The sequence below is a fragment of the Polyodon spathula genome, chromosome 10, assembly GCF_017654505.1.
Source record: "Polyodon spathula isolate WHYD16114869_AA chromosome 10, ASM1765450v1, whole genome shotgun sequence".
Taxonomy (NCBI): Eukaryota; Metazoa; Chordata; class Actinopteri; order Acipenseriformes; family Polyodontidae; genus Polyodon; species Polyodon spathula.
Genome location: NC_054543.1, coordinates 12,473,939 through 12,546,027, shown reverse-complemented (window position 1 = coordinate 12,546,027; position 72,089 = coordinate 12,473,939). Strand labels below are relative to the sequence as shown.

Genomic DNA, 72,089 nt, shown 5'->3' with positions numbered 1-72,089 from the left:
CTAGACTTCTGGGAATGCTCTTGATTATGGGAGACTAGTAAAAAAGAAATGAAAAAAAAAAAGTTTTAGCCATTGATTGAAAATGTATTGTACAATGTCAAGGAGTCTTTGCTGTGACATTCTGTAGAATATATTCTCAGTGAGATATTTCTGACCATGGTAATTATAATAATCAATGATTAATTATGTTACAATTGTTTTCCACTGAAGTAAATTGGCACTTTGACTTTTTTTTAATTAAAACCTTGCGTTAGTGCATTAAGTAAAAATATAGAAAAGTATCAGATTTACATAGACATGAGCTACAAATTATAGAAATAACAGGAGTATAATAAAATAAAAGGAGTCTTGAGGTAAACATTGGCCTCTGTGAAGCAAACACAGTGTTTCTGTGTCACTTCTCAGTCCTTCCTCATTCATTTTCAAATTAACCTCCTAATAGACCTCATCTGTCCACAGAGAGCGTATTAACTAAAGATCTGTTTTCATCTAGCAGAGAGAAAAGGAGGGAGAGAGACCCTGCCGAAGAGACATGCACACCCACAAAATGAACAGCATCACAAAACAAAAACATGAATAAAAAAGGCAACAGAGGATTTTCATTATATATAGTTAATTATCTCCAGTGCCTTTGCTGTCCCCTTTCCAAGGCAAAGCATTAGAAACCCTTAATTGCTTTATCACCCAGTCCTTTGATTCCCAACAATCAGGCCGATTCCATTTAATTTAACTGCCACAAGATGAGAATAAAATTGATGTTCCCACCTGCCTTGGAGCACAGACGAAGTGAAAGAGGGGAGAAAAGAGACTCCAAAATGTAGTGTCTGTAAATTAAGAAAATCAACAGCATTTGTTCACAATTGGAAATTATGTTGCCCTGAGGTATTTGGAAGAAGCAGTGCTGGGAAGCTGAATGGCTGTGTGAAGCTCATTTCAATGGCAGCATTAAAAAAAAAAGAAAGCTGACCCAGAAAGATAAATGGAAGAGCCAAGGGATTTGGGCCTACATTGATTTCGGATCAATTAACGTTTTTTATACAAGTTTAAGAAACCTGCAGTGTCTTTTGCATGTCAGCACATATGATTAAAAGGGATTTATTAATTACAGGCGTGTTAATTCATTAGGATAATAGAATTAACACTCTGTGCCTATAGATATGTTTTACATTTTCTATTTGGAAATAATTATCTTCTGATAATTTAATAGCCTTTTCTTTTAACTATTTTTTTCATTTGAGCTGGCATGTGTAATAATCATATATTCATTATCCCTTAACAGAGCCAAGATTGAACATATCCATAAATTCAGGGAATTACAATATGTTTCAATATTATAACACAGATAAAATGTTACATTATTACATTTGGAAAATTTCAACATATTTTAAGCAAAAAAGGAATATATATATATATATATATATATATATATATATATATATATATATATATATATATATATATATATTTATATATGATTGCATATTGTATTATATATAACTTTTGTATTCATTGTGGGTGAGACAATACTGAGCTCTAATAGCTTTCACATATGTATTCTATAGAATAATGTGAAATAACCAGACTAATGGGGATGTATGTAGTCAGATTAACTGACCCACACCCTGGAAGTAACAAGGAGGCATCACAACACTAAAAACTATTGCAAATTCCCAAGTTTTACCTGCTCTAATTGATTACTTCTTACCTGTTTCAATACCTCACAATATTTGTGACAGAATCAAAAGTGTTTCTGTAAAAATAAAATGGTTTATTAACATTATATTTGTTTTCTTTTTTAACAAACAGCAAAACAAGCATTTATATTCAAGCTGCATAATACGGTCCAAACATTACTCATCAGAAAGTGATCAGAGAGTGAAATATGTGCCTCAAACTGACGGCCCTTTAACATTCGCAGTAAACTGATTTTTATGAAAATGTGGTACAATAGACTTTCACTGCTCCAGATGCCGCTATTTATTATTATAATTAAAAAAAAAAAAAATTAGTATGTCCAATTATAATTTTTCACCCAATTTCCTCCCAATTTGGAAAGCACAATAGCTTTCCTCCTCAACACAGAAATTCCCCACATGCCTCCAGTCCCACGAATTCAAGAGTGGATGCTAGCGAGCTAAAGATCTCTGGAGGACAAAGGCCAGCCCTGCAGGTGTCTTCCCTGAGCAGACTGGGCACCAGGTGAGCAGGGTTCGATGTAAGGCGATGTAGAGCCGCTCCCTTTAGAGTTCCCAGTGAAGACTGGCCTACTTCACACAGCCAGGACATGAACCTGCATTGTGTGACTCACACCATGTGGCTGCACTTCTAGCAGATGAGCCACTTGGGGACCCCCAGATGCTACTAGTCTTAATGACCTTTAATCTGTACCAGTTCTTTAATAATGAAACTTAAACCTACAGTTACAGCCTATTGAATTAACTAATTTTGCTTCATAAAATCGAATGAAACCTGCTGAATAATGTGTCACATTAATATATTAAATTACATACAGTTTTTTTCTTTGATTACATGATGTTAAATAAAAGATCAAAATTATGTTGATATGTTTTTTTCTTAAAATTATGTTTCAATCCTAAATGATGCAAAACTTTTGCCATAGCCGTATTAACATTATCATTAATTTGTTTAAAGTTTGTAAAGCTGATAGTTTAAAACTGTTTACAAGCCCTACCGCAAAATAACTCCCAAGGCCAACTAAGGGTTTCTGTTATTTGCACACTGATGCAATGAGATGAAGTTTATTTCAAAGATAAACTTATCTGCACAATTGCAGTCTTTAGATTTTCCAAACTTCACTCTCACACTCCTGTGGGTTAATAAGGTGTAATTTAAATCTGAAATTCCTGACAGTACATTTTCTGATTGTATGGCTTGTAGGTTCTGCATGGCTGTATGGATCAAAGACTGGTTATCTCCAATATTGAGCTGTTCTAACCTCTGTCCACTCTGATTAAGTGAAGAGTGCTGTGAATTTCCTAGTTAATCAGGACCAGCTCTCTGGGTCAGTTAAGAACTGAGACACTTTAACAAGCAAAAATGCAAAGAGAAGTAGAAAAATAAGTAGATCAAGCACAGTAGTGTCAGAACAGTGGCACTGTCTGCTTGAATTTCTTTTATTTGAAACAGGAGGCCATTGATTTTTAAGATGAATACAAATTACGTTCATTGCTGATATCACCCCTTTTACCATCCTACATCTACCTAATGGTATTAGTTTAAAACAGAATGATATGCATTATGTTGTCTACTTTTGATTATAATGATTATAATGACCTTATTTTTGAGTTAAAAGTATCGATGCAATTTTAATAGCATTACAAAAATGTTTAACGATTTTCATAATTTTCGTCTGTTTCACTTTTACAAATGATTTGTATCTGAATGTCTCTTTTCAAAAATTGTCACAAATTCAATCTGCTTATACTAATTAACAAGACACTCAGCCTTAACTAGTACCAGAAGAGGGTCTGTTTTAACACAGGGAGTAATGATAACCAGAAGCAATATTAGTTCTATATTTGTAATCTTTTCTTTTGCTTAGCATCGTAAGTTTGTTATTTTAGCAGCTTGGAGCAGGGAAAATCAAAATGAGACAGACTAAAGCCAACTATATGTCACTGATCCATTTAAATTTCTTCTGAACTTGTTTGATACAATGTATGTATTTATTTATTGCCTGTATTTGCTAGTTCTTGATTAAAATGTTGACTTTTTACTCTGAATTAACCGGATTAATGTAATTGAATGTAAAAGCCCATAGCTCAGCACTTCACATGATCAGAGGAGATGGATTGAGAGAGAAGGCTTTCAAATTGAATACTGTTCTCTCTCTTCAGGCTGTTAATTGCACCGTTTACCACTACCTGAGTCACTGACCACTGCTATTTAGTCTAGCTAATGATGATGCACAGTCTGAGCCTTCCAGAGATAATTAAAAAACATTCACCCCCTCTGTTTTTGCATTAACTGTTGGTGAATTGACAGACATGCACACGCCAAAAATATTGAACTTTCTAGCAGGCATTGTCTATGCAGCAGACTCAAAGCTCTTAAATCAGACTCATAACATATTTGCTGGAACTTTGTATCTGTGGTCTTCCTCTCAAAAATGTACTCCTGAGCCCAGGAACTGCACAAGTATATATATATATATATATATATATATATATATATATATATATATATATATATATATATATATATATATATAATTAAAATGTTTTAATTAATTTGAAGGGGCTTTACTGTAATGCTGTAAATTACTGTTCATTGCTTTAATTTATAATAAGGCAACTTTTCCACCATATACCTTCATTATCTTGATGGAAATAATACATTCGGTGATAAGGGCTTTCTGGTTAAAATATATGACTGACATTTCATCATTATAAATGTACAGTATTGCCAAGCATACAAAATGCAAAGAATACATTTTTCGGAATATAAAGTGAGCTCTATCAGATATATTCAGAGAATTTCTCTGTGTTATACAGTATATAGGTTGCACATAAAATACAAGATGCATACTAATCTGGATACAATATTTTATACTGTATAGAATACTATGGTAATACATATGCAAACCAAGGCAGCTCAGTTATAAGCATTATACACATTTTTGGGGATATTTATGTGATTGCTGAATTGATCTCTTTTTTAATGTAGATGTATGTATTTGATGTTAGGCCAAGTGTTTATGTCAGGCTAGTTTTTATCTCACTTTATATTTCAGTAAAAACACACCTATGGGGATTCACACTGCAAAAGCATGTGTCTGATTCTAAAGGAAGATTTATTACATGTCTGTTATAAACAACTTTGTGTTTGCGTATTCTTTTCGCGTATTCACAACTGTGAAAAGGGAAGCTAGTTAAATTGGTCCTTTTTTATGAGGCATAATAAAACCAGAACCTAATTTGATTCTGTCGGTGTGAACTTTCTTCTCGTTGGTTATGACATCATTTCAAACACCTTTGATTGTATTGTGGGCTTGCAATACACCCCAAGGCAACCACTATAAGTGTCATGATCATTTAGTGGCAGGATAAAACTACTGAGCTTTTTCTGTACCTTGTTCAAAAAGCATTTTGAAATAAATAAATGAACAAATACAGCGAATGTTGAATTTTCAACAAACCTGCTTCCACTGACATAAATAGGTCCTAACATAAATTATAATGCTAGTACCATGTCTGGTATTCTTGCAATAGACTTTCAGGAGTCTATTGCAAACAGCAGCACTGTACAGTTTGTGAGGCTGACACTGTTTTACTATTCCATACACATGGCTGCAGGCTAAGTGACATCAAGGCTCATTATTTCCATCACATGCCACATTTGTAACCTGTTAGCGAGTAAATTGTGATAAAATAGGCTGATGCCCCTTCTGGGTTGCACTTGCATGAGCTGGACTTTCTCCCCACATATCAGTACAGTACTGATTTAGAGAGGGTTAATTGGCTTGCTTTTTGCTGTGATTTCATTGTAGCTTCTGCCACGGATACAGTATCCTGTTTTGCAGCCTGACACGGTGTAGATATTGTATATAGAAAAAATGGTTCAGTGCACCGTGATAGAGCCAAATGTGAGACATGACATTTTTATTTTTAGAAAATGGTCCATCAGACGTATTTAACCTTATCACAAGTAAACATTGCTAAAATAAACAGATGTGGGGAATTTAATTAACTTACATTTTTACCAGAAGTGACTTGTTGACCTGTTGGTTCTCTTCATAGCATTAGTCACAGAGAGAGATGCGCATGACATAGATAAGATGGCCCTTGTCACACCCCTAGTGAATTAAAGTGAATATTACAATAAACTAATGAATAATACATGCCATTGAAGCATTCTGCGTTTATTGAAGGGGGGAAAACAGACCTGTTTACTGAGAGACCTATCCTACTAGTTACACCTAATGTGGAACTGTTGAGACTAACTTATTTAGTCCCCTTGTTCTTCTTTGATGCTTGAGAAGGTGTCGTCATCCCCCAGCAACCCCCATCCCAAGCAAGGGATGTACTGTACCATTATACATTGCATATTTAAACCGTTGTAAATATGTTAACTAATCATTTAAAAGGTTTACATTAAATAACACTTTTTTAACACACATCAAAACAGTGTTTACCCTTTCTACCAGCATGGGGCAAAACAAGTAAGTTTTTATATAGAACCTTTTGAATTTTTTGTGTTCTTGTTTTTGAGGACCACACAAAATACCCTAATATATCTCTCACCTTAAGTGGCGTATTTATTTTGAGCTGATTCACATATTTGTCGTTGAAACATTATTTAAATCTATTAATGGTGCTGCAGGTCACAATTGCTCAGCTGCTTCAAAATAACTTTCATTGTATTTCTAGTTTCTGAACAGAGCGTAGCTGGGTGGTGGTAAAGGAATGCTGGATGTCAATCGTATACAACACAAGCCTTTCTTGAAGTGGCACACAAACCAGAAATGTGCATTGTGTACCTATAAAGCGGGTCTAAAATGTAAGAAAATTAAAACAGTACTATTTGTAATACTGAAGATACGGACATTTTTTCGATTTCACATGAATCATGCGCTTACGCGAATAATTATGTAGAAAGAATACAATTATATTTAATAGCTGAAGATTCAAGTTTCAATTCAACGTTTTGCTTTTCTTTTGCACCTGGATAGTCTCATTAAAGTAAAGAATTACACACCAACACAAACCAATGAAAAACAGGGCCCTAACTATAAACTACCAGTCATTTTAATATTGTTATTAATCATATTACACTAATACCAATTACATAAAAAAATACAATCTATAAAGCCAGCTCAAACTTTTCGTTGGGTCAGAATTGCATTGTAAACACAGAATGACATTTTATCAGTAGTGTGATTAATTCAAGCAGGAGATATATACCAAAGGGGAGTTATAAGGGGCACAGAGCACGTTGAAGTGGTATGTTTTGTGTGTTGAGCAAGAAGTGACCCAGCGCTCTACTCTTGTTTCAAAGACCGGAGTTGATTGATCTCACTAGTTCATGTTAGAAAAACAGGAAGCTCAATAAAAGGGGTAGACCAGGTTTCCAGTACAACCTGTTTTTCTCTATAAGAAGGGCTTCATGCACCCCTACATCAACCCCTACTGGAACTGGCTATAGCTAAAACCGGGGGTTCAAATGACAATTTACAGTGCTCTTCTGGTGTACAGTAATGAGAATGATACATTCAGTTATGTCATTTTTGCTATTTTGTTATTTGATATTTCATGCTTTAACAGGCGAGGTTGCACTGTACTGTTTATACAAAAACCTAAAATTTCCTCACCAAACATACAGCACACTGTCCTTGTTTTGTAGTAGATGCTTTATATTATGTCAGGAAAATTTTAAATGTATTCAAAACACATTAGAAAGTTTCAGTGTTAGGTGTCATGTACTTTAAATGTTTTTCCTTTTAAACATGTTTAACTTGTATGTATATTATGTTTTATAATTATGAATAATAAGGAATAATTCTGGATTATTATTTGCCTAATAGAACAGCACTCAAATGATAAAAACATATTTAAGATGCTGTGCTGCTTTATATATTACACTGTTCAGTTTCAGAACATCTGAAAAGAAAATCAACACAAGATTCTTTTTCTGAGATTTCCTGCATCTGTAAATTAAATTGTTCATTATTATTCTTCAAATATCTTAAAACATGTTATACACATGTTTTCCAAGAACTGAATAACTTTTAAAACAATTTCAAAATCCCTTCTATTATTTAAACTGGAGTTAAATAGTTAACTATACGAACTGACATTGTCATATGAGATATAAAAACACTTTTTTTGTTTTTTTTTTACACAGGATTTTATATTTAAATCAAAAACTAAGAGATATGAAGAGACACAGTTTTTAAAAAAAAAAGCAATGGAGAAAAAAAATAAACATTTCTCAATTTATGCTGCAGCCAGTCCTGAGCATATGCTGAAATAATTAAGGAGAAAGAAATCTCTCGCTTGTGCAAACTTGCAATTGCCAAAAAAATAATCGGTCTCTAACAAAGGAAAGACCCCCATGGCTCCTGGGTCTACAGTTTCTGTCATATATATTCCTTGGAGGTTTCAGATGACAAAACGCAAAAAGTTGTTTTGTCCCTCTTCCTGTCACGTTACACCCCTTAAACGGAGTTTTTTTCATGTTGTCTCGCTGTCTCTGCTGTCAGCCCATAGCCTGGCACCTGCTCTCATGTTCCTAATTAGTCTCATTTAATTAATTATATTCTGCAGCACATCTCCTTATCTTGCTCTCTCGCGTCTTTTTTTCCATTAACTTTAAACTGGAAAGTGTCTGCTTTCTTTGGCTTAAAACCTAAATTCAAGGGGCTGTATTACTTTACAGGCGCTACAATAGCCCACAGGATACAAACAACTGAAGTGTTAACAGTTCAAGTGTGAATTTCCTTCTAACTTTTAAATCTTATTTAATCTTTTAATTACATCAGCCGCATGCAGTCGAGGCATTGGATATATATGTTTTATATCCCTTATTGATTTTGGGTCCAGTACTGAAGAACAAGATTGCTGCCTGAAACACAGTCACATGCAGCATGATGTGCCTTACATGGCAATATCTACCTTATGTACATTATTAATGTTTCATTTGCAGAGATTGAACAACAAAAATTATCAACCCATGCAAATCTTAAAATCCAGAGCTCCCAGTTAAAACTTTAAATATTAGTGACATATTTTACCATTATATCCACTGATTTATAAGGACACAAAGCTTGCAAAATTTGTGAGCTGCTTAGTCACATTTCGAAGATCAGTTCATAACACTCAACAAATCGATACGTGTCTTAAAGTAAATCAGAATCAGGCTAAAAAAAAAAACTAACATAAAGCAGGATGCTGTCTTTTGAGGACTCTGTTAGTTAAGATTTATAATCTCATTTCATACCCAAAAGAGAGGGATTAACACGTCACTATTCCAGCATACATTTAATTTGTTTTGACACTGCTTAAAGTTTTGTGAATTTGCAAAAGCTTATTTAAACGGCTTGACATATACAACTTTGTAGAGAAATACTTTTTTTTTCATTTTATGTTACAACAAAGACATTCATATTAAAAGTGTATTAGTCAAGTGCATTTTTCATGGTAGCAATTACTCACTATTTAAGGCAGAATTTACAGAAAAGACATTTACGAAAAAGAAAACCTTAAAAATATGAAAGCATGTCTGTATGTTATACTGCCAATAATAATAATAATAATAATAATAATAATAATAATAATAATAATAATAATAATATAATAATAATAATATATAAAAAACACTGTGGTCTATTTCGATTAAGCTAATGGATACTGACTTTCAGTCCAATTCAAACCTTGTTCCAGTAGGGTCATATATTTTATATATATATATATATATATATATATATATATATATATATATATATAATATATATAACACATACGCGTTTAAAGACTGTGGTTAAATTAAACAGTTACAGACAAACTTGTGTCGAGAACACAGCTCTGGACTGTTCAAGTCTGCAATTAAGAAAATGGATGGAATAAAGAGAGCCACAAGTGAATGCCACAGGCTTAGATCATAACAATCGTTATACTGCACAGTATGTTGCACTTCAATGAGCTTTCTACCTGGTACGTAATAATAATAATAATAATAATAATAAATAAATAATAATAATAATAATAATAATTTTTGTAACCATTATTATATCTTGTGTAAAAACTGCAGATATGTGTTGCAAATGTTTGGCATTGTGCAATTTTTATGCTTGCTTTTGTATGATACACCTTTAATAGGTAATAACCTATTGCCATATTACTGTACTATATCTGATACTTCTGGCTTCCCCTGTGATATTTCCAAGTGTTGGCAAAAGACTAAAATAAATCACAGTGTATTCAACAGAATTTATTTTATTTTATTGTTTTGCGTAATTAGGCTGGAGTCCTAGTTTTTAGGATGGTGTGGACGAACTTGGAAATTACTGTAGATATTTCATCCCCAGTTTCAAGGCTGGATGCTTATTGAATAGTGCTGTGAGAGCTTGGGAAACTGCAGCAGCACTCTCCCAGCAGGAGTAGCTGTGGAGCGAAGCAAGAATACAGGAATGAGCGGTGAGAGGAAACACAAACAAGACAAACTCAACCAAAAATGAATACAAATCTAAAAATGCATATCTGTGTCTCTGAGTGCTATTTGTGTTTGATCATCTGAATGGGATATCTTGGACAGTTTACAGTACAAAAAACATAAGACAATTTCTTTTTTGTTTCCACAACCACCTTGGTAAAGTGCAGAGCCCTATTCCTTTAACACTTTTTGTAGTTTGCTTGTTCATAACATACACTTAGATTGGCATGCTAGCAATGTTTATCAGGCTCATTTTCAGCCCAGGAAACACTGTGCTTTGTGATACTCCCTTGAGTGAGGTATAGTGGACAAGAGACTAGTGCCAGGCTTTAGGTCAGAGTGAATTTAAAAAGCTCAGTTAAAGTTTAGATAGCTGGGGCCCAGCCTATCATTCATTATTTACAGAGAGGATGGTTAATTGTTCATTCCATGCTGCTCTTACCTCTGTATAACAGGACAACGCTGGTAAATAAGTAAGCAAGTAAGAAAGCACTTTGCAAAACTGTATAATGAAACAGATATGAACTAATTACCATTTAAACAATAGTTCAATATGTACACTATGACTGGTTTCACACCTTAATTACCTTAAGTAAAGTGGTCAAAGTGCGGGTCTGTCAAACCAGTCGAATATCTATAAAATAATCAAATATAATAAACACTGGTATGCAAATGACTAAAAAATAAATACATAAATAATGTGCAAAAAATAACTGACAGAATGGCATTTATCAGTGTGTATTCTATATCATTATTTTATCAACATCTGTAGCTCATTCTTTCGCATAGGGAGCTGTGTATTAAATTTTTATTGCACAGTTATTTCCCTTTGATTGCACCCCTATACTGTAGAGCCCAAAAATCAACAGTCACAATACAGGCATGCCATAAAATTATAACGAATGAATTAATATGAGATATACCTGCAATTTAACACTTGAGGAGTCTCATGTTACACAAAAAGAGTGAGCGTTAAGTAGATGTTCAAACAGTAGAATCTAATTTCTGAACTTCAACTGCTGAAAACCACGAGCATCCACAGCTACTGTAATTTTGTGCATCCTTTATCAAAACATCTATTTATTTTAATGCAGCTCATGTTTTGCTCTGCATGGCAATATTTCAAATTGATGGAATGTTTTTAAACTCAAGTTTACTGGCTTCATTGAATTGCGCAGAGATACATTTTAAAAATAGGTTAGTTGTTCCTGCCATTTTGGAATTGAAAACAATTCATTACAAATAGTATGCTATGGATCACGTATTAAAAGTAACTAACTAGAAATAAAGGACAAAAATGTTTTTTGACCGATAAAGCTGTCTAAAATAATAACTGAATGGACTGGTTCAGATCTGGAAAATAATATTTTGTTATTTATATCTGACCATAAAGTTATGGATGAAATTCATGTCACAGGGTATTGGAATAGAGGGGCATAGTTCAGATGGACCGATGAAGTTTATCATGGTTTTATGTAGTAAAGGGATACCCTGCTGTCTCAAACTAAGCTCTAGTATTGTACATAGCAGCTCCTCTAATGTAGTATTTAAGTGGAAACAGCTTCAGATTTCTTTCTGGGTCAAGGAGGGACTACCTGCCAGTGGTACCTGCATTGCAGCTGACTGATCATCCTCTTACATCAACTCCACTCCCCAACTAAAGAAAGGTTGGATAAATAATTCACACTTGAATCAACCACAACCACAAAAGAAAATATCAAACTTTTGGCAGAGCTGCTGGAACTGCAGCCTGATTGTATTTCCTGCTAAATAGCTTTGCATTGACCATATGGACATCATAATTACCAGTGGGTGAATCAGCAGCCCCTTGATCTTCAGCCCAAAATCACATGCTAATTAGATTTCATAGAGATATGATGGTTTCTTCCCCAACACTGTACATGTCATTCCATTCTTTTTTCTAATGGAATTAGAGGTGTCTCATCATTTTGCCCTAGAACGAAACTGAAAAATGCCTCCCCACCCTCCCACTCTTTTAAAAAAAAATTAAATAAAAATACATTTGTAGGTAGTGCCACCAAATTGTGATATTGTCTCAAAAGTATGCCATACATATTAGTAACTTTTGACACACCAGATACTAATATACATAACTTTAAACTATCTTTTTCTTAATCAAACTAATTGACCAGATTTTATCTAAATAAATTATAGGATAAGTTTTTTTTTTTTGGTATAGTATGTACCTGTAACAATCCATAAACGTGAGCAACACACTCTGAAAATTAAATATTTTTAAACATGTCTTTAAATTAGACAACTCCCTCCTGTTGAATAAAGGTCTGATGCACATTCAGACGGATTTATTTGAAAGTCTTGCAGGCATGCATATACTGAATATCATTGAGATGATTATTGTACTATATTAATCTAGTGGCTCCGAAAAAAAAAGTAACATCAAAACAAGTATGCTGTATTCTAATAATCATATGAAGGTTCAGAAATATGCTATATAAGTAACATTGCACCAGACTCTATTTAAATAGAGGAGTGGTACATGTAGTTTATATTGAGAAATATATCAATGCCAGTGAAATTTACAATTGATTCAAACCATTTTAATAGCTACCCTACCCCTTTTCATATTTTTTTTTTTTTTATTACTATTTTTGAGGCTATGGGGGCTTTTAAACCAATAAGCTTTTCAGAAAATCGTACTACCACTTTCAAATTTTTATACTGTAAGTCGTTTGCTTTTTTAAAAGAAAATGGAAAAGACCATTTAAAAATGTTGTACGATAATAGATTTGAGCAGAGTTTGCTTAACAGTTCCTCATTGGTCCCCACTGTCAAGAAAAGTGTCATTGTTTATTTAAAAAAAAAAAATTACATCCACTAAAGGTGTGATACAGACTACTTCTTTATTGTATATCGTTTTGTAAGTGGGAATGCACATCATATGTCACTATACGTTATAAGGTCACTAACATGCTGTTAAACTAACCCTTTACAGCAACTTAAAAGTGGCCCAGTGACACATTAAAAGACGCAAAGAAATATATTCAAATTATTCCTTGTAAAAATGAATATTTTCGAAAGGTGGATGGGTTTCATTCTATTAACCTCCGAACAGTGTTAAAGGGTCTGTTTATGAAAAGGAAATGACAAGAAGTCAAGTTGACGAGCCCGGAGTGAGACAGTTAAATGCCCCTTGCTGCTCTGGATAATTAATAAATAAAGTACCAGGGGAGCCCTGCCATGCCTTCCTGTATGACAGGGCTGTCTCCAGTGCGCTAAAGCATTAAATGACCAATTTCTGTCAGACTAACTTCCACAGCGCTCTCTCTCTCTTGCAAAGTGAGCTACTTTGCGCTCTTTACACTGAGTTTTTCAGCGACTGATGGCTCTAGTTCATTTCTGCTGAATTAATTGGTCCCTGAATGAATTCTGTTGACAGGGCAATTCATCATGTGTTTGGCCTGACAGTGACTGGGTGTTGGGAGGGGGGAAGTGGAATGCGGGGTTAGTATGGAAGGAGGGAGGGGGTTGGTGAGTCTGTCTTTTTTTTTTCCTTCCAGTTTTCTGGTTTCGGACCTGAACAGGAAGAGTGAGCCTCTGTCAAGCTCGGAAGGGATTTATTCAGAATTTTCAGGGTTCCGTGGGATGCAAACAAATAATACCCATTGACAGCTAGGAATGATTAGACATGGGCTTTAGTCTGATTTAAAAGATCTCTTCTTGACTGGGCAGTCAGGTCAACCCTTCCCCTTATAGGCACTGGGACTTCCACCTCTTCTGTGTGGTGCATGACAATTACATAGTGAGGCATAATACATTAGTGTTTAATTACATCATATGTCACACAATAGTGATAAGAAATAATTGTTTACTGGCCGAAAGAAAATGAGTTTTGGCAGAGAATGGCAATAGTCTGGTTTGGCTGTGATGACCTGTCCAATCAAATGTTTTGGCTTTGTTTTGTGATCACCTGTGATAATAACTAATAGCCATTTGTTCCAATTGGGATCTTGCTGCATGCTTGAAGCCCATTTCATTTAAGCAGAGCTCTTATTATGTTCAATCAATCAGAGTTCAGTCATTAGGAACCTCCTTCCAACTTCTGTAAATGTCTCCTGGATGGTCACACACAGCAAGAGTCAAAAATTACCTAATAATTACAGTTCAGTCATGATAACAAGCAACACTGTTCCAGCAACGCAGTACAAATAGAGGAGAACTTACACAGTGGCAAAACACTGCAGATTATAAACAGTAATATCCAATTACTGTAGATTATTAGACATTATTAGAGTTTTCTTCCGCTTGAACAACATAAGTACATATATAGTATATACATCCATACATACATACATAAGTAAATACACATGTAAAGCATAATTATTTTCATACTGCATACATTGTGTTTAGCTGGTTTGAAGCTCCTCAGTGTTAATTGACACAGGTAGTTCAAAATTTGCCTAATAATGAAACTGACCTCCACACAGTTATTGTTTCGTTTGCCAACTGTATATGATTTGTGTATTTATATATGTATGTACATGATTTGTGTATTTATATATGTATGTACATGATTTGTGTATTTATATATGTATGTATATGATTTGTGTATTTATATATGTATGTACATGATTTGTTATGGCTATAAATATAAACTGGTATTGCAGCAGATTCTTTTGTGACGTACACATTTTTTTTTTTATAACAAAAAACAAACAAACAAACAAAAAAAAACCTGATTATGGTCATAAATAGCAGTTGGCTGTAACTGGATTAGCCTTAAAGGTACAGTAAGAGTAAAACTTAAAGCTTTTCTAATATGAAGGGAACCATATTATGTCAAATGAAATATGTGAACAGTTGCAAACACCATGGTGTAAATTAACCCTTGGTTGTTTGTTTGTTTCCCCATATAATACTGCAAAATGTGTCTTTACAGATGTACAAACTCTTGCCTTCTGGGTTCTGTAGTTCAGTAACATCCACTGCTAAGGTTTCCAGGTGATAAGAGGTAATTGGCTAGACAGGAGGAACAGAGGCCACTAGGTCATGTCCAGTCCTTAGGAGACTTTTTAATCATAGGCATTTTGAACTGGCAAGAAGACAGTGGTAAAGTGGGTGCACTTTATATATAAAAACATTTCTCACTGGAAAATAAATCTTTAAGATCAGCCTCAATCATCAATTAAAATTAAGCATATTAAACATTTTGCTTGCTTTTTTTTTTATCTGTGCCCCCTCAAGTGCCTTCATCTTACTAGTCATTAACCCAACTATTAACTTGTTTAAGTTTCTTACAATTTTACTTCAACAAATATCAAAAGAGAAACACTGCATGTATATCATAGCTTTGCATGATGCTACAGTATCAAAATGCTGTGCAGTGGTGCAGTTTTTTTCCTGTTGAGGTTAAAGTGAGATTATATGGGCGTCATTCCGTGACAAAAAACATAGAGTTCTATATGCCAGTGTTGCAAAAATAAAAGGGCTACATCATATAAAGCATTGTGGAATACAAATCTAAATTATATTTACTACAGAGGTGAATAAAGGATAATTAAAATTACAGTAAGGAATGTCATTCTAAGTAGTTTGGTGTTGTGTAAAATTCAACTTCACATTTTCAATACGATGAAAACAGCAATCCATTATTTCTCACATTGATTATTGCACAGCTGTGAGCTTTCTGATTTGACAAGTAGCTTCACATTTAGGATTGTTGTATATATCTAGACAAGCTGTAGGTTACTTTTTAAAAAAAAAATTATAACGAATTGTACGTTTTCTTGTGGACGGAATATTTAAAAAAAATTAAATTGGACTGAAATGTATTCCTTTTTTTTAACAACTATTTTGGTTACTTAGCGGTATAAGCTTTTTAGAAAAATCCCCCTTTCTAAGCAAAGTGAGAGCTCTGAGTTTGAATTGCCTAATTAAAACACTCACTAATGAGGTATTGTTGACTGACAGGGCAGAAATGCCCTTTCTCCTTCAGACCATCAAATATGACAACTGGATGATAGTGAGCAGAAGTATACTTGACAAGCTTTTACTTGACAGGCAGCTCTGCCTCTGTGTACCACTCAAGCAACATATCTTATGATTTTTGTTGGTTAGAAAATTTCTACTGATCAAAGAAAGTAAAATAAAAGTTGAATGCCCTGTAAATATATATATATATATATATATATATATATATATATATATATATATATATATATATATATATATATATATATATAACCTCTTTGTTCCAATTACTTGCCTTTTGGACAAACCCATTGCTGTGTGATTTTAAATGTGTAGTATATTATTCAATGCTATGAAGTTGTTGATGGTGGGTTATATTTAGCATACTCTTGATTCTAGTGAAAATTATGTACTTTAGCACTTTAGATGAAATACTGTTTGGATACAAAATTGCTTATTAATTTAAATTTTGTGTGTAGTGTTACATACTAAAAAGGCATTTTCCCCCATTAGTATCATTAGGGGCTATTTTGTATTGTTTTTATGTAGTATTTATGCTAAACGGAGTATGCCCTCCTATACTGAAGGTGTTATAAACCCCATCTAGATGATGACGATAAAACCCTTTGGGAAGATAATATATATATATATATATATATATATATATATATATATATATATATATATATATATATATATATATATATATATCATAATATCATAAAATCACTTCATCCAATAATTTGATTTCTGTTTAGTAATGTCTATTTTGTGTAAAACAAGATGTGACATCTCATTTATACTCAGACAGTAGTGGCAAACCAGTTCATTAAAAAAAATATATGCATGAAGTTCAAGCCCACGTGTCGTTAAACACAATAAACTATACTATTGCCTGTTGAAGGTTCCTGTGAACGATCCTTCAAAAGATGTAAGATAGAAAGATTCAATTTATCACACAGGAAACCAGTGTAACTTATTAACCTTTTGTCATTTTTTTTTAAACACTGCTAAGATGTACTATATTAATTATGACCACTTTTGACAAGCTGTAACCAGTGACACATGACAGGAAAAATAGGCAGTAATTATTGTTCCAACTAAAAGATACAAGAGAGGGACTGACAGAAAACATTCAGAATTCCTAAGGGCCGCTGGATTCGCTTCAGGAATTGGGATCTCAGAGGAAGAAGATTGGTTTGGACTGTAGAATCTTAATGCCCACCTGTCTCAGCCTTTCAGGTCTTCCTAAAAAGATCTGATATACTCAATCCAGATTATTGTACGGTAGGTTTGGGGATGGACTCGCAATGTAAGTTCAGCCTGGTAAACTTGGCACAATACTTCTTCTGACAGAATATTGTATAATATATAGCAAATTCCTCAGTCTGTGGGGTCAACTTTATTGGGATCATTATTCATTATTATTCAGTTTTTCAAATAGCTATTGCAAAATTACATGTAGTTAAAACACTATTGGCAAGTTTTGAACAAACCAAGTTGTTATATTTATTTGTATTCCCCTCCCATTTAAAATATGTATATATTTACCTCTTTTTAACCTGAAATTTATCCCAAACAAGTATTGGTTTATATATGAATCCATGAATTCACATTCACTGGCTATATTTTGTAATACATAATGATATTTAATATCTGTTTAACATACTATAGTACAGATACAGGTTAACCACCAGCTTTTTATAGTCACTCAGACAATTATTAACTTTCTGCTTTTCTGTCTGTCCTCTGATATTACCCCTGATATTAGTTTCTAGCAACGTTTTTACCAGTTTTATAGCATTTTTCAATTAATATTGATAGATTATTGTGTAACTTTTATGTACAATAATAATTGAAAAAAAAAAAAATAGGTCTTGAGTATACTTTATACTGCATGCAAAGCATCCAGACTGAAAGTAGTCATGACAAAGGTAGACCCAAATACTTGTTAACTTGACAATGATGTTGACTCTTTTAGCTGCTCTGGCAGAATGCATGTCTTTGGACTTTGCGGTCATTAAATCTCTCCTTTGCTCTTATTGTTAATACACATTTTGATGGTCTGTATCTATTCAACAGCTAGTACACATGGATCTTGGCATCATAGTAAGACTTTGTTGAAAGTAAAATGCACACAGCTGAAATCACTTGTGCAGATTGCATAAAGTGCTGACCCAGATCCCTGTGTGCTTCCTGAGCGGAACCACTTGCACCACAAAACTGCAGAAACAGCTAGCACCGCAACAGAAGGCATACAACAACAAGACGCTCAATGTACTCGTTACAAGTCTCCAGAGAAAAGAGCAGCTGATTGACAACCCCACTTTAAATCTGTGCCTTCCTCCATTTGAAAAGTTAACTAAAAAGAAAAGTAATTCATGCACATATTCATGCACAGATGTTCAAAATGACCAATAATTGCAATTATAGACCCAAATACAATATCTGTAATACCACTGTACTGTTTACCGTAATATTCAGAATATATTGTGCACTATTTTACAAATTTTAGAAGAATCTCTATATAACATGCATATAGTGTTGAACTAGGATAATATACCTGAGGTGCATAATATACACAAGTAATCAGGAAGTAACTCAAAGCAGCCTACTAATATAGATTAAACATAGGGAAACCAATGAGGAGAATACACCTATTCAAGGTACAGAACTAGATAACAAACAATCTAAGTATCCTTTATTTATTTACTGAGTAATATTGACAAATCAGCTTCAAACATGCATTAATATTATTTAATACAATTTTTTAGACATCATCTGACACTTCCAAATAATCATCCTTTCATTAAATAAAATGTACTATTTGTTTCAACTCGTCCCAGCAAGCAATGGCTTTCTGAAGTGTGAACCTTACGTGTTAGTGGATTTATTTTACCCCAGTTTTTGACCTTGTTATGCAAGGGGGGGGGGGGGGGGGTAAACACATAGGTAAATATTGATCTAAAATATTAGATTATATTTTCCATCTAATTTTGAAAGGCTTATTTGGTATTTTGCTGTTTTTGTTAATTTGAAGAGTGCAGCAAAATATAAAAAAATTAAATATGCCAGTCTAGCCCCTTGAAAAATTGTTAGGTTTTAGTTTACAGTTTACAAGAAACTTTACTTTTGTGTTATTTAACAACAACAACAACAACAACAATAATAATAATAATAATAATAATAAATAATAATAATAATAATAATAATAATAATAATAATTATTATTATTATTATTATTATTATTGTAGTAGTATAGTAAGATCATATCATTCTCGTAAACGTTACGTTGATACAAGAGTAATTTAAATTTAATATTTATATATATATATATATATATATATTATAGTACGCGACACACACACACACACACACACACACACACACACACACACACACACACACACAAAATACAGACTATACTGTACAGTTTGAACATGATTAAAATGTCCTGCAGTTTATATAAACTTTGCATGAAATGTAAAATCGAGGTCCTATTGTAAGTGACTCTGCCGCAGTTGTTGATGCATAGTTCACTCCCTAGTCTCTGTAAGTCATTTTGGACAAAAGCATCTGCTAAATGACTAAATAATAATATAAACTCAGATGGTATCTTGATGTTCATTATTGCAGTTTGATCAAATATAATTTTACAATGGTGAGGTACTTTCCAAGAAAGATATTAAAATGAAAATCGATCACCATTTATTGTTATTGCGGCTTTACTTTGGAAGATTGCCAATTCTGAACTTGCCTCCTGTCTTAATTTTAGCTGTATAATTTGTGATGGTAGATTATAATTTGCAAATGGTACTTTTTAAGAATTAAAATAAATAAATAAAAATAACAATACCAGAATGAGTTACAAAAAAAAAAAAAAAAAAACCTTTCTGGAAGCTCATGCTCCATGAATGGAGCCCTCAGAGTCTTGGGGTAGCATGGAGAATGACAGGTGCATTTTGTAATGCCTTGCTGATGAGAACCAATCAGTTGATCCCTTTCTGGTGGTTTTTTTTTTTTTTTTTTTTTTTTTTTTTTTTTTTTGTCATCTGGCATGCTCAAGTAAAGATGAGCTTGATTGACAGATGCATACAGGTTCACAGTTTATTGGTTTCTGCAAAAGAGCCAGATATGCCAATTTAGACAGGGGAGTGACAAAAAAAGTTTCCATCTAAATGGAATAATTTTACTACTGGGAATTCTCTGCTGGGGGAAGAACGAAGGCAAGTGTTTTTTATATTTTAACAAGGGCTGAATGACAAACATATACGACAGTTAGAGGCTGACAGAACATCAGCTTTTGATGCTTCACAGGGGAGCTATGAAATAAACAACAGGCAGAGAAATTGAATTACCACTGAATAAGAGCGTCTGCTATGGAAGGGTTGGGATTGGAGCAGTCACTGGTGTGATGCAGAAGGAATAAGTCTGCTTTTAAACCATATGCATTATTAAACTTCACAGACTCTAGCGCTGCACGCTTCTTCATACTCTAATAGGCAAAATGTCTTAAGGAATGCAACAAACCTGTTTTTACTATTAAAAAACCCCAAAAAAACATAATTCATTTCAGCTTCTGTTGGGAATCGTATGATATTTCTAACATCAAAAGTTAAGATCTAAGCAATTGCTCAATAGTTACACTTTACTGAGGAGTGTACATGGATGCTGTGCTTACAGGATCTGACAGTAATTGATTCATCTTGTCACACCTTAAAGTAGTGCTGTCAGTGTGTAGGCTTTGAATTTGACATAATAAGTTAAAGAAATTAAATAAATAAATAAATAAAGCAAATAAACATACCTTACTATTGATATGTATTTATTTAAGGTACAACTTAAGAAAAATTAATTGAGAATTATGAATGTATTTATGTAAAGTTAAACTATTGTTATAAATGTCGTAACAAACAAGTCATGCATGCATTTGATTCTTGCTTGTAACCAGTGTTGTAAAATTATCACTATTGACATATTCAAGGTCAAATCCCATTGATCTGAAACCAGGGGTTAACATGAACAGAAAAAGATCACATTTAAAAATAACAATAATAAAAATAAAAAAAATATATATAAAAACCTAAAAACAATGGAGCTGTTATTCATTACATACCACAAGAGGAGTAAAACCTCTTTGAATCCACATGCAATTTGGGTACCTTCTATTTTTGGGAGTTACAGCAATTCTCCTTGTAAGATTGTATTGTTTAACTAGTAGCTACATTTAACTCAATTTGATGTTGGGCTGTAGCATGTAGAATGAGATTTTGACCAGCAAAGTCACAAACATTCCTTATAAACTCAACGCCATTTTTCTGACCTATTGTGACAGAATAAGTTTAGGTTTTGAATTTTCCTGGAACAAGAATAATCACTTAAGTTCAGAAGTATTCAGAAAAAAATTATAATTCGGTGACTATGTTGCTCCTTCGGTTCTGAAATTTGTAGTGCACAGTTAAAGGGCCATTGTAAAGATTACTTGACTGTTAAAATCCTTGACTGGTAGTCAAGGAACTCAATGTACATTTGAACATTCTGTTCATATAAGTACAACCTATGGAAAGGAAAGTATGTTTAAACCTTAAACAGCTGAATCTGGGGGATTAATTTACTAATACCAAGCTCCACACCTGCGTAGTAATGCAGCGACAAGTATAACAATGTGATTCAAGCAGTCAATGTGTGACTTGATTTAAAACAAGCTCTTGACTCTAGTGTTGATTCTTGTTGTTATTTCATTGTATTACTCAACTTATCTGATAATCTTTCATAGGAATTGTTACAACAGATCAACTGTGTTTAATAAATATAACTTGGCACTGTAGAGTTCTGTGTATGAACATAAACACAGGAGGATTGTTTGTGAATCAGTTGAACGTAGAGATAAACAGTCCGGTGAATAGGAACTTTTAAACCAGCAGAAGACTAGTGGAAGGGCCTTTAGACATTAGTTATAAACCATTCTGAGGTATAACAAATATTAAGAACAGAAATGCTTGAGCTTTATTTTTACAAACTAAATCCAAAACAAGGGCTAATTGTCCAATAATAAGAAGCACATGCAAAGTTGAAACAGGGACTATAACTGCAGGGAAATTGTCCCCAATTTGCCCAGAGTGGAAAATTGGAACCAAGGTATTTGTAGCCTGGGTCTGTATGAGTACCTTGTAGTGATATCATCATCTTGAATCAAAGCAGTCATTTAACAAGTAAACTCATCAAAGCAAAATAAACTCACAACCACTGTGAATCCATCTTCTACCTCAAAGTCATTCATTTATATTCATTGTTTTAACAAAACAATTAATATAAGATGGCAAAAAATATTACTTTAGTGAATTATAAAAAGCAAAGACATACAATGACAAAAAGAATTGCTGCAGTAGATATCTTGTGGACACTCTCTTGACTGAAAACATGACGACAGGAAAAGTTGGTAATTGTAACATTAGAAATGATTAAAAAAAAAAAAAAAAAAAAAAGTAGCGTTGTATTTTCAGCTAATGTTATAATAGTCGGTTACCTAAAGCTGTCTACTTAGTAACAAGACCATTCTGGAAGTAATTTAATTCCAAATGTATTGTATAACCCAAACCTTTAGTTTGTGACACTCCTTTTGTTACATATATATGTGTTTATGGACGAAATAACCCCCCTGAGAATTAAAACTTGCCAAGGAGGGTCCTTACTTTGGGATTTAAAGGATGGTGGACCCCAATATATCTGCCTTACACTGCACAAAGATACTGCATTAATGCATCGCCATGTGTGCCACAGCAAGGAGCATGAGGCTTTAGCCTGCAAACGGAATGCCAAGATGGTGCCTGTCAAGGTAAATCAAATGTTGTTTCACATAAAATATATTTAAAATGAAATGCCACAATGTCAAACTTCATATGTAAAATCACTAATATTTATGCATATGAACCTGAGATACAGTACAAACCATAAAGTTATGCAGTTTTTTATGGGCTAGGTTCTCAAATCTATTAAATCATCATGAGCCCAATACAGTTTTCCCAACTAGAAATAAACAACTCAGTTAACAATAAACATTTAAAGTAGACGTTCGAAGGTAATCTGAGGGTGTTTCTTGTTTGTCTGTAATGTTTCTACCTTTCAGTAAATGTATTTGTCGATCCAGACAAATGTATTTACATTACATTTCCACTGTTACTTACTTGCATCTATTTGATCAAGGTTTCAATTTACACATTGCGTAACAAAATGCTACTGTTTCTATGAATCCTGAGCACTATGTTGACATGTTACTGTAGTCTCAATATGCAACTTTTGATTTCTTTTTGAATGCATTTTAATGTATATTGCTGTATATTGCTGTTATTGTAACAAAGCCAGGTAAACTAATAAATTACTCAGACAAAATCGCACAAGTAAATTGTAAAATCACGATTTCATTTATCCATATTTTATTTTTACAAAGATAATACTATCAGTGCTTTTTGGTTAATGTCAGCAAAAATTCCTAGACCTACATTTTACATAATGACCATGCTGTACCTATCACCATGTTATTATAATGTTTCATAATTGCCTGGGCTAATGCCAGACTACTATATGTGCTAATCATGTAGCTGTGTTTGATCCATAATTTAATCTTCTTGTTGATTCTTTATACCATTCAGCCTACTTAAGAAAAACCTGATGAAAAACTGCCATACATATAAACATATAAAAGCATGTTTATTATAACTGTGTGGCCATTTACTGGAGTGTGACAAATGCCATATAAAACATGCTTTTGACCTTATTTAATGTATCTATGTTCTGTATGTAGTAATTCATTCCAATACTGTATAACTGAGGTGTGTATAATAGGTTATTATACATACAAAACAATACAATGTATTTTGTGGATGCTGTGTTAGCTTCTGGAACCCAAGCAATACTCCATTACTTGCATGTTCCAGTGCCTTATCCAATTTGGAGTTCATTGTGTCAGAGACATTCAGAAGAGATGGAAAAACAGCTGGGATTGGTTAATATATTAGGTAACCTTGGAACCATCAGCATGGACAAATATTGGGTACTGCTAGTGTTAATTATCTCTACAATTACATGGAGGAGTCATGACTGAGTTGACATACAAAAATTTATTTATCGTGTGCACAAAAAATCTGAACAGAACTGGAACAATGATAGAAGCCTTGTGGCTTTAGTTATAGACCATCAAAAATGCTTGTTAGATCTGTGACATGTCCCTTGTGTCATCTTTACAACTGGAAGAGACCTGTTAACTCTTTTTTTGGCTGTGCAGTCTCCTTTTTTGTTAAAGGTGGTACAATAAAGTACCAAAATGTTGCGTCATAGTTCAGTGAGAAATACAGCAGTTTATATTCAGATCCCAAATGCAATATGATTGTGAACCATTTCTGCTTTCTGAGCAAGGGGGTGCAATGCATCATTGCACAGTCTGACTTTTTTTTTCTGTTCGTCATTTGTTTGGGGGGTTTATGGGGTCATCTGATTCAGATATAATGTCAACCAAAAAAAAAATATACCAAAAATACATGAGAAGCTTTTAATGCAGACTTTGTCCAGGAAGTTAGTCATTTGTAATTTTTATTCCAACGGGTATGCAAGTGTGAAAGGCATGCAAACGACCACAATGAAATAGGTTGGGCGATGTTGTCACTATAACTTTTAATGGTCATAAAAATAAGTTATTTTACTGAAATGCAGTCAAGAAATCCCAAGGCTCTCTTGTCCCCTCAGTTAAAACATGGTAACACTTCACAATGAATGTGGAATGGACAGCACGATCAGACAACAGTTGTGACAACAGTCTTTCGAATCAGATAATAGAAATACTTTGATCAGTATTTTGCTGTGTTATGTTCATGTTAGCAATCCGAAGCTGCTTTTTCACAATATTAAAAAAAAAAAAAAAAAAAAAAAAAGGGAAATATGTGACTTGGTAGAGCCCTGCAAAAGAAAACATTAAAGAAAGCCATTTTCTTAATTTGCATAGTGATTTTAGAAAAGGTTTTGTAAAAAAAAAATAAAAAAATTAAAAACAAAAAATGTTGAAGCAACCCCTTACAGGTAATGATGGATTGCATCTTGAAACCCTTGAACTGTCAGTTCACAAGGTTTAAAGTTCATGCTGTGCTTCATTTTTTTAATTTTATTTTTTCAAAGAGCACAGCGAGACTTGCGACACACAAATGATGTAATGTTTTTGTTGAAGTATGACACTGCAATGGTCAAGATGTAGGTGATCTTATATACAGAGAAGAATTGTCTTCACATTATACACAAATCATTCTACAAAGCAGCAATTTGTTGCAAATAACATAACATTAAATAATTGCTAGAATTCACCTTTTTGTTTACATTTCCAGTCCACAGAGTTTAAAGATGCATAATGACGATCTTTGTCTCTGCATAATATTACCACATACATTTTCAGTGTTGACTAGTTTGTTTTCACTATAATACTGCTTTTACAATGCATACACATACTGTAAATAAAATATTAACAAGAACTAAGTCTTTGGCAAATGTGGTAAGAAGTACATTCACTTTCCAGCTTTGTTAGGAGCAGTATGTGTGGACAATTCCTTCACACTGAAATTGTATTTTTCATGTTAGAGTTGTTGTTTCCTTCTTGACTACATAACCTTCCTTGGTAAAAACTGTTTATTTACTTACTACTATTCTCTGAAGTAGAATACTGTTTTAAAGAATTCATTTCTACTAGAAGATAGAGCTGTAAGGAATGCAAATTTTTTGTTTTCCTAAATGGTGTAAAATGTTCTGTGATTTTCAATATAAATTGTTGACCAAGCTTCACTGGTAACAGTTTGATTTAGAAAGAAATGCATTAATATGTCTCCCTATACAGTGTAACTTAAAATTGTATTTAAAAAGTGGTAGGAAAAAACTGCAGTCCTCGTTACATACCTTAAGTGTTTATCATCAGCATGGCTTGAAGGCTATGGCCTGAATGTATTTGAATAAAAGTAGTTATGTTTCTCACAACTCCCTAGTCTTCAAAGAGAAGTATGGTTGTCCACAAACTGTGTCTCTCAAGTTCAACTATCAGCTATGGATGTCTTCACAAAAAAAACAAAAAAAAAACAAACAAAAAAACCCCAAACATTTACATGTTTACCTTTCTAAGTGCAAATTGCTATAATTCTTTTTTTAAAGAAGTTTTTTTTAATTCCCCCGATCCAACCCCCCCCCCCCCCCCCCCCCCCCCACCCCCCCCCCCCCCCCCCCCCCCCCCCCCCCCCCCCCCCCCCCCCCCCCCCCCCCCCCCCCCCCCCCCCCCAAAAAAAAAAAAAATTTTGACTAAGACTTTGAAGCAACTGCATAGGGCAGGTAGTGTTAAAGAAGCTTCAAGACAGGCCTGTGTAAAAAAAAAAAAAATATTGACTTCATAGCTATCTACAGTGATGCATAGGGCATGTTTTTATAAATGTAACCAAAATAATGGCATAGGTTTGGAATTTGTAAACTTGTAATAGCTTCCTTAAGTGCCAGCTCTGATGAACTGACAAAATGAAGCTTCACATACATTTGTTTTGTTGTTGTAATAAAGGTTGCCCATACTGCCCCTCTGCAGAAAAAGTAGTTACTGCAAGTGAACTGTGTTTATATCCTATACCATCATACCTTAAGATAATAGTGCAAAAATAAGTACAAACAAAGATTAGATATTGCATGGACTCGCTTCAAGATCATTTGCCTTGGTTTAAAAAAAAAAGAAAAAAAAAAAAAAAGAAAAAAAGAACTGATCCCTAATGCCGTATGTCTGGAATTATGATTATTATATTATTATTATTATTAGTTAATAATAATAATAATAATAATAATAATAATAATAATAATAAAAAACCCCACTTAATTTAAGAATATTTATTTACTTATTTAATTTCTGGTTGGTAGAAGACCATGATGTGTCATGGTTTGTTTTATTTATTTATTTTTACATCTGATTGTGTATCACAGGAAACATGTCCACTTAATCTTCTCATGGCATCGTCAAGCATATATGTATATATTTTTTTTCCAAGAATGTTTTTGAATGCATTGACAAAGGGAGTGGCACACCAAAGCTGGAACCTACTCTATTACAGTCTTCTTGAATGGCAGACAGCTTCATACCATCCTCTCGTTCACCATTAACAAGGAAGAGTAAGTGTTCACTTTTCCATGCGTCTGGGAAAAGAAAATGTTTCTTCAGAGTGAAATATACTGATTTCAAATGCTGGTCCTTTTGGAAGAATAGGAGGGTGCAGTCAAGTACAGGAATGTATTGATCCAAGAAGACAAATAAACAAAAACAACAAAAATAAAAAAAAAAAAAAACACTTGTCAGTCTTTACTTTGTCCTCTCCGTACACCATGTTTAGTCTTTTTTTTAAATTTTATTCTTCCACAGTCTCTTGAAATTTTAAAATCTTGCAGATTGAAGCATAGGACTTGGTATATACAGTTTGAAAGGTCAAATGGTGTGTGTGTGTGTGTGTGTGTGTGTGTGTGTGTGTGTGTGTGTGTGTGTGTGTGTGTGTGTGTGAAATTGTTAAGTGTCCGTCCTTCACACTGTATGTAAGAGATAGTTGGATGGTTTGGAGTCGCCTTTCATCCTTTTGACTTGGATGCCGATCAGACTGGTACAATATGGAGGCCATACCCATCGTCCTGCAGTTTCTTTTGGTTTCTGTGGTAACTAGTGGCGGTCATAGGCCGTGGCAACAGTGGGAGGTGCGGAGCCCCTAGATGCGGCACTATAATAATAAGGGGAACCTGAAAGTTAACACAGGAGAAGAATACTGGTTGAAAAAAAAAACACAAACGAATCATATCAGTTTTCTTATATCAACATAGTAAAAAAAGTTGAAAAAAGTGAAACCCCACTGTGATCTAAACAAATGCAATAAAGATTATAAAAATATTAAAATAGGAAAATAAAGATTAAGCTTAATGTGTATATTACTGAAACAATGAACCACTTGTTACAATATAAAATGATATTTACATGCAAAAAGCAATACTCACTTAATAATGCAGGGTTGTTGAACCGCCAGGCTTCATTGTAGGGTGTGTACTGTGGATGGGAATAGGGGTTCCCAGAAAATTCACTCCCTTAAAAAGAAATTAATTAGATGATTTGTTTTTTTATATTTCACTAAGAACATTATTTATAGTTCAGCACTGAGAAAGACACAAATCAGGCAATTCATTTTTCTCACTTACTGTTTACTTGCTAGTACCCATATAAACCCCTGGAACTTTAGTCAGAAAAGGCTGTTCTATAGAATTTTTTTTTTTTTTTTTTTTTTTTTTTTTGTGCTGCAGAATTCCAGTTTCAGGAAGTAACTCAGACCGTTGCAGTGAGCAATGCTGTGGGTCCAACACGTTTCTTTCTTTTATGAGACAATAAAGGCAAGGTTTTATATGAAGCTGGTGAAGAATGGCTTTTGGTTTAACAGTGTTTGGGGCCTGTCACTAAATCTTAGTCGGCATAGGCCCAATGAATGGGAAAGCGCACAGAATGTATAGCCTTAGGATTAAAAGGATTTGAGGGCTTCATGTTACTGTGTGTGACTGATGAAAATGAATGTTTGATAAAAAAAAAAAAAAAAAACATATTTAATGTACTTGAAAAAAATTGTTCGCCAATGGAATGAATTCTGTCACAGAATGAATTACCAAACTGAAACAAATATTAGAAAGTAGCAATATTAGGCTTAATACACATGGAGGCTGTTCATTAAATAGTGAAATAAGTTTATTTTTTTTATCACAAATAAACATTACAGCATCCATACTATTACGCTTAAGTTACTAATTGATAATGGATTATAATACCATTAGCACATGCTTACTCTCAATAATAAAGACCAACAATGTATTACCGTTGTGCCGAAAGAATATGTCACCCTCATGCTTTGTATATATGGATAACTACTTTACATTTGACAATACTATGGTGTATTACATTTTGAAGGTGCTCTAAAAGAAAATACAACAATAGTTTTTGGTCTGAAGAAATGGCATAGAGATAGTACCACTATTTCTGCTTGTGGTAGGCAGTGAAACTCTAGTCATGTGCCTAGGAGAGATAGTGATTTAAATATTTACAGGCCTCTCTTGCCTGTTTTGTGACCCTTAACTGTTTGCTGTGAACCTGCACTGCAGGTTAAGTAGAGGGGAAAGAGATACGCTCTGTAGCACTGGGGCTTGAGGATGGCTGAAAACAATGTTTATCGACGACTTGTGAAAGTACGCACACAAGGGGATAATGAGCTTTGGAACTGAAGTGTAACTGAGAGGAACTGTCCTATCTCCTTCCCTCTGATCAGTTATCGAGCACGTTTAATTTCTTCATCGCATCAGATTGTCTCTTAACTACTCTCACTTTCTAACTCAAGGTCAATGCTGCATGCCTAGGCATGCCGATTCCTTTGGTAATCATTATCCTAAATGTGTTTATTGTTGGGTCAAAAGAATACAATTCAACATGGTATCATGGCAAAGAATAATTTTACTACCAAAAACAGCTCGCAGGAGAATTTAATGGCTTTTAAAATGTTTTCTACATTGATGCAATTTACTCATATGAAATATTCTTGTTTTAATTGTTATGTGTGTTGTCCAGGTAATTCAGTTTGTGAAAGGAGGTTTTTTCTATTTTTATACTATTCATTTATTTGAATATATAAACAAAACGTTTTGAAGGCAATTGCATTTTACACATTTTATGGGCATCTACAATGTCTTGTTGTCCAGTTTTCATTTTACAGGTTTCTTTAGGCACTGGAAAAAAGGCAAGATAAAAAGCAAGAGAACGAGACCAAGATAAAACCTGCATTGACCAGTCTACTTGCAAGAAGGTCTCAAACAATGATTAAGTATTTTTGTAAAAAGTAGAAAGAAACACATCACATTACAATTAGTCTATTTGTGAGTGGGTGTGTGTGCGTGTGTATGGGGAGGTATTGTGATTCATATAAAAAGTAACCTACCGGGGACCATTCCAGCAAGAGTAGAGGTGGGGTAGCTGCCCTGTCCAGTCGGTGGTACATGGGGGGGATAGCCAGGAAGGGTGGTACCTGCCATGTCACGACCTAGAAAACACAACACAAAACACAACCATTATAAAACTTTGTCTGAGTTAGAATGCAACAGACATGTTTAACCAGAAACCTTTGTTTTCCTTTTAAATTACAGCATTATTATATCTTGCATCTGCTTTTTGTGTTAACACATTCACATTCACTTAATCCCCAGGATTTCTAGTGATTATCCCCAGGATTTACAGTGTGTGTCTTAAAACAACAAGTACCATATCTGTTATGTGCAAGATATAGATAGGATAATGGGGGTACTATCAAAGCACATACTGACTTTCTATTTCTTTTGTAAATCTGTTAAAGCTACATCTTAATAGAATAGGAAAGCTAAAAACCCTGTTCAAATTATTTTAAATACAGTACAATGAAAACCAGATAGTACCAGATTTGGATGTGTTTACTACACTTTTGTATTGGTTAATACATTTATACACACACACACACACACACACACACACACACACACACATCAAAGTGGACTCAAGTGTATATATGATATATATATATATATATATATATATTATATATATATATATATATATATATATATATATATATATATATATATATATCTATATATATAAAACTTTCAAAAAGTTCTGCATAAGGTGTATTTATTTGTATCTTCAATGGTTGACAGCAAAGTCCCCGGTAATAATGGGCTTGACAGATTGTTTTTCAAAAATATATTACAGTAAGTTATATGGGGCATAAAATGAATGAGAAATAAAAATTGCCTTTGGCGTTAAACAGTAAAGAAGTAAGAAATGAGATTTTAAGGGAAAAAACAGCAAGCGAGTTCAAGAGACAATGTGCAGTCGCTGTGAGGGTCAGTGATTCACCTGGCTCTATAAAACTGTCACACCAACAGTGAAGACTTTGCTTTACACTAGGGATTAGGTAGCCTTCAACACTTGGTCAGGCATAATCACCTGGATCAAAGCACGCTTAGCAAAGTGCAGTGATACTGCATTACACTACAGTCAGGCAGCAGAGGTGACAACAATAGGTATTGACAATATTGTTGTCAAAATAGGGTCACATTATTAAGTACTCGGAAAACAGTGAATTATAATGGAGAAAAAAAAAAGGATTTAAACAAAGATTCAAAACAAACTACTTTTAATTTGATAGTTTTTTTTGTTTGTTTTTGTTAAAGGATAGTTTCCCTATTATACAAAAATAGGGTTCTGCCTCTTTACAAGTGAAATTCCTTAAGCTTATTTCAACCAAAATCACAGTAAAAAAACAAAGTTAACCCCAAAGTCCTCCAATATCCGACTCACCTGACATGACAGAATATAGATGCACACCAGGCACTTTGTGGCTCTGGTCCCACTAAAACTTGAGCATCATGTTGAGCTGAGTACAATGTTTCCACATTCAGCTACATAATTGGTTGTGACGGGTGACTTTCCTACCCAGGCACCACAGTGATTGTGCTGCCGCACGAAGTTTGAGCCGAGCCAAAGCTCCTCTAGCTCCTGAGCTTCAGAGGCCCGCAAATGATACATTGTTAGCACGAGGGGCACTGGGGGTCGGGGAAAATCATTTCCCAATTGAACATTAATGAGGAAGACAGCAGTCAAAGTTGCCCTTGTTTACATAATACAATCATGAATATTTTAACAAGCCATAGTGGGGTGCCTAGCAACATCAAGGCCTGCTTTCTCCCATAAGAAAATAGCATGGCACCAGCCTCCTCCTGAAAATGACTCCATAAAAAATTAAAACTTTAACAATTACCATAACCGCACAACAGAGTAAACGTCAGTTACTCCAGCAGTAGGAGCTATTCTCTTCATGCCAAATGTTTTAATAAACCAGAGTTGGCAACAGAAACTTTTATTTATTAACGCAACTAAAGACATTTCAGATAACATAAATTATATATATTAAAACGCTCAGTGCAAAACAAGGCCCGGTTAAGGCAAGCTATTCTAAGATCTGAATATGGGTGTTGTAATGATATTTAATCAAATCCAGCTAATTATGGTTTCATGATGTGAACGGTGAATACATGGATTAACTATGTTTATATGCAATAGTGCTATTGTCTTCTGGAAAACACATTCCAAACTACAGAAAACAGGTGATTTTCTCCATGGCAAAGCGTTGTTTAACAACTCAGACATCGGAAAACTCAATTGTTAGTTGTTCATAGGTTGTCTTTATGGTGGTTGACACATGTAAAGTAAGCAGATAAATAAAAGGGCTAAAACATAGAGGAACTATGATGTGATGGTCATTGTTTTAAAAGAATCACTAGTTCAACCCAGTATGTTATCCAGTTGCAATCCCCCCCACCTATTTGGCGTACTGTGTATTTAGTAGTGGTGTACCTGCTATTAAAGGTTGGCTTGCATACTGCCCGTAGCTGGGGCTGTGGTGGGTGTATGCACTGTAGCAAGGGGTGGAGGCGTCTATTGACACGGTGTGCTGGAAATGCTGGAACTCCGCTAGGCCTGAGCCTGCCAGGGAGGAGGGGGTGAAAGGAGCCAGCGACGCTTCGTGTGGCTCCTGCTTTACACAGATGGAGGATGAATGAGACTCTGCCGGATGGAAAAAAAAAAAAAAGAGACACATACACACACGAAAAAAGAAAAGAAAAAGAAATAATGAGTGATGAGAATGGCTATAAAAATGTGTAAACAAAAGAAAAAAATGGAATGTGGAACTACGTGTCACTGACTGTGGTGTGTGTATTTTGTTTTAGAAACCATGAAAAATCAGGCCAAAATATCTCTGTTTTTAGCTCATGGAAATTATACTAAAAGCTTGTTTATGAAATTTAACAGAAAAAGCACATTTGAGTTTTTCTGAAATTTAGGTTTGTTATTGGATTTTAACACTTGTTTGTATCTTTGATTTCGAAATAAATAAATAATTGTTTACTTAAACAGCTGAAAATAGTACAATTGGGGGGTGATCATGGTGTTCTTTGTATGTGTAAACACAAAATGTTAACCTCTGAGCCAACAGAGGTTCTGTGGCTCTGTAAGAATTTAGAGCAGTGAAGAATTCTATAGCTTTGTGCCTTTTAATAGAAGAGAGAAAGAATGTTCCAAAACATTCCAGTAAAAGTAACAATTTGTTAGGAGGGGGGTATGCTGAAGGTGCCTCAAAAGTGTATGTGACTGACTGACAGTTTAGTAGAAAAAGACACTGCAGCTACAGTACACACAGCACACAGAAAGGCACAGAATCAGAAAGGTGACATATTAATGGACAGGGGGCTCTAGTTAAAACAGAGACAGTGTAGGTGGGACTAATCTTTGCATAATGGATGATGAGTCCTTGTTTTTATTAAAAGCCTGTGACAGTTTGTCTTCCTGTGTTGTGCCAGAGTAATCTCCTAAAATCCATTCCTTTTTTTCTCAAGCAACCTGTCTGTGTAAATGGTAATCTCTGGTTTAGCAGACTAGATTATCGCTGTGGCATTACGCCAAGCCGTGCCCAGCCCCTGGATTTCATCCTGGTCTTCACAAATAGAATTTCAGGCAAAAAGCCCTGACTGAAGCCTTTCTTTACAATGGTTAGGCCATCGTCCATGGGTTAAAAGTCTTTGCATTCTTGTGCTAATATTGTCAAAACATTAATGGTAAGCTATCCTCACATATTGTAGACACACATTTTTTATTTATTTATTTTTTGGGCTGCTATTGTACACATAAAAGCCTTTTTGTATCTGCCAAGTTTTCCATGAACAGTTTCTGAGGGAATACTTTCTTAGTATGCAGGTAGGTTGCTGAATAAAAGCAAGTGAATTCTTTCTAAACATCAGATGAATCTGTACAGAAATCAAGCAACATGCCGTAGCTAAGTATATATTGACGCATACGTTTATTTTGTTTTGTTTTTTTAAACAAGCAAACAGCCCCAGCTGAAACCCACCTTTTTTTTTTTTTTTTTTTTTTTTTAAACATGTTATATGTTAATTCATAGAGAGCTATTTTTTTCTGCTCACTCTAGCCTGAACCATAAAGGCTACATTTATAGATACAGTTTATGAAAAAATCTTGCTGCACAAGGACAGGGTAAACATGACAACAAACAGTACAAATAGTCCAACCCTTGCACTTTAGGCTTACAAGCTCAACATATTTTATTTCACTGTGGTTTTTGACTTAGAAACCTAAGCAATCAATGTAAGAACTGTTGCTGGAGCAACATGCCCTCTTTATATTCTTTTCTCTTTGCTGGGCTTGTTCGCAAAGACTCTCTGGACTCCATGATAGCCTCATTAGCTGCTTCCTAACTATTGTTGTTTTACAACAGATTTGTGTGTAGAGATTCCTCATTAAGACAAGGGCTTCTTTGTATGGGATGCTTTAGTGATGACCCTCTTAGACTTAATGCTAGGAAATGGAGCATCTTTATTGGCCTCTTTCCCACACAAATCAATTGAATTTTTTTTAAAGCACTGCTTATCAACAAAATATTAGTCTCTTACTATTAACAGGACCGAAAAGTAAAACACATGGTTTGCAAAAATCAATAAACTCCTACGACTTGATAAGTACAACTGTTTTAAAAATAGTCAAGCTCATTGTAAAATCAATTTTAACATTCAACATCGTTTGCTTAAACAAAAACTTATGCATGCTTACTGTTTACCATTTTACTGTATATACTTAATAAACAAAGCCAAAGCTGTACTGAGTATTGCTCTTTCAAATGGCCACAAGAAAAAAGAAACAGTTTGTTCATGGTTAGAGACTAGTGTTTACACACACTGGTTGTCTAACAGACAAGGGCAACATACAACACTGACCCCAGTGTTGTGTTCTAGACCAGTGAACTTTGAAACTAATACAAATGGTGTTTCTTATTGTCCTGGGGACAAGCCACCCTTAAAAAAGAAAACTGTCAATCCATGATTATTCCGATGGAAGATAAACACAGGCCCAGGAGGTAGAACTCCCACTGTTACCGCTTAGCTGTGGAAACACTCTTTCACAATATTTATTCTAATCCCACTGCGGTACTTTTTACCAAGCACACATTCATGCCATCAAATAACCTTCAGCGTGTTTTAACCTCATTACAAGAAAGGTTTCTTTAGGAGGGTAAAATATTAAATTTTCATGGAACATATGACAGGGACACCTTCATGTTCACATGAAAAAAAAGATCTTTGAGCGACCTCCAATTCTAAATCTAGGATGTGGCAATTTATCACCAGCCAAAAACTTGTATACCCTAATTAATTACAACTAAGTAAAGAATGTTTGGAGAGCCAAATTGCTTCAATTCCCTGTACACTCAGTGAAAGTCATTCATTATCAAATCGGTGCTCAAAGGTTACTGTGCTATTGTCATGATGAAATAAACATTAATTTCTGTGCTGTGATTGTGGGCCTCCAGCATACAGATACTGAGGCATTAGACGACACACCAGAAACAGCAGGTTAGGTGGCTGATCATTGCTCAGAGGAATGACAAGACGCACTTGGAAAATTAATTGTACAAACAGGTTATGCTGAAGATGGTCAGCAAAGCAGCCATTTCTGATCATATTTTTGTCACACTTAAACCGTGATTACGATGTGCTTTCCAATCAACATGTAAATGTCTTCCCAGTACTTTTCTGGGTTTTGAAAACCATTCCAAAAAAGCCTTGTATATTGAACAGCGTTAATATGTAAAAATAATCATTTTCAAGGAGTTCAAGAACGCGCCAGCCTCTTGCAGAATCATCTCAAGTTCTCAATATGGGAACAAGGGGTGCCCATTGAGACTGTGCCATCCCGCTGGTACCAGGAAGTTTCAGATTAATAGGCTCAGCAGGCAACATGCTTCAAGAATTTTTACTGTTGATTCATTCTTCTATATCTATAGAATGCCATTGACACCCCCTGCATTAGGCTCTGTTTGCTTTGCAGATGATGTTTCAAATTGAGCCCAAATTAGCAGCTAAATTAAAACTTTTTGCTTTTAAACCCACGTTATGAATAATAAAAGATAGGAAAGTCTTGAAATGAACCACCTTTAAAAAAAACTATTTTCTTTTGCCCCAGTGGTCATCATAGATTTCACTACTTTAGCACAGGCTGAGAAAGACATACTAGTATTAAAGCTATCACAAAACCTTAATACTGCTTACCTGAACAACACGATTAGAATGCTCTTTTGAAATGTCTAAACATTATTTAAACATCATTATCTCAGTCAGTTTACTGAAAAAGCTTTATATATCTCATGTCTTATTGCATTGTTTGTTTTAGACAAAGATTTGCACCAGAGGCTTTTAATATAAGATAAAAAAAGAAGCAGTGACATTCATAGATATCACAGTAAATAAAACAAAAACCTCAGTATTTTTCTTTTGGGTATCTTAACACTTTAATAGAATGACCACTTTATAGAAACATGACTGTATAGATGCTTTAAAATATTCATTTAAAAGGAGACAGCTGCCTCTCGGTGAATTTTAATGATGCTCACAATGCTTTAAATACTTTTCTTATTTGAATTGGCTGTCTGCTTTACAGATACTTTTAGCAGTAATAGGATAAACAGAGGGCACAAAAGACTTCTATCTTTTTAGCTTTGCAGTTCCTTTAAAATTCCAATCTCCGCTGGTAATGAAGAGTTCACGAATCATTCCTCTTTAATAGATTATGCAAATTCCAGGACATGAAATCAACAAGATCAATAACTCCAGGCATTTTAATTGGCACCAGAAAACATTTTAAGAATGAACATAATCTTCAGCTCTTTCCCCTGTAAAGGCGCTATTAATTAAAAATTGGACCCAAGCCTAAATGCAAAAGATAATTTAGCACCTCTCTTTCCTTGGCTTCAGTTCCTAAAACTTGGGTTTATCATATTCCAGTAAACCATAATGTCCTGCTATTAACCAAGCTCCAAATGGTGTATCTGATTAAAATACGTTGCAAATTAAGCTATTAGTGTCAACAGTCACTAGGGGAAAATCAAGGGTAACATTTTAAGTGCCAGTGATTGGGAAATAACCACAAATCAAAAAAAGCAAGCCTACATTTATTTAAAGGCCTAATAAATGTATTTAAGACAACAACAATGCAGATTTAAAAATGTTGAAAAAAATGATTAAACTGTCAAACGCTTTTTAATCTTGTTTAACTGTGCTTAGATATAGAACCACTTGATAAAAAAACACATGTTTAGGACATTAAAATTATTTTTAAAAAATCACAGAGTTGTTTTAAATGCTGCTGTCCAGAGCTTTACATTCTTCCTATGACACATCTACAAACAATACAAAAAACATTTCTTTTTTTTTTTGTTTGTTTATAAGGTTTTATTCACATATTCACAAATTTCAATTACATATATAAAAAAATATATAAACACAGGGCAGTGTTGGAATTTCTTCACAGGAAGGTAAATGGCTATGTACTAGATCAGCAGATGACCTTTATTTAACCCCTTTAAAAAGGAATACTTCCTTAAACCTCCCAGGTGCAAATAGAGCCACCTGCCAGGAAGGATGCCTCCAGACTAGGCTTGCTTTGATACAACTACCTGAGCACAAAGGACAAAACACACACCTTTCTTCTCATGAGGCCTAACTTGCTGGAGAAACCAGCCGCCCACATATTAATGAGAAAGAAGCCTTTCTTTGTCACTTAACACTGCTTGGTATCATTTCGGAAGGGGGACTGAAAATGTTCAATCATTCTGTCTTCCCCACACAGAACTCATTGGCTTTGATGGCTTCTGCATAATAATATGAATTTTAATAAAACCCCACGATATTAATCTCAGGCTGACAGTTGGCTATCAGTAAACTTAACCATCTTCTTCTAGGTAATAACAGCGGCAACTATGAAACAATGTTTTAATTAGAAAGGTTGTCATTAACTATGCCAGAGAAAAAAAAAAAGAAATGCAGATATTGCTGGCAGTGAAACCGGATCATTACTAGTTGCTTAATAGGAAAAATGCAATGACTAACGGGAAAAAAAAAAAAAATGAAGCTAAGCCTTCATTTACTTTAAATTTCTTAAAACCATACTCCTTTTTTTACCATTTCTGCCTTAGCAATGCTGCCTGGCATTTGTAGGTAGCGATCAGTAATGTGACTTGATAAATTGTCTAGGCACAATTACAGCTTCTGATGTCTGTTGAAAACAACTGTTACTAAAGAGGGAAGCCTTGCATTCTTCATCTGTTTCAAAACTTTATCTGGGTACATTTTTTATGCATTGTTAATTTGTTTTACAGATACAGTTTATAGGGTGGAGACAGCAGTTTGGCAGTGTATCACAAGTATCTTACCTGTCACTACTTGGTAGCTTTGTGACACATTAGAGCCTATGTCTTGGTTGGCGCTTGCCGATAAACTGGGCTTTACGTCATCAAGCCCCGGGTTCAGTGCTGGTAGAGAATACTCGTTAGCCTGCAAAGAAGAAAAAGAGTTATATTATTCAACAAAATAGCTGGAATAATTTAAAAAATGTTTTATTGATACAAATTATTATTTATAAGATAATGACAAAAATAACCAGGACAATGGGACAATATGCAATCAGTAGTTAATTATATAATACATGTGATTGTTGGGTTTTCTTTAAAAAATAATCATCAAAAGAAAAAACTGGATTTCATAATGAACAGAAAGACAAGGCGTCAGCTGTCTCTTTGTGCTTCAGTGCAGCTATACCCCTGACCAGCCAAGGGTGGAAACATTGAAGCTTTGTTATGGAAGCATAGTGTCTGGCGTTTATAGCAGGACATATGCATGAGCCATTTAAAAAAAAAAAAATTAAAAAGCAAAGACAGCTAAGGGCTAATAAAAATTTAAAATAAAGTTAAATTAAACTTTGGAGAGTGTAGTACTGTATTCAAATATAATTTGATTGAGGAATTAGACTTGAATCATAGAGGATGCATTCATAATAATAATTCTTATTGATATGAGTAGTATTATTTATTGAAACAACACAAGAAGCAAACACAATGTGTTTCAACATCAGGACACTCGCCACAACACCTGATGAAGACACACTATTTGTCGAAGCATGTTATGTTGTGTTTTTTTTTCTATAAATAATACAAATTTTTAAAACAAAATGTAAGAGGAATCTGATGCATAATGTTAGCGGTCAAGTTTAAAAGAAGAGGTTTTTGACTGTGTGATCAACCACGTCTCTACAAGTGTCATCAAGCAAATGTATACAAGGTTTATATGTCAATGCTGTTAACAGTTGTTTGACTCCGCGGAGACAAACAATTGTTAAAATGTATAATTGGTTGGTTAACAACAAACAATGTTAAAAGTTATAATTGTATATATATATTATATATATATATATATATATATATATATATATATATATATATATATATATATATATATATATATATATATATATATATTCTAACTCTAACTCTAGCAAGCACCAGTATAGCACCAAAGAGTTTCTCTGCCTGCCCCTTAAGTGTGTTTGAGCATCTCAGTGGACTGAGATCCCAGAGGGAAAGCCTGTGACCCTAGTCTTGTCTGCTTCTATCACAGATAAACTCTAATTGTCTGCTACAACTGTTCACTGGCACAGTTGCGGATGTTTTCCTCTATCTTAAAGGCTTCAGATGCATAATAGCTACGTTATCATCCAGATTAAAAAAAAAAAAAAAGCTGGAGATTTGAAAGGGATGGCCAAATGGCCAGCAGAAGTGTGGGAGGGGTTGAAGCCATTGAGTTTTGCATTTTTAGAATGGGTTTTTAATGCCTGTCTTTAGAAACCAGACACAGGCTAATGGGTCTGCCTTTTCAAGAATTAAAAAAAAAAAGAGAAAAGAATAAATGAAAGGGAAAGTGGTCTGATTAATATTACATTAAATTAAAACTGATTTTTCTGTACTGGTCTGGGCCCTTTTTCCCTCTCCTTTTCTAATACCCTCACTGCCGCTCTTTGTGATTGCAAGTCATTTCCAATTCGTTTTGGTATTGATCTTCCAGTAGAAATCAGTTTTGTAATTAGCTGCAAATTAGGCCTTCTACTAGGGGTGAGGGCTGTCCCCCTGATTTATCACCAGCGTAATTCGCCACGATCGGAGAGAAATTAAAATGAACTCAATTAGGCGACTGCTTTTGCTTTATAGGTCCTGCTTGAAGTTTCAAGGGAAAAATTAATAGTCTTTTGTTGTTTAATAGTATAATGAAAGTAAATAAGGGTTGTCCATTGCAAAAAACCCAGTGCCTACAATAAAAAAGTTGTACATATAGGACTTTTTTGTGTGTTTATGGTTTTGATGCCTTTACAGTGACTCTGATTGTTTTCCATTATGATGAACAGTTTGCACGGCTTTTACTTCTAACATCAAAGAGGGAAAACAATCAAGTTGATAGTTGGTATTTGGTAGTTGATAAAACTCAAAAGGTCACTCTGTGCTTATATTTATAGATAATATAATATAAAGAACATACCTGCCAACCACGATACAATACTTGTTTCAACAAAAATGACGATGTTGGAATACAGTCATAGTGTGTGTGTGCGTGTGTGCGTGTCTAGATATATATATATATATGTTAATCATCTGTGCTTTGAAGAATACTCAAGTTTGTCTGTAGACAGCCATTGGTTTTGAGATTGCTGGTTCTTGTTTGTTCAGTAAACAGTAGACATGAGTTTATTTATTGCATATAGACACATTTAAATTACTGGCTCAAGGTAGGCGCTCAACTAGAGATTTTATATTGTTCGTTACCTAATTTGTATCACCTTCATTGATTCGTGTATTTTGGTTGCCCCTGGTTTTTGGTTGCCATCTTTTGAATCAAACAGATACTGACCTGATCAGGTTTCATGTGTTCAGTGGCTGGGAAGACGTCGGGGTATGAAGGCCGTTCAAAGACCCGGTCCAAAGCCTCAAGCTGTTGTTGAGTAAAGGCATCTGCCCTCAGATGCTTCCGTAAACTGTCCACACTACCATGAGATTCACTGTTTGGGCCAGAACCATCTGTACCATCTACAAGAAGAAAAAGTGACATTTTTTTTTTTCCGATTTTCTCATTCACCTAGCTCTCCCCCGGAAGCTGTAGGTTTCCTTTTTTTTTTTATTACGCCCGAGTATCTGCATGGCTTTGTAAGGAAGCTTTTAAAGAACCACATCTTCAGTCAGAGGATACTTTAAATAGATTCTAATCATTCTGAGAAAATGCTGAACCATGTGTGTCAGTTTTACACACTGCATTAGGAACCACTGGAAATTACCACAGTATTAGCACCTTCATGATATGCTAGGTCTGTGATAATTGATGGATTACTATCAGCACAAATGTATACTTGTTGTGGAGCACAGGTGTCTTAGTTAAATATTCATTTTGTTCCACTGGTTTACATTAGGCCATGCCATATAAAGTTATTTTTTTAAAAACAAGATTGCCTGTAAAATCTAATTTTGCTTTTGTTTATTTAGGCAATGCATTTCATTTTGAAAACTAAAGGCCGGCACCAATGTAATAGCATTTTTACAGTCAATAGAAACTAGTTAATCATTTCGTGATAACCAGTTCAGAAAATATTAGCCTTTTACTTGAACTTTGACCCTATTACCCTTATATTTCTAAGGGATACCTTCTCTCTCTCTCTCTCTCTCTTTGTTGCTTGTGTAAGACACCTTAAACCTCTTAAAAACCTTCAGCTCCAATTGAACTGCAACAGCGGTGGCTGCAGCCTCACTGCTCTGCTGTTTATTCAGGAGGGCTTCAGCTCCCTTACAAATCTGTCATTCTAAATTTGTGGCAGATTATGTTCTCTCTTCAGCGAGAGAGCGGTGATATATGATATGCAAGGCTCCTATTGATTGCCTGATCTGGTGGCAGGAGGCAGACGAAATGAACTTGAAATGAACATCATGCCTCAACTCATTGTGTGTATAATACTCTACTTAATCCCACATTTTTCTCTGCTATGGAATTCAATTGATCAATCATGTTTCACTGATAGTACCATTTCAGGGCGTTATTGCCATTCTATTTTGCAGCTTGACCTTTTTCAATGGTGGGGCCAGAGGATGAGCCACAGTCTCACGGAGAATAAAATATATACAGAATTCTACTGTATATATGTGGCTATACTGGATGTATACACGTGTGTGTTTATATAGATAGATAGATAGATAGATAGATAGATAGATAGATAGATAGATAGATAGATAGATAGATAGATTCTTAATATTTAGGATATATACATAAAAGAAATAAAACATGTGTACCGTAATACACTAATTGTAATATAAAATATAAAAAAAAATTATATGTGATGTTACTATAATTCCCCTTAAACGTATTGAGCATACAGCTATTAAGATAAAGGATTTTATTTTAAATATAATTGAATATCATAGTGTGTGTGTGTATATATATATATATATCCTGTTAAAAATATTTATATTTTTTAACCTATTTTCCTGTTGTGTGGGTATATTATATATCTTTTCACATCCTAGGGGCCGGACCACATATCTCCAAACAGGCATTTTTCATGGACAGCGCCCTCGGGGGCCTTTCACACCACTGCCAGTTGTTGCTGTATCAAACTCAATTGTTCTCTTCGGTACTGAAGCTAATAGAGTCATTAATTACTTTCTATCAGCTGGCCTGAGTACAAAATGCGATCGATAACCCAGCATTTGTCATTCACTACAGAGGAGCATGCTTCCCATACGCAAAATAATAAACCTTACAGACTTTCCTCACAGCAACTGCAACTAGGCAGCAGTGCAAACTAAAAAGCAATTCTACGGTTAATTTCTAACACTGTTCTTTAAAGTGTGGATACATTTAACCCTTCTGAGAAGTGGATGCTTTATACTAAATAAAAACAATATAATAAGCGATACGTTTATTTAATACCTAAGGAGCTGATTTAAAGGATGTTTGAATTACTGTGACAAATAAAAAGCAGCATTTGCAAAGTTAAGGATAGCATTATAAAACAAAACAAAAACAAACCAAAAAAAACCAGTTTTCCTTGTACGGCCTGCTACTTTTCTTATGGTGCTATACAACCTTAAAAGTACCATTCTCCTAAGACTCCAAAAATTAGTAGGGCTTTTCCAGATTAGCTGTGATGTAATATTAATTAAGTTTAATCAAGAAAACTCTGGGGCTATATCTGTAAAAAGTCTCCCTCTGTGAGGTTTTGTCGGTATTTTATTGATCATTGTCACACTTGAGTCTATTCATTTTGACATCTCTTAGTATTAACACTCCAGTAACGAGTGACCAGACTATCAGATCAGATAACCAGCTCTATAAAACAGGCTCCTCTCTACGGGTGTGACACCCAGGGGTCACGACCCATAGCAAGAGGTGGGCCTGAGCCCTTGTATGCTCCAGAACACTCAACGTTTACCTGCATTAGTGAGCCAACAAATTGCGGAAGGAGAGCACATCATTGAAATATTAATGAGACAGTAGTGTGTGAAGACACTGCTCGTGTTTTGTGCCTTCTTTGGTTAAAGTCTGAAGACAATCGCTCCATAAAGGATACATTTTACAACTGTGGATTGTTTATTTACAACTGTCTTATGTTTCTATCTGTATTACAACAAGGAAAACACATGTCCTGCTTTTATCTCATCATGATCCTGATAAGATCTTATCAGCAAAAGTGAAGGTTTTCGTAAGCCTAATTTAACTGCTTTAATTACTCAACTTGGATGGCTCAAATCAGGTGTCACGTCTTGTTCACAGTGGGATCTTGCCTCAGTACAGTTTTACAGCTAATTGGGACTGAGGCACAAGGAAGTGACTCTTCTAGGATCACACAGCTACTCAGTTTTGGTTTAAAGCAGGATTTCAACATTGGCCTACACTTGTGTTTGGGTCTCATGAAGTCTCATACAATCTCTAATAATATGACTATATTATTAGAATTTCACTTTATCCAAAACTGTATTTCTTTTAGGATTTACAATTATATACAAGTTATATAATTGGGTTCTGATGTAGAATTTGCAATTGAGTTTCAAAATAAGCTCAGATTAGAGATAACCCAAATAATTCAAGGGAGCAAGGTAGTTCCCCTGTGTCCGTTTCCTGTAATAATAATAATAATAATAATAATAATAATAAAAACAAACATGCACTTACATTTAAATAATTATTTTTTACAGAGATGAACAAATAGTTCCAATTGCATTTGTTATTACATCACGCTGCCTACTTTATAAGGTTGGTACTGTATCATGTTCTCCCCTGTTACTTAAAATATATAATGTATTAAGACTTTTGCTTCATAACAGTAGGAATACCCTTACAAGCTCAGCAAGTTCAGGTCAATCACACAGTGAAAAAATTACATCTTCCCTAACTATGCATGTTTTGAGAAAATGCTTGCATTTACAAAGCCTATGGTGCTGAAAGACAGTACAGCAAACGGCAGTATCCAAAGAGTGGCAGTGAGAACAGGGCAATTCATTTTGTATGCTGTCTTGTGCATGTTTAAGGTGTTTATTAATTTAATTTTACAGCATACAAGCTGGGTTGTCTTTGTTTCTCTTTTTCGTCTAGGTCACGATCGTGATCCTAGCATGTGAGTTTCCCTTCATTTAGCAGTGCTGCCTTGGTGATGCTGTGTTCTGGTACACAATTAATGCATCCTTGTTGTTTTTTTTTTTTTTTTTTTTTTCGCTGGTAATGCACCGCTCCATTAATTCTCAGCATCAGTGCCCATAATTGACTTTTTTCCTGACATGATTTCTCTCTTTGTGTGAAATCCTTCCTGTTTTTCTTTAAGCGCTTCAAGGATCCAATGATATCACTTACAGCCAATCAAAATGCTTATTGACCTGTCCTCTTGAATGCTAAAATGCCTCTAGGCAGGAGTGCACATGCATTGAAACAAACATTTTCTTTTCTCCTTTTTTTTAATTCCTTAGGTTTCTAGCAACTGTTGGGCCTTTCAAACCCAGCTTGGGTTGCCTTCAATATTCAGAGTTTCACTTTCAAAGAGAAATGGACACTTCCCTAAAACAGTGCTGAACATATCTCTGTGTAAATGTAAAAAATAGATTACGCAGATTCTGATCCTTACTGTTTACAATTCAGGTACAGCTTTAGGATGGGGGTTGGGTATTCACTACTAGGAAGACACTTTATGAACAAACCTGTGATTGTGTTTGCTGCTTGGGCATTGTTTGGGTTATCTTGTGTGGACCATAAAAAACATCTTTAAAGGTGATATATGTTAAAGCTATATTTACCTAGGTAAGTAGACATCCTGTAACACTTGTAATTTAGACATGAGCTGTTGTTTTGTGGCAGCCTGTCTGTCTATCTGTCTTCCTGCATATCATTATACCAATTCAAAGATCAGGTAGATAAGAGCATTAGATAGATTGAAGAGTTTTGTTTTAGCTGGTTAGCTACGAGAGCCAGATGTTATCATAGGTTTCCATTCTACTTGTCATCATGGAAGAAAACATTGATACTATTGAAGAAAGGGTAGCCACTTCCATGGCCCTGTAATTTTGAATCCCAGCCCACACGCATCAAGCATGATCCCACCACAAAACAAATGGTAACCTGATTTGACTATTATATCCTATCTGTTGATTTGGTGTTAATCTACAAGGGCATCCTGCCTCATATGCCAATCCCACTGCTGTGGCAAGGCCTTTAATATTTTTACATTTTATTTGTTAGAACATGCCTCCACCCACCTACTTTGGTCTGTAAAGATACAATGGAAGTATTCCAGAACCCGCAAGTAAAAGAACTGAGAAACCCAGGTCATTACAATCCACAAACACATTCACATTAATCTTCAATCTAATGGAGAACACAATCAGCTAAGCATTGTTTATAGCGAATAATATAGTCTCATTAACTTTTAAACATAGTCCAACATGTACCAAGATGAATTAATGATCATTTGAAAAAGTATATATATATATTTTATATATATATTATATATATATTCTATATATATATATAGAGAGAGAGAGAGAGAGAGAGAGAGAGAGAGAGAGAGTACATTTTCAATACATTCATGTGGTTTTGAAAGCTTAAAATGAAACTACCAAAATGAGCATTATTAAAGATATGCTTCTTGGAAAAAACGGCTTATATTATGTGATATAACTTGACTAATCACACCACTGCACAAGTTACAGCCAGGACAACTATAATGCCAAATGTTTTGGCAGATCAGTAGGAGCACAAGTTAATAAAGAAAATACAATGCGGTATTTTGAAAATGGGACTTGTCTCTTGCTTTTTGCTGTGTTATGATAACAGATAAGAAAAGGACTCCTTTTTATCTTTATAACACAACATGTAGATTTCTGTTTCCCTTTCCCCCTTAAGAAACTGTTTTGAAACAGGCATTCATAACTATGGTACACCAGACAGAAGCCATCTTCACAAGTGGCTAAATTAAAGTCTAGTCATTTTAGAGGTTTTCAAAAGACAGTATTGTGAATCACTTCTTAGTGACATCAAAAGAGGAAGGGGATTTATAACACATTCTTTGACTTCTACCACTGTATTCATATTTCTCCCTTGTTTAAATATTGGCAAGGAGAGCGTACCATTTGTGCCTTCAATTTCAGCTATGCCCTTGAATGACCCTTACACTGAACCTATAATTTGCCTGTAGACCTTTTGACATGCTGACAGGCACATCTTGAAATTGGGTAACCTGCCCTGAGCCTGCAAAAAAAAACATTACCAGGATTACCAGTCCAGCAATAACTGTTTGTTCTCATTTGGCTGAGCTACTGGAAATAAATAAGTGGACTGGCCAAAACAATGTCTCACCTAAGCTTAATTTTCCCAGGCTAGTTATGCATCAGGCGGGTGATCGCATGCCATTTTACATAATGAAATACACAAAGCAATCTGGATATGGATTCAGGGCCTACAAAGGAAGCAATAAGTTGAGGCACACACTGCTGAAGTAATTGGTTTATATATCTGCAAGCAGTGATACCAATCTTTACACAGATAGAACTGAAGGCTGGTCTTCTCCTCTAGGCTATTTCTTTTGTCTTTTCAATAACTTGCACATCAGAGGGGGGGTGGGGGGGTGTTAATTTGCGAATTAATAGCTTTTCTCAGCGGAATTGCAAATTCTCTTAAATGTCACTTTGTACAACGTGTGGGGGGCTATCCACCAAAGAAACAATCATGGGAACTACCTGCACCCCTTCCTTTTTACTGCCAATGCCACCAATAGCCAGCAAGTGTAACATGCTACTTTTAATTTGCAATAACACATGACAATGGCAGATTAATGGCTCTTATGACACCTGTGTCCCTGAAGCTCCTCTTCCGAAGACTGGTGTACATAACGTGTGTCACACTGCATTATCTCAACATCCTTCTTTTAATGGAGATCTTTCTTTGAGGGCACTATTGACTGAGAAGTTAGGAGACGCAGAATACCAGATTTCAGCTTTAGCATTGAACCACAGTAGGGTTAGAACCAACGTATTTTGGACTATCTGGACTACAAATCTACCATTTGTCTGGCCCATTTTTTTCTCTCTTATTAAATCGCCTGCACTATTTTTCCTATAAATGTTATTAGTTTCTAATCAAGCTGAGATATATAGTACTAAACCCAACAAGTCTCAGGTAGCCTAAGGCTACTGTGCTACTATGAAATTTAAACCATGTATTAACTGTCGTACAGCCTCCCTGATGACTCAGTGTGAAATAAGGACTACGTTTAAATAACAAATAGCTTTCTAGACGATTGGCAGGGGTTCAAATAACCTCCTCAAGTCTTCATTAGAGCCTGATTATTAAAATTGAAGACGCTTAGAGGAATTCTGGGGCTTGACTGAGCACCACTATAAATGTGTATTTCCTATTTTTTCATTAAGAATCGTTGCTCTAATGTAGAAATAAACATGTTGTTTTACTTGACTGAAGTTTCCTTATTGCTGCAGCAATAAGGAAACTTACAAAATCCCTGGTATTTGTGAGCAATAGTTTATTACATTAAATGCAAGGCTTTCTTAAAACCCATACAAGCAAGCTCCATATAAGTTAATATGCTAAAATCAACATACCGGAAAAGTGAAAATGTAGTTTTTCAATTAACAAATATAATATATATGGAGATACAAGAGATACGTGATGTTTCTCTTGAGACACAGATCCAGATCTTACTTTCCTACTTTAATTTAATATTATTATTATTATTATTATTATTATTATTATTATTATTATTATTATTATTATTATTATTAATAAACAACATTAATATTAATAATAATAATAATAATAATAATAATAATAATAATAATAATAATAATAATAATAATAATAATAACTGGTAAATGTATTATAATGATTAGCATGTTGACTTTTGTTGAAAGGATTAGTATTAATTACTAATTGAATCATGGTAGTTTCTGCAAACAGCTCAAGCTTTAACAATATTAAAACACAATATATGACAATATATCCATATAATAAGTGGACATAGATAGCATTCATTCTTTGTACTTTATGGATGCAGTGAACAATGTGTTTATCAACAGAATTCCTTGTGGCTTTATAAGAACAAACTGATCTCTATTAGTTTTCCACATGGGAATCATTAATTAGTCTTTAAGACAGCAATACTGCATCCACAAACTGGTATTTTAAGCAGGCATGAACTCCCTTCTCTGTGGGAGAGGCAAGTGTTAAGTAAACCGACCAGCAACCATGTATAAAACCCCTCCCTTTCTGCAGCACATTAATAGGAATGCAGCTCAGATACTTGAATCAAGGGAAATTTCACACTGAGCTGATAATTCAAAGCAGAGATGCTGTGGAAATATATGGTCTGTCATCAGGCAGACCTCAAAAACAGAAGCCCAACACTTTCTGAAACAATCCCTTCTTCTCTACGAATGCAAGTGCCTTCCCTCCCCAGTGTCAATCTCAATCAAAATGCAGGTTGAGTTACTCTGACCCAGGGAATGAATGGCATTTGACAAGGTACATTCTAATCTACCCTGCCATTCAACTTCTGACCAGGGGATTTCCCTTTGGGATCTGGGAAAGAGCTAAATCAGTAAAAATAAATAAAAAGTAAATAAAAAACAAATCTAGTATAGAAATTCAAATGCAGACGGCTGCTATAAAGTGAAGTCATTTGGCATTAGTTTCTTAAGTGTTGTAAAATGGCTAGTTATGTCTATATTTAGTTTTGTTCCAGGTAAATTATCGCAATCTGTTATATGCTTTCTTATCTTTACCCCCTATCCATGTTCAGTCTATGCAGCTCTGTGATTGTCCAAGCAAAGCAAATGTTTGGGAACCCAACTTACAGTGTACCATTTTCCTCCCTGATTGGCAGCCCACTACAGAGAAGAGGAGGAACAAAGAAATAAGGCTGCCTGCATTGATAAATGGAGGTTTTATAAATAATTTCAAAACAGATCAGTCCCTCAAACTCCTTCGGTGTTACTCCTCCTGCTAGATTTCTCACATGGGAGATGTTTATTCAATAACATTAAAAATCCTATTGCTTGCAGAACCAATAATCCATAAGCCCTCAGGCTGCCTGCCTCCACTCACTCACTCAAAAAAAAATCATTCTTCTTGAGCCACTGAGTTGAAATGTCTTCCACATCAGCAGAGCTTTCTCCAGCTGACCTGGGTGGTTGGCTACATCATCTTGACATGTAATTATCCTAACTCTTCTTAATCATTTCAGCTAAATTAATTGTACACGACAACACTAACAAAAGTGGAGGTCAACACTTGAAATAAAAAAAGGAACTCTCTTCCTTAGCCTTCAGTGTTTGCTGCTTTGAATTGACTAAGGAGCCAGATAATGATGATGATCTGGGAAACTAAGCTAACTTTTCATTGTCTCCAATTGTTTTAAGAACACACAACAGTCCTAACCTTTTTCACAATGAAGGAACCCGATGCCTAAAAGTTAACTCTCTACGAATTCCATTCTTTGCAGTAATAAAGGTTTAGGGGCCTAATTGGTGCTTTTGATTTTTTTTTTTGGTCTTTGTTGTCTTTAACACATAATAGAGTTAACATTCTTGTATAATTAATCAAATAAGCTACTGTGATAGTATTCCTTTTTATGAATGTCGACAAAAAATCATTGGCGTTCTTGTTAACTTGATGTATGATCATTATTTTGCTGCATAAACACATTTCACCATTCGCAAACAGATTAAGTCTATGACTAATGATTGTCATAAAAATAAAAGAATCTTGATCCTTTTCTACCCCAGTTTTCAATGCCCAAAAGTCTAATTACATTACCATGTCAACTATAAATACTACTTTGCGTGCGTCGCTGTTCTAACAATAAACCAAGCATGTTTTAAAAAAGGTGTGCACCTCCAAATGAATTCTGAACTATAATACTTATCTAAAAGTCATTAAACTTTAAATCAAAACCTCCAAATGTGCCCTGGCTTCTTGACTCTCCATGCAAGAGTGTTATACTATGCATGGAACACCTTAAGCTCTGTTGCACATCCATTAAAATTATCCCTTTATTACGCCAAGTGAGGACAATGCTGCCTAATAATTTACATTTCTTTGTGTATCACCTTGCATGAAATCAAGACCCAGTGTTTTAAAATTAAAAAGATAAAGCTAAATTTATCTGCGGGTCAACGGAAAGGCCCAGCGCCAAGACATCAGGAAATCTAAGCCACTTAAACAAACAGATGAGAGGAACGTGGATCCTGTAGCTAGAAATGCTAACCTACAGGTTACAGGGTGACAAGGCATGAAACAAATAAGTCTTAATATCCTCTTTCCTCTTACCATCGTCTCGTTTCCTCTTTTCGCCATTCGACCGCGGAATACCCAGAATGCCGTTGATAGAGTAAGATCCAACTGGATCATTTGAAGCACTGGATACAGGTGGGGAGGCTGTGCTTGGTACTGAGAAAGGGGAAAATGTTATTTAAAATAATTGAAAAGGGATTATTACTTTAAGGAGAATAAACTGTTATATAAGTGTTTTGAAATGAGACTTTCTACTTTTGTGATCGCTTTTCATACATATAATATGCTAAATAAATCCCTTTTGGTTTTTTTCAGGGTTGAAGTAGTTAGCTTTGGACATAACATATTAGCACTTCATAATAATGACTTTTGTTCCCTCAAATAAATATTGGTAGGCAGGCCATCTTTTGATCAGTGGCATATTTAAAGTCTTTTCTGAGTTCATAATTAAAAATCGGCATGTATTCAATTTTGCTTGAGATTTCAAACCTATAAAGTATATATATATTATATTATATATATATATATATATATTATATAATATATAGGAATATCTCTATATATATATATATATATATATCACCGAATGGATACCACACCGGGACCACAACTCTACAGTTGGACCCTCACCCAGGGGACAAAAGGGGTTTCTTAGACCCCTTCACTCACCTTTCCGACAAACTTGAACTCAGGCTTAATAGGACGTCGCTATATCCTGAGTATTAAAACAGAATATCTTTGGACAGCTGTTTAAAATGACTTGAGAACACCAATATATTTGCCCAAAACTAAAATTTCGGACAAACATAGAAACAACCGCAGCAGGACGTCAGACAGGTCAAGTATGACATTCTATAAATACATTTGGATGGAATTAGTTTGTGCACTTGGCCATGGCTTTATGTTATTTTTTTTATGAGGAAAGATTTAATTTGAATATGACTGTATGAAATCCTTAGCCAAAGCTGTCCTAAAAACTATTTTGCTATATCCGACTTTTAATTCCAAATTTTAAAAAGGGTCACTGCATCTTTAAGGCAAGATATGGATACAATCTGGCTTGAATGATCTTGCAAACAAACCATGAAATCACATCAATTCACCTCAATGATCAGCTTCAGTGACTCTACCTGGCCCAGGACTAATCATCTTTCCCTCCTCCCCACCACCTCTCTCCCTCTCTCTTTCACTAGCATCCACAGGAGCACCCAACACTCTTGGCTTCGATCTTCCCAAATCAAACACTTCTGTATAACTGAACAGCCCCAAGTGCCAATGCAGATGAGAGTCTATTGATCGGGGCTTGGGGATAAAAAGTTGGGGATTAGTCACAGGCAAACAGATGCAAATGGAAAGCTATAAATTATATGTGACAGGAAAGCAATAGTACCTTATTGCTGTGCAGAAGCTTACTCCAGCATAAGATTCATTTAATCTTTTTGGCACTTTAAAAAGATGCTAGCTGCCACAATAATTTATAAACTTTAAAACAATTAATCATGAATGATGAAGTATCCATTTTCTATAGTTCAAATTTAAGCCGAAACATAAATCGTAACATTTGAAACCTTTTTGTATAAAAATTTGAAAAAAAAAAAAAAAAAAAAAAAAAAAATTCAATAGAATTCAGATTTTGCAAAAACACAACAGTCCTAACCTTTTCACAGTTTATGAACCCTGACAATAAACTCACATACTGTATCAGCATATTTATTAATGCATTTGTGAAGCAACAAACTGTCATGCCTATAAATGCAAATCATACACATGTGTTCATTTGACTTGCGGAATAGTAAAATACTTTTTAATATAGTTTGAAATGATGAACTTCCCCACTAATGTCAGGGCAGCTAAGAGTTAATGACCAACATAGTCTATAAACATCAAGCCTTCATTGATTTCAATGACTTAGGCAGCTTCCAATTTTCCTCAATGCACTGTCCTTGGGGCAAGGCGACAAAAGCTACAAGCCTTTTCTAGAAAACACATATCAATATTTTATTTGGATTTTTAACTTCCCTTCATAACAATTGTTTGACCCCTTGACTTGTGTGAGCCACATAAATATAGGGCCTTTATTTGGAATCCATGTCCCTGGTATTGAATAAGCAATTTGGAAGGGTGAATTAATGACTTCAGCTGTTGCTGAAAATTCCCTGAAGAAATATTAAAATTGCTTTGAGTCCGAATCGATACCATTGAGAGATTTTGAGGACCTTTTTTTTTTTTTTTTTAATGTCTACAAGCAGGTATTTGGTGGAAATTCCTTGTAGCAGCTCAGACACAAAGTACAACCGCATCTCTGCGTAATCTTAAATAATTCATGCAGGGAAAAAGTGTTTAAAGCTAGAACATCCTTTTTTGTCAACAGACCTGAGGTCACTTTCCTTAGAACATAAACCTTGAGGTGACGTGTCTCTTTTCTTATGTCTAATTTATGTTGCTGATTCAAACCTGTTTGGACTATAATGCTGTACCTGCTTGTTAATAAACATCAGCCTGAGAGCGACTAGATTCACTCTGTTGGTCTACACTGACACAGAAGTGACGTTTAATGATGTGAAGAAAACATTAAATGTAATGTTAATGTTTTTTTTTTTTCTAACAATACTTTCTATATTTAACTTAAAAATATGGCATTTCTGTAAAGTGATTCGCGTTGCTTATTTTATATTTATGAAGGTGTGAATTGAAATGTCTGCAATTTTTAACAGTTGATAAATTGGTGGCGTGAAATTTCAGATTATCAAAGTACCAAACAATGCTTTTTTTTTTTTTTTTTTTTTTTTTTTTTAGATTTTGGATCAGTTTTAGTTTTTTTTTTACTTACACTCAGAAATATCTTCAACTAAATGCTGAATTTTAGACTAAAAGTTTAACACAAAAAGTCATAATTACAGCTAACAATTCTGTAGGCAATTTAAAAAAAAAAACAGTAAATTCTTGAAGTTCCTCTAGTAATAGAAATACATTCCATTGTATTTGCATTTTAATTTCCCATATAAACAAAGGCCCATAGAGTGCTCCATTTCTAAATCACTTGGTTGAATTTAATTAGAAATGAAAAGTTTATAGGGGTCTTTTAATACAATTAATGCACATTTAGAAATGATCACATACATGTGTTGGAACCTGCTCATTGCCCTTTTTTTAGCAACCACGAGGCATGAAATGAATTTTTCAACCTTTCTTTTTTGCTGTCTTGTGTGAGGCTACCCTTGCTCTCCAATCAGCTCATTAAAATGTAATGCTGATGCCAGCTCTATGGAAGAGTGCCTCCTAAGCAAAGTTCATGACTCGTGCTCCTGGGTAGGGGGTTTACTCCCAGTCTTGCTCTCTTCCCCTTCTCCCTTCTCTCCTTCTTGGGTACCTCCTCTTAAACTTGGCTCACCCGTGTATCTTTCCAGCAAAAGGATACTGGTGACGGTTTGTTATTAACACCAGCTTTTAAAAACCTGGTTATGATGTAATTCGCTTAACCAAGAAAGGGATCAGAGCCAAGCATGGAGTAAACAGATTAGAAGGCTGTGCATCTATGGTTTTGCTTGATCTGTCCATCCATCAATTTACTTTTATTATTAAATGACATCTACAGTGAGGAAAATGCTTTTGTCAACGAAAATGTCTTTTAGCATAAAACTCCCATTTGATTATACAAAACCAATACTTATCCGATACTTCAGCACAATTCGATTATGCAAAACACTTGATTATCGGAACAAAAAAGCATGTTGAGAATACTTTGATTAGTTGACTTCAGTATACAAGCACACAGGTGAGACTTTGTTTGTTTCATTTCATTGCAATAGGTTCAACATTTAAAGCATATAGAACATCTTAAATTAAGAGGTCATGATTGATAGCTAAACAGCTGCTGCATTACTGTTGTTATGGCTTCATGTGCAATACCTTTAAATATTATAGGCTACATGACATTTTGAGTGACATAAGCTTTAGATATTGGGGAGCAATTATGAACTGCCAGTGCTATTTAACTTTTTAGAAGAATATTTTCTATGCTGCATATCTCGTTGAACATTTGATTTTAAAATCATATGATGCTTATATAATTAACATTACTCCAAAGTAATAAAATTATGACTGCCCCCTTTGTTTCATTAAATAGATGTGTACTTTCATTCCACTTTCCAAAGAGGACTCTTATGAAGTGCCACTGTAACACTGTCTAGCCCAATATTTTTTCTTCCAAATCCATAATATAATATAACTATGTTATTTTAATATCCAGCAAAAAGCTATTTGCATTGAAAGTGTATTTCCAGTCAAAATAAAAGGCAGTTGGACTCACAAGTGGTGTCAATAAGACTAATAGTGAATAAGGTGCCATAGTTATTAATGAGACCTGCATGCAATACTGTTATTATTTCATAGGCAGTCCGATTGCCATGCTGTTATGTAATGGATTTTACTTCAGATGTGGTCTGAGCTTACTTGAAAACATAACTATCAGTTCACAATGAAGAAACTGCCTTTTCTAATACATTAGCCCTAATATTGAACTATTGTGCTGTCTATTTCCCATTGCCAGTGGATCTGGTTACAGAGTATTGATCGGTTTTCATCCAGACAGATGTGATTGTGGTGCTCTCAGCTTTAGATCTACCTCTGTAAGGACTGATTGTTGAAGGATTTGGGATTGAATTGCACTATATAGACCACCCTTGGTGAACAGGGAGTATTTAAAAAAAAAAAAAAAAACTCTTTAAATACGTATGACAGATACAAGTTTGTATTGAAAACAAATAATGATATAGTACTTGTATTGAATTGATTAAAAAAACTCATAATACCTTAACAATTTTTAAAAACAACCAGACTGGGCTTTACTGTGTTTGATTCATTTACAAAGATATTAAATAAAACGTCATATTTCTTCAGTCTGCATTTATATTGCTTTCAATAAAAGTCTACATATTTTCAACTAGGTTCCCAATTCTTTGATAGTAGTTTTCATTTCATCAGCCAGTACATATATTCATTTTTGCCTATCAGTTGATTATTAAACATATTACTTATTTTGAATAATTCCAAAGCTGAGTACATGTATTTAACAAAAAAAAAAAAAAAAAAAAAAAAAAAAAAAAACAAAAGAAACCTCATGAAACTTTTCCATTGAGGTAGCTTCATTTCAGAGTACTGTAGATACCCATACTCAGCTACATGTGTATTCACTTCTTACTTAAAACTTGTAAAGGTATCCGAAATACGTGTTTTGTATTAAAGTAAAAAATAAAAAAATAAAAAATAAAAATTGGGGCTCTTAAAATGGGAGTATTTTAGTTGTTTTATTATAACATAGTTGCACTAATATCATGCACTCTCGTACGCACTGGAACATGTCGGTTTCCGTAGCGATCACAGAAGTATTTTCCCCCGCTATTAGGGATTATGAACGCATTGCCTATTTTAGAGGAATAGACTAATTTCTTTTATTTTAATCGAATTGTCTTTTTTTTATGCTGATATTTGATTATTTTGTTATATGCTTTGATCTAAGATGAAGACAAATTGTATTATTCCTAATACTGAAAACATATTTTACAATGTGATTGATTGCACACTGGATGCAGTACACATTGCCACAAATGGCATTGCTGTTTTCTATATATGACTTTAGTATTAGTATTGATAGGTCGTAGAATTTTTTTTTTTTACCTGTTGATGGATGACACACTGGGGACAGTGTCGTTGTCACAGACGCCTTCTGCCAGCAGCCTGTCTCTGATCTCCCACGCGAACATAGTGGGATTCTGGCGTTTGTAATCTGCGATTTTATCCACAACTTTGGGGGTCGCCACTTTAGGTTTGGAACCCCCAATAACTCCGGGTTTAATGCTGCCTGTCTCATAGTACCTGCAATAATAATAATAATAATAATAATAATAATAATAATAATAATAATAATAATAATAATACATTTTACGTATGAGTTCAACCGTAAGAAACATTGCAGTCTATAACAATATTTTTGGTGCTTCCATTTCACGCCGACAGCACCGCTAATGAATTTAAAAGTTACTGTTTGCAGTTTTATTTACAGTCCGTAAACCCAGCAGATTTCACAGAAACAGCATAACAAAAACATTACAACACAACGCATTTCATACACTAACATGCCCCAAAGGTGTATTCTTTTTCATTTAATTATTGTGGCAGAAGATTAAACCTTGATTTTTATCGTTTCCTGATTATTTCTCAAGGGTGGCGGCTATTGCATTCCCAGAAGGGACAAACTATGTAAGTTTAAAAAACAAAACAAAACCAAAAAAACAAAAAAAAACAAAACAACAACAAAAAAAAAAACAAGATCAAAATGAATGGTGAAAAAAAAAACACTGTTCTCAAAATATAAAGATGCTTCTTTCTTTCTGAAATGAGATTAATAAATGACACTCCCATTTTGAGACGTGCATGTGCAACACAATGGAGAAACGCCGCACGTCTGTGCTTCTATGTTGGAAATTGGTATGTTTAACTATAACCTGTCACAAAAAACAACGAATTATGAAACATTAAATCACTAATAATAATAATAATAATAATAATAATAATAATAATAATAATAATAATAATAATAATAATAATAATATAACATTATTCATAAAGTAAAGTACAGATATTTCATTGTCTATCGCTACAAAAGTTCAGCGGGACCTATTCCCGCAGGACGATTATTTATTAATGTTATTCTTATATATTACTTGATATTATTATATTACTATTATATGATTATGATCTTATTATAATGTGATTATTATTATTATTTATTATTATGAGTTTATAATGCACGCCACGTTAACCTCGCCTATTAAAAACATTTCCTAGCATTATAATTCTTCAGAGAATGATAGAAATAAGTTAAAAAAAAAAAGATATACCTTCTGAAATCCTTTTGATAGCTGAAAAAATATTTCAAAAACTTTCATACTAACGCACATTAAGGAATCTCAGTACAGCACTGAATTCTGATTGCTGCTGTTAGGGTTATTCATATTTGCATTTGTGCCACAATGCTGTTCGATACATGTGCATGTATGGAATTTTAAGTTATTGTTACGCATTTGGTTTTTGTCAGTTTACTGGCAAAAATCATCAGGATTAAAATTGTCCCTCCCCCCTTCCCATATCATTACTAAAATAGCCTGGATTAACATCAAGCAATCCTATTTCATTTCAGGGATTTTAAAATGGGGGTGTACTTCAGGTGTTACATGTTTTTGTTCTATATGTCACTTTATAAGTTGGCCGGTGCTTCTTAAGTGAATTTCGACTTACCTGCTGCGCAGCACGCGCACTGCTGATTTTGTTATTGTTTTACTGTGGTTTAACGCGAACCGTCGACCTCATCGTGTGTGAAACATAAATACAATGTTGCCAAGCATTAATAAAAATTCCTGGTCTTGTGTTTTAATAGGATTTCTATAGACAAAAAAAGACATGTTTGTCAGCTACTTTATTTTATTTTATTTTATTTTATTTTTATGACACCAGACTGCTAACATAATTCCAATGCAAACGTGGATAGATAAAAGGAGCACTAGAGTTTCATTATAGACGATTTATTATAGTAGAAAAGCGATTGAGTGGCACAATTTATTGCTAACTTATATTTAAAAAAAAAAAAAAAAAAAAAAAAAAAAAAAAGACGGGAAGGAATTTGGCTGCTTACCTGCCAAGAATCTTACTAACGCACCCATGGCTAACCCTTAGTTGCCTGGAGATGTCACAAGGTCTCACTCCCTGGTGGGCGAGCTCGACAATTCTCTGCCTCACCACATCAGGTAGGGGTCTGCCATTCACAAACACCCCTCCCAGCTGGTTTACACCCCCGTGCCCTATATGGGAAACAACAACATCAAAAACACATAACATTACATACATGAGGAGACGGAGGAGACCATGCACATAGGAAACAAATACACGAAAATAAAATAAAATAGGCAATAAAAGTAAATTATCAGAGAGCGGAGAAATGTAACGTTTAGAGAATGAGCAGAGAAAAGGATTAAGAAATAACCAACGTTATTCTCGAAATGATATCTCTGTTTAATCACAATATAACAACATGATCCTTATGTAGGCTGGAGTTATTGGCCTACACACGCTATCGGTGTTTCTGTTTCACTTGTAAAACAAGTTAAATACATCTACTACAATACCACTGATTACAGGAATGCAATTGCTTATATATTTTTCTAGATAATAATTATATTGTCCATAAAAAGCAGATAAAGTCGGCATTGCACAAATACAAGTGTTTTACAAATGTATTTAAATTCTGGTCGTTTTCATCACCGACTTCCGAATCGAGCTTGCTTTTCACTGTAAATAAACCACCTCCCTATTCCCTATCTGTAATATCAATAATATCTTGTTGTCTTGTTTTTTTTTTTTTATCATCTCAGAATTCCACCCTTAAATATAATTCCCAAAACACATAATTGTTTATTTAACATTGAATAATGGTAAAAACAACATTCGTCAGTTTAGGCTGCCAACAATAAACATGTGGAATTTAAAATGACATTCCCAATATAGTATGGCTTTTTCATTTGTGTTCCCTCTGAAATTGAACTGTGTACATTTGAACATTGCGTTTATTTTTGACCCGTCTTTTTACCAGTAATTTCAAGGCCTAAATCACTTGATATAAAGTGACAAGAATGTCCCTTTCTTTTTCCAGTTTCATAATTAAATCATTATTTTCTACACCATTATTTTTAAATTACAGTTGTACTCATCTAACTAAAGTCATTTTGCACTCATTTTATAGAAATAGAATATAATTAGATTATATATTTCCTCTCCAGCCCAGCACATGTTGTTGGTATAAAGTTACACGCTGTTTAATTTCCCCAGCACATTTATCATCAATAATTAAAGAGAGCTTTGATAACTCATATTACAGATTATTTAAAGGTGGTAAATGCAAAAAGATTACACATACATTATTTAAATATCCTCGATAATCAGATGTCTTTTTAATGAAAATATTTCCAGTGAGGTTTGATTCGCAATATATTTATACTGTTTATTTCTTCCATTACCGTTGCATTATTTAAGATATGCAAAATGCCGTCATTTATATAATATTGTTATTTATTTATTTATTTATTTATAACCAACTTTTCAAGGAGCTTTTCTTCTGTAGGTCATTATATTTCATGGCACACAAATCTAGTTAAACCACTAAATCATCTAGTACTGTAATTCGTAGAATTCTTCAGATACTTAGATACTTATCCTATTATATGTGTTGGTGGCATATGAAATAGGCCTAAGTGATAAATAGATACATTGCAAATGTCTTCCATTTGTATTTATAATTATACTGGAAGTTATACATCAGTGTCAACAATTATGTTATTTATTTGTTTCTATAATCATTTCAATTTTAAGACTTCTTTATTTACAACTACATAACACAGAACTGTGTTCTGTCAAAATATCTATATTTTTAATTTACGTTTAGCAGCTTTTGTTAAAATTACACCTGTAAACAGATGTAACGTTCACGTCTTTTTAATTGTACATGTCCTAATCACATCGGCCTTTAGCATATTAAACACATCAGTAATATTCCTTGTAGATATAGGAGTTGTTCTTTAAATTCTGTTTGTGGGAACGTATGATGCTATAAATCTTGCCTGAGTAACTGCATACATTTTTTCCCCCAACACACTTTCTAAAAATCAAATCAGCACGATTTCACAATACGTACGGCACATATTTCACAAATCTATTCCTCCTTGTCAAAGCGACAAGAACAGTATCAGAAAAAAAAAAAAAAACACAGCATGCATGTACATGCAAGGTTTACAGTAAGAACTATTTGTGTACTCACGGTGCATCGCTGAGAACGGGTCTGCTTTGCAGTGAATATCCATAGGATAGCAGAGAAAAGAAAGATAATCAACTGAAGCCGCCGTTTCGCTTTGATAATGCAGCTTACAACTCAAGGAAACGAAAAAAAAAATGCTGCTAGATAAGAACAAAAACAAGCAGTCTATGTCCGAATTCAATGCATCGGTAGGTAACTTCTGAAACAACAACAACAACAAAAAAGAACCAAAACAACAACAACAACAACAGAAAAAAAAAACGTCCAAGTTGCGCTCTCGCGTATTTCAGTCGAGTCCTTGCACCGAAGAGAGTAAGAAGGTTTGTCAGGTGAAGAACATGACCGATACTTCGAATAACTAATCTGGAAATTATTGGCTGATTTCAAAGCACATGCTGACAAGACAAGACACCCAGTTCTGCTCAATGAGTCTCGCTGTCTTCTGTTAAAACTGCAGTAGAAATTCCTCCTTATGATATCGCTGGGTCTGGATGGCAGGTCTTGGGTTTTATCAAATATGTGTATAAAGATGACAGGGAAAACATGGACTCACTGAAAGTGTCTTGTGGTCGTTTTTTCTGAAGGTGGGATGTGCTTGCAAGAAGCTTTGGGTTGAGAATGAAGCCCCTCTCCCCGTGTCTCTGTTTCTAAAAGCTGCAACCCCCCCCCCCCCCCCCGTCCCCCCCTCCCTCTAGATCTCCCCTTGCTTAGAGATGGATGACTTGTCAGACAAAGGCAATAGATTCCAACACTTTGTGATTCGCCAACGCAAAAAACTGGAGCCCGAATGAGGAGGTCCCTTCATCTGACACTTCTAAAGGGGAGGGAAACAAACAGGGGGAAATCATTGAGAGTTTGGTATAAGAAAAAAGAAAGCGGAATTAAAAGGACGAGAGAACAAAAAAGCATACATATTGATTGCCGCTACTGTCTTTATTTAGACTTAAGTAAGGGGTTTCATTATAAGTCAAAAACACTAAACAAGCAACGAAATAAAATACAAAAATTGTGTTTATTTTTTGGATCCAATTTAATACACACATACACACACACACATTGGCTATAGTATATATTTTAAATTGAGTATGTAATAAAATAAATCTTAACTTAGTGGTGTAGCATTTTATTTTTAAAACATGCGCACGTACACAGACACCCACACCTATATATATCTATATATCTATCTATCTATCTATCTATCTATCTATCTATCTATCTATATATATATATATATATATATATATATATATATATATTATATATATAGAGATAGAGAGAGAGAGAGAGAGAGAGAGAGAGAGAGAGAGAGAGAGAGAGAGAGAGAGATATATACCTTATATATTTTACCGTATGGAAATACATTAAAAATAAATAATAGGACTCTGCGTACAGGAAATGTACCTAAAAAATTATGATTTTTAATATGTTTGTGGAGACCATGATGTCAATGGGGTACTGTGTTGTGTTTAAGAAGATTCTTCTGTACAGCGCGAGCTGTCCTTGGTTTAACTTAGATCTAGAACGTAACATTGTTGGGGGAAAAAAAAAAAAAAAAAAAAAAAAAAAGTTTTCAGTAGTTTTACTTTAGACCGGAGTAGCGGTTAAATACTCAGACCGGAGTCTTCGCTCTAAATACAGAAGTCAGATATTACCACTAGTAACATATTATATGATAATATATATATATATATATATATATATTATAGTATCAAAGCTCTATATAGGACATCATTTTTGATACATTTAAACACACCACAGAAGAAAAAAAAAAGAACTTTCATGTCACTAATTCTGTCAGCAAATCACTTATATCAAAACTACTTTCTGTCGCTACCCTCAGAATTCAGAATGGGGCTTCTTTCCCCAACTATTCTTTAAGATTTCCGTGAATAGATTAAGTACAAATTCCGTACGTAAAAAAGTGATAATGTTTAAACAGGAATAAATAACATGTCATGATGAGGGAAAACAAACTGTAGTAACGCATTTTATGAACTTTGTGTTTTTTATTTGCAGTATTTGAATTGTACAATGACCCAGTACATTATTAGAAAAAAAGAAGGAATAGGCCTACACATTCACGAGATCGGCAACGAGAACAAGCACTTAGAAAAAGAGGTACTGTTTAGGTTACGGATCACAACAAGGTTTTGTGATTTTCTGAATTAACGCCTGAAACGAAGGGAAGGTGTTTCGTAATGAGACTTACAAGCTTTGTCTTGTTTATATTAAACGCGTTATTTTTAACACCAACTGAAAACTGCGATTGTAAACCCTCTGATTTGTAAATTTCCAACCAGCAGCAGTTTTACTAACAATCATTAACATCAAAGTCAAATCATTTTTCACCAAACGTCAAGCCAGAAGTTCATTAAAAAAAAAAAAAACAACAACAACTTTGTTTTTCTTTTTTTCAGTTTCTGTTAATAGATAGCATTGCCTTATGTATAATAACATTTTGTGTAGACACAACTTCAATTCCCATGTGCGCTAATTTTGCCTGCAATTTAAACAAGAAAAATAAAACAAAACTGAAACGACGATTACCCTAGCATTTACAAAATATTATTATAGTTATTCTAATTTTAGCACCATGGGCCTAGCCAGTAACTCGCACAAATAACACAATGTTATACTAAATGTAAACAATATTTTGTAAGTTATTTAAACATATCAATATGTGAGCGCATGAAATGTTCCAGTTTGTTTCCAATTTCTAAATGCGTTTCAGCTGTGTCAATCCTTTAAAGACAGGTTGTCTGTTTCCCAGTCTCGGATACTACAAGTTTTCATTAACCCTTTTAAAAAGAAGTCCCTTCTTGAATTTACACTTCAAAAAGCTCACCCGCCCCTTGGAGGAAATTAAAGAAAAATAAACGTTTTGTGTTTTAAGAGATACTGATCACTGGATTGGGATCATTAGCTTCCCAATACAGGTGATCAATTCAATAAACCAACCGCTCATTTAAATAGCTTTAATCGCGCACCTTAAATATGTTTTTTTTTTTTTCATTAACTTTCTCAAGTTGTCTTCCTCTCACTTTAACATACGGTAACGTAAGTGTTGCAAAATAATAATGAAACACAAACAGCATAAAGTACGCCTGCCTTGTAAATACCCTATTAGAGCTTGCTGAAAAGCCTTTGCATTGTACTCCAAAACAGTTCAAAGAGTTGTCCTTTATTAGGAGAATTCCTGGGTTCTTATCTACATTTTAACGCATGACCCAATTGTATAACACATTTCAAAATACTGTATCATTGTCTCCCTATGTTTCTGCAGGAATTTATTGCTAATTTTAAAGTACCGGTCAAAATAAAAAGCATTTGTTTTTTACAAGGCAAAATCTTTCAAGAAATGTATGTATGTATGTATGTATGTACGTACGTACGTATGTATGTATGTATGTATGTATGTATGTATGTATGCATGTTTGAAACGTACATGGGTTAAATTCATATTAAGACTGTAAAATATAAAGAACCGTGTGGGTCTCTCTTAAAGAAGGAGGCCAGTTTCAGTTCTGTGCCTTCTGGCCAGGTTTGGGGATGATTTTTCTTTTTGTTACCGTTTTTGGAGGGAGCTTCTGGTACAATATGTAGCACCATGGGCTGCAATTTCACACTCCAGAGCACATTTCCCCTAAAGCTACTTTCCTTTTTTCTATAAGACCCCCTGAATTCTTTTTTTTTACCCTTCTGCACTGTGATATTTGTCCCTACCAAGGCAAAAAAAAAAAAAAAAAAAAGTTCTATCCAATCTGGTCACGCTAAAGCTGGATGATAGGGCTTTTTGCCTTCTTTTTTTGTTTTGCATTTGCCTGTTTTGAATGTTAATGGCACACGTGTAAGACTCTCTATTCTGGGTTCGACATCTAACCTCTCTTCTTTATAACGGACCATCTTTACAAATCCGACACAAGGCAAGGATTCTTTAAACGCACTTCATACAAGCTCTGATGTTTGACCTGACTGTTATTTCAGATGAATTTCTTTGAATTTGCTTACCCATTGCAATATATGATCTTAAGTTCATGTACACGCGTTTTTTGTAAGTTAAACCAACGCTATATTATTGTAATTATTATAATTATTATTACTACAACAACAACAACAACAACAACAACAACAACAACAACAACAACAACAACAACAAAATAATAATAATAATAATAATAATAATAATAATAATAATAATAATAATAATAATAACTGATCCTGCAGGAAGGTAATGGCATACTAATCAGACTACTATTAACTACACTGTATGAAATTATACTTGTTTTATACTCAGCTGTGCTTTCCAAAAATATGAAATAGATTAAATATAAGAACCGTGTATTTAAAAATAATAGGTAAACAAATGTTAGTATCGGTCTGGTTTATTACCTCCAGTTGCACATTGTTTAGGACATAATTAATGTAAATACCAAAATTGGAAACTTTTTTTTTTTAAGTGGCGTATTATATGATCTATAAAAGCTTAGCTATTAATACATTAATTCATAATCTCTAACAACATTTGTCGTTGGCCATATACTCACAGTAACCTCAGTAAAACTACTTTGCCATTTACACTCAAACTATATGACATCACATGTACTTATATTTACACGAACAACAAGAAACCAATACATCAAACTCCAAGCACATGCATACAATGCGCGCGTATTATCAGGCAGATTATAGACCATGCATTAGAAACAGCATACACTACTAGGCTAAACAAAACAAAACAAACAAAAAAAAAAACAACAACTCTGAATCACCTTCTCAAAATGAAAACAATTTTTAAACAAAGACACGTTATAGAGCGGCAATAGCTGTTGGAAGAATTTTTAATTCCATATTTTTTTAACACTCAACCTTTTAAAGACTAATGTATTTTGAACGTTAAGCATCAGGCCATCTTGATAAAGAAAATATCACTGTCTGCATTATTGTTGTTGTTTATATTTATAAAAGTGCTATGACAATACAGCTGACCTATAAACGTAATATGACACGTGTGGTGTCTTAACGGGATATCCTTTGAAACAAGTGCCAAAAAGAAATCCTATATATAGGGCCTATCCTATAATATACACGATTGATCCCCCCCAAAAAACATATAGCCTGTGAGTGCCGAGAGTTGCTTAGTTTCAATTGTGTTTATCACAGTGAATTAGGATTCTTAAAAACATATATTAAACATTTATATATAAAGAGAGTTGACGCCTAATTAAAAGAGGTTTGTTAGAGTGACAGAAAGCCATTCATCTTTAGCCTCAGCTGTTAATGGCCTGTGGATTAGTGGAATGGGGAATAGAGACAGGAGGGGAGAAAAGGAAAGAATGGAGCTCCTCAGTTCCGATGTGCTCAGGAACCAAAAAGCGACTCTCTCGCTGCTTCCCTGCTTCCAGCCTTTCACAACGTATTGTCCAACATTAAGTTAGCCAAGTGAACAGTAATGAACTTCACAGGAGAATGGGGATATCCGTTTTTCCTCAATTTTCTGCAGTCTCTGGTTCCTGTCCCCATTTACCTTAATATTACAATGCCAACGTCACCAATCGATATTTTTTTTTTTTTTTTTTTTTTTTTCCTAGACCTGCCGCATACTTCAGTTGGGAGCTGGCATCACTGGGTGTAAGTTGAACATCAAACCTTCTCTATCTCTGGAGAGACTATGCTCCGTAATTCTAAAATTGTATTTCTTTATTTTGATATTTGTGATCTGTTTACCATAACGATTTTATATGCTATAATCGGCTGCATGAAAAAATGTTTCGATTTGAAAAAAAAAAGAAAAATGTGCATCTTAGAATCATTGCAAACTGAAAAGTGCATGCTCAGTTATTTTATTCTAAACAATATATATATATCTAACACATATATATTTATATAGATATATCTATATTATATATTATATATATATTATATAATATATATATATAATCAAATTAATTTAGTTTTATCTTTATGACCTCAGATTTATGTGTTTCCATGACAACTGTAGTATATGCCAGTCAGTATTTTCTACCAATCAGTTATGATAATGTGTAAATCAATACATTAAATAAAACGTCAAAGTCAAGGCCAACAGCCCTACATAAGCTTTCAAACAAAATCGTATACAGGCATGCTTATTTTACTAATTTAATCAATATTTGACTATTTAGGCAGATTTTGAAATTACAGTACTAACCATTTGGGAAGAATATCTAATTATGTCAGATATTTTGGAAACAATGTATGTAACCACAGAAGAGCGTTTTGCTAAAAATGCAATCCTAAATGTCTCTCTTCTTGTCAGTATACGATACACTGTCTTCAGTGTTTATTATTTAAAGATCAATTTAATGCAATACTAACACAGTTCATGCATAGTTAGATTTTAACATTTCGTCACATAATATTTACATTACATTGGTTACATATGTATTCAAATAGCCTTTGTATACAATAATATTGTAACAGTTAAATTATTACTTATCAGTATTATCGTGAATTAAATAATCAATGTATTACCATTGCAAGTGCTTAAGGTCTTCAAAAACTCCAGCTGGCTACCAAATTAAATGTGTATACCTATTAAGAAAAACTTAACGTACAGGAAAGAAATAGTCGTGATAAAAACCAATACAACTGCTAATATTTCCAAGGATGCCGGACGTTTTCATTCCCAATTGGCCTCTATTTCCAAAAGAATAGACGGAGCATGTGTCAAAGGAAACTGAAGGCACTTTTATATTGATCCGTTCACAACTCCGTTAATCTGAAGTTACTGTGGAACAGCTTTCTAAAATACCAAAAACACCAATCAGAAATCGCGTTGAGGAGAGTTAAATGTCTTTACTTAATACGAAAAACCTTTCTGAACGTTTCTATAAAAAGTTTCCAATGACGAAAATGTTTGCAGAATACTGAAAATCATTTTAAACAACACATATTTTATTTTTAACGTTAATAATAATAATAATAATAATAATAATAATAATAATAATAATAATAATAATAATAATACCGTACATGTATTTATTAAGTGCAGTACATATAAAACGCTGAGCCATATTCTATTAGTTGTGTCCTTAGATTGCTTATTCATAGACTATAGGGTGAACAGATGGGCCATCAATTTAATTCTATCCTCGACACCATCAGAGATTGATTTTGTACTTGCTTTTAATTTTGCCATAATTAATTAGATCATTACAACTGTTTTTCATTGATCTCCCCATTTAAACCCAAAATGGAAAGGTGAATTAGTATGTGATCTGTGTTTTCTAGTATACAAACCAATAAGGGCTTAGGACAAGGGTTTTGTGACAGCACAGGTTTCGTCTGAAAACTACGTGCATTTCTTAGAGATCTGTTAAATAAATGCAAATAAACTAAACAACATGTCCACTTCTTGCTTTAAAATGTAACGAGCATTTCGTTGTTTTATTATATATATATATATATATATATATATATATCATATATATTATATATTATATATATATATATATATATTACCACCGTAGTTTTAAACCTTTGTTCTTTAATGCCTAGGATCCACGTTTGGGTACACATTTAACTGGTAATATTTAAAATACATATAGCAGACAATTGTTCAATAAAATGTTTCCATTTCAAAACAAATAAAATGATAGTATCGCAGTTATGAAAATACCAAATACCTTTTTATACCTCGTCTTAAGATCAAATCAAATAGAAAAATACATAGAAAATAACAGCATGATTGTAAAACCGGTTAGCCACATATACTACACGGCAGCAGCATGTAATATTGAACAGCAGTAGACCAGGAGTTTATATAATTACCATGATGGTGATTAGCCTATTTCAAACAACATTGAAAATAATTGTGAATAACGTGGCAAACCAACGGCAAACGTCACACACACACACACACACACACACACACACACACACACACACACACACACACACACACACACACACACACACACATATATATATATATATATATATATATATATATATATATATATATATATATATATATATATATATGCATATATATATATGGTCTGTGCACGTTAAATTCGAATACAAAAAATAAAAAAAAAAAAAAAATAATAATAATTATAAATAATGACCCAATAACCAAACGCATCAGCCAAATATTAACGTTTGCTATTAATGGATGATGTGACTGTAGGAAATAAGAGATAAAATAAAGGGGCAGAACGGAGTTATATTAAATCAATAGAATATTTCTTAATAATATAGATTGATGGGGTGCTTACAGTTTGAAATGTCTTGAGTTGAATGCAGTAAACAATCACGATATACTAAAACAAGCTTGAAAACATGCTGCCCCTAACTGCAATAATGCATTTTTTAGATTTTTATTTAAATTTATATAGTTTCAACTCGTCATTCTGGGGTATACTCCTTCAAATGGCTATTAGTGAAGCCTTTGTGTTTTGCGACCATGCAGGTATTGGAGTCCTTTGGTTCCTTTTGAATGTACATAGTATACGGTACCTGTTGTAGTCACTGTGGCTATTTTTAGGGGCCGCATTTGAACAGGTCACCAGGCTCACCTCTTGCAAAGTGAGCCCATGATCTTATCTCGAAACAGAAGCTGTCACACCCCTCTCGACTGCAAATAAACACTTTGGCACGGTGTGTGAGAAGCAAGGGAGAGCAAGGGGGAGAAATCAAATTTAAAAAAAAAAAAGATCCTTACCTGATCGCCCAGCGCTGTGAGCCATGGCTTCTTCTTGTCTAATGGTCTGTCTCCCCGATGCAGCCCACTAGATCTGTCCGGCCTCCTGCGCTCTCTCCACGGCTGGGCGTCTTGCCTTTCCCCGCTGGCTCTCAAAATCTATGAGCAATCATCCAAAACTAAACGGTTAGACGACAACAAAAAAGGGAAGCAAACCCTGCTCTAGTGAGCTGGGGATTGATACAAGAGAAAAATAGAAATCAAAGCAAATAAAGCGTCTCAAGTGTTGTATAAAAAGAAAAAAAAAGAAAAATTGCCTGATGGAAATAAAGAAGACTGTTTATATAGGGAGATGGGTTTAGGGTGCTCTGTGTCCAGAAGGCTTTCGTTTTCGTTCATTTACATGCATCAAAAAGGTAGGATTTGTTAAAACTGAATAATCATTTACCTATTTAAAATCATAACAATAATAACGTTTGATAAATTTATACAAATCAATGTGTGTGTTTTTTTAAGGCATTGTTCTTCAATAACTTCCTTGAAGTTTAATCCAAAAAGTTCAACGTAAGGTTGGATATTACAGGGAGTTTGTTCACAGAGGGAGCTGCCGATTGGTTGAACTCAGCAATGAACCTGCAACCGAAGGAAGGAGGAGGATGATCTATTTCATCATAATGCACGCCTAACATTATACTAATAATATGGGATATTATATATATATATAATATATATATATATATATATATATATATATATATATATATATATATATATATGATACTCAAAATAATATGTGATATAATTACAATGCAGGTTAGATGACATAATACCACAACCGCAAAATGAAATACGTTCCAATGATAGTCGAGTCAATAGACGCGTAACGTATATACCTTCTCCATAAAACAAACAGTAACCTAAAGTAAGTCTTGTAAGCAAACATGCAGAACTATGCAGCTAAAACATTTTAACCACGTTTCATCAGAAAAATTAACCAGATAACTATATAATATTTAGTTTCCACTATATAATTAATATCCAGCCTAAATATTTTAGTGTATTTAAAATAAAAACGCATATGTGTATATGCAAGGCAGTCAGGTAGACTTTGTGATGAAAAGGTTTCTACCGTTATGTTAATTAATTATAAACCACAAGATAGCAGGAGTTTAAGGCAGTTCATATACATTTTTATATAACTAGTTCATGTTTAATCCTTTACGCACGGCTGGTCTCCTGTGTGAAATATTTCCCTGATTGAAACCTGTTTGAACTTCATAAACTGCTACAATGGTCTCACTCACAGATAAACAAACAGGGAGACTTGGATGTGTGATTGATAGCGAAACCATGAAAATATGTGTAATGCAGTAAGCACTCAATAGACAGCAGTTCATTGTATTTGATATACAAAGGTGAAATCTAATATGTCTAACGTATTAAATAACGAACAATATTTGAATTAGGTAAAGTTGAAAGTGATTGCTGGTGAGAAGAAACTATTCATACAGTTCAATTAAAAAGATAATTTCGGCAACTTCATGATTTGGGGAAGTTTCCAGATATACGAGCACAATGCTTTTCAAGTAGATTAAAGCTCAAATTTCACCACGACTTGCATTTTAATGGTAGTTAACTTTCAACCACAGAGAGAATTGTTCTCAACGAAATTAAAATGTGTTCAGTGGAATACAAAGTCTATAAAACCCCCCCCCCCCCCCCCCCCCCCCCCCCGATGTTTTTTCTTTGAATGCAAAACTAACGAGTGAAATATATTCAGACCCATACGGGTGGTATAACATACGACTTTGCCATTGCTAGAATTCAGATCATAAAATGCATGCTGGGTAAATCTACTATGTGCAGTTTAAAACGCCTGTCTTTATCGGGTATTCAATTAGTTACAATTGAAAAGAAAAATACACAATGAAAGAAATTATTCAGAGACAACATTGCATTGAAAGTTGTTTTAATGTCTTATGGTATTTCTTAGTTTTTGTTCCAGCAAAGAAATGCTACAAAACAAGTTCGCAACAACTTGTGTCATGTAGGTGCAAGGGAACACTTTCTATACTTTAGAAGCTTGGATACCAAATAAACTATAAAGTAAAAAGAAAAACAAAGAAAGAAACATCTTGAAAGGAAAATGAAGTGGAAAATGATTTAAGGTTAGATTATTTTAATTAGAAAATACTTTGTACCTTGAGCGCCAAATCAGTCAGATTTTAAAGCTTTTTTTTTTTTTTTTTTTTTTTTTTTTTTTTTGCAGCCCCGGGTCCAGCAAATTATTAAACCACAATTTGCATCTCTTTTGCAATTTAAACACATGTCATCACCACTTGAACTTTAAGAAAAGCAATTCTAATTAATTCACGATATATCTATTTTACGTTCAGAAAAATGGATTGTTTTTAATGATACACTTTATAGGCTGCTGAAATAGTGACACAGAGACAATTGTGAATTTAACTTATCTTTCCTGTGAACATTAGCCTACGCCATTATGATGTTCTTCAAATAATATTTATTACATTTATTAAATCTGCTATAGTATGTTACATACCATACTGTTGTGCAGTGTTTTCTTATTACTTGTTATATATG

General features: G+C 34.1%; 1 pseudogene; it reads right to left on the bottom strand.

Annotated features, from left to right (window-relative positions):
* Nucleotides 1-27,655: 27,655 nt before the first annotated feature.
* On the bottom strand, nucleotides 27,656-60,976 carry LOC121321992 (annotated as a pseudogene).
* Between the last annotated feature and the right edge of the window lie 11,113 nt (nucleotides 60,977-72,089).